Raw genomic sequence first — 72089 nt, 5'->3', positions numbered from 1 at the left:
TCCCATCCATTGGTCAAGATTTCTCTTGAACAAGGCCAGCGAGGTGCTCTGCCTCACATGTACCGGGATTTTGTTCCACAGCATAGGGAGTCTTTGGGCGATGAATCTATCCCGGCAGCACATCCTATTAATAGCCGAGTGGAGGTTTAAGTCTCCCGCCTTTGTGGCTCTGATGGATCTAGATTTTTTGAGGTGAAGCATATTCATCAAATCTGGGTTTGACATGGCCTTGTATGTTAGGCAAAGGTCACCTCTGAGCAAGCGGTAAGTGACTGAATAGAGCTGGAGTTCTTTCAGTCGGGCAGCATAGGACAGATTTTTGAGACCCTTTATCCTTTTGGTGAGGAACTTTTGTGGCCTCTCCAGCTGCTGCAAGTGTCGGGTCAGATACATTCTGAATGGGGCATTGTACTCAATCATTGGTCTGATGAGTGATGAGTAAAGGGAGACTATGACCTCCCTTGATCTAGATGAGAATCCCTTCATGTTAAGGTGGGCAATGTAGAAGGTCTTCCTAACTACTTTAGCTACATGGGTGTCGAATGACAGACTACTATCAACCTGGGTCCCCAGGTCCCTGATAACTACTTCTGTGCTCAGTGGATTGCCACCTATTTGGTAGCTAGGGGTAACCTTGTTTTTCCCGAAGGGTATGACTATGCATTTTTTGGCATTTAACTTTAGGCCATGGCTCTGGCACCAGTTATCCATTTCTGTGAGACCCTTCTGAAGGATATCTGTGTCAGATGTGTTTTCTACTATGGCGCCCAGTTTGCAGTCATCTGCAAACTTTGTCAGCCATAACCCTCCTGTGTTTGCTTGTACTGGAAAAGTAGATGCCAAACAAGAGTGGGCCCAGGACTGAGCCCTGTGGGACACCACTTGTGACAGGCTTTGAGTCTGACATGGCGCCAGCAACTCTGACCCTGTGGGTTCTGTCACTCAGCCAGTTTGCAACCCATCTTGTGATGTATGGGTTAACATTTAAGCTGATGAGTTTTTCAATGATACCCGAGTGGGGTATTGTATCGAAGGCCTTAGCCAGATCGAGGTAGGCTGTATGGACTGCCTTTCCCTCATCAATGGCTTTGGTGACTGTTTCAAAAGTCAACCAAGTTTAAAGGCATGATCTGCCTTTGACAAAGCCAAACTGGGTTGGATCCAAAGTCTACAAATTCCCTATGTCTTTATTTATGAGGTCCATTATGATCCTCTCCATGGCTTTGCAGATAAGGCTTGTCAAGCTAATGGGCCAGTAATTTCCAGGGTCGGTGGAGGCACCGCCTTTGTGAAGTGGGACCACAGTTGCAGTGCGCCACTCCCTGTGCGTATCCAGAGGTAAGACTTTGATTAAACAGCTGTCCTAGCTGTGGGTTTAATTCCTCATTGAGTTCATGGAGCACACAGCCGGGACACCAACAGGTCCCATGGATGCTGTGTATTTTGCTTTGGAGAGAGCAGTTCTCACTTGGCTGGAGATGTTTGGGGGGCTGCAATCGTTTGGTATAGATATCTCTCCTTTTGGGGGGGAGTTTGCACTGAACCTGTCAGCCAGTATGTTGGCAATGTCTGTAGGATCAGTAATCTTCACATCATTTTGAACTAGTTCTGAGCATATCTGGGAGTTTCCTCCCAGGTTTCTAACATAGCTAAAGAAGGCCTTATGATTGTCTTTTGAGTCTTTAGCTATTTTTCTCTCGAAATTTGCTTTGGATGATTTTATGAGAGCTCTTAGTTTTTACTTATAGTGATCAAGGGTGTCTTACCTTTTAAGGATTTTGCTCTGTCTTGTAGTAGCTTCCTCCTTTTGTTGTAGAGTTTGTTTATGACTGGGGTCCACCAGACTGGACGCTTGCCTTTGGTACAAAGAGTCTTTGTTTTGCTTGGGATTGCCTTATCCATGCAGTCCTGCAGGTGCTGGTAGAAGGCATTTGTAAGTGATTCAGCGGCTTGAGTACTGTTTTCTGCCCTCGGGGCCTTAAAGGAGACCACACTAGTCTTTAGAAGTGTGAAGTCGGCTTTTGAGAAGTTCTTTACTGTGGTCTTTTTTATTTCAGGTGGGGGTGGGATGAGGACCTCCAGCGAGATTAGTTTGTGATCTGATCTCACCAGTGAGGGGTATACTTCCGGTGTTGAACATTGTGCTCCCACATGATACTGCCTTTTAACTCTCTGGTTCAATTTGTTCAATTAATTCCTTTAAGTATACATCCCACAACCCCACCGACTGGAAGGTTGTAACAGCATACTCTTGTGTTGTAGATTCTGTTTCCAAAAATTTTGTTGAAGTAATTCCTTCAAATCCAGATTACGTACTTCACCCACTTCTTGCATTGAAAAGGCTCACCTGCCTTTTTGTTCTTCTTGTCTCCATTCTCCTTACTCTGCTTAGCTCCCAATCATCTTTTGCTGACTTTGACCTCTCTGCTCTTCAACCAACACCTACAAAACACTCTCAACACATTCACAACACATTCTCCATCCTCCATGTTCCTTTTTTGGCTTCCTGCTTCTCTGAACTGCCTATGCACCAAGACTGGAAGACAGGAAGTGTAACATCCAAATGTAGGGAAAGTTCTCTGATGCCCTGGCTAAATTTCCTCTAGTAGTATAAAAACCATCTCGGGTCTCGTGTGTGTGTGTGTGTGTGTGTGTGTGTGTGTGTGTGTGTCTATATATATATATATATATATATATATATATATATATATATATATATATATATATATATATATATATATATACTGTCATCTGTGTTAGCATGTCTCATAGGAGTGCTGGAAGGTGAGGTAGTGTGGCAGTTGGTACAGCCTAGATGCCATTACTAGCTAAAGTTCCTAATATTCCTTTTGCAGGTGATATTGATGTAGAAAAGGTGGTAAGTGCTTTGCTAGAAATTTTTAGCAGAGTAGGTTTTCCACAGGAAATACTGACTGGCCAAGGTACCAACTTCATGCCAGACCTGCTGATATGTCTGTGGAAGTGTTGTGGGGTGAAACATTTAAATAACACTCCCTACTATCCTCAGATTAATGGTCTTGTGGATAGGTTAACCTCTATACTGAAGACTATGCTATGCTATGGGCATTTGCAGATCAACATGTGAGGGAGGTCTTGGATATTTTAAGTAGGGCAGGATTAACCATTAAACCCAGTAAGTGTCAAGTGGGTAAGGCAGAGGTCACTTACCTAAGACACAGAGTGGGAAGTGGTAGAATTAGGCCAGAACCTGTCAATGTGGAAGCTATTCAAGCATGCACAATTACAGTACCATAACTGCACCCCTTAAGGACCTAACTAGGAAGAATAAACCGGACAAGGTAGTGTGGACCAGAGACTATGAGCAGGCATTCCAAAAAATAAAAGAGATTTTGGGAGGACCCCCTGTGTTAGCCAACCCAGATTACAATAAAGAATTTAATTTACAGGTAGAGGCTTCAAATTATGGGGTGGAGGCTGTGCTCAGCCATTTTTCCTCAGAAGGAGAAAAATGCTACAGTGGGGTTAATAATGCTAATGCAAATAGATTCCACAGGAGAGGACTGGGTTGATATCCCCAGGTAGAGCCATTTTTCTCAAGTGTCGGTTTTCAAGGTTCACTTGAAAATCATGCTCGAGTCATAACGGGGTTGACTTTTTAAGAAAATGTAAGCAATGTTATATGTGTTAGAATTTCTGGCAGGAGATTTGTGCATATTCTCAGATTAACTTGCATGGTATATCAGGATGTGAAATGTAAATAAGTTTTAAAATGTTGAGCATTTCCTTGTTTATATAGAATGATTAAAGAATCTGTCAGTGTGTTGATACATTTCTAATTGTGCATGTTTGAGAGGGATATTGTAAAGTACTGTGAAGTATCAGCTGAACAGTGAGTGATGTCATTAGAATATTCCTGTTTGCTAAGTGATTATTTAAACAGTTGATTGACAGTAAAATAACTTTTTTCATACAGCTGACTGTTATTTTTAAAATAAGACAGTTGAGACTGCAGTTGGTCAAGTGCTGAGCAGTTTTGTTAAGTATAGTAAGTTACAGTGCTATGCAGTCAGTGGACACCCATGAAAGAGAACTCACCAAAAACTGTAAGCCTGCTTTTTGCTTTGCTGTAATGTGTTAGATTAGATTAGGGACAGTATTCTTTAGTTAGATTTGGAAACCTTAGTTATTAAGATAGAGTTTTTCTGGAATAATGGACTCCTATCCTGCAGTTTAATTTTACATTTCCGGTGATTGAGTTCTAGCTATTGATAGACATTCTTGTAATCATTTTACTTATTATTAAATATTTTTCATTACTTTACATTGTGGGTGGAAATCAGTGTTTTTCTTTAGTGATTAGAGAGTATTTACACCTGTTTGGTACTTCTCAGGTCACCTGGAAGGCCTGGTCACTTATGGTCATAGCTATCATTTATTTTGGTATTTAATTTTCATAATTGGACACTCCTTTCGAAGGGCATGGAGATACTCTGATTGGCAGCAGTGTTACCATATTATTTTGCCAAAGGGACACAGCTGTAAATCTGTGTCAGGCTTTCTCAAAACTGTTTGGATGAGTGTGATTGTATCAGAGGTATTAAACTAGCACACATTGCTCTGAAGTGTTTAATAAGGAGTTACATTTGGGGTGGACAGGGGTATATAGTCCAGTCCCAGGAAAATAGAAAGTGTTCCAGTTGTGCTCTTAGGAGTAAGTTGTGAAATTTTACTCCTGTTTAAGTGACAGTCTCATACTGGAGTCAGTAGTGAGGATTGAAGCTCCTTAGTTACTGACCCAGGATAGTGAGAGATGTCTCATTTAATTGTTGGCAGCCCGGTGGGATATAGCCAGACATCATATATATATATATATATATATATATATATATATATATATGTCTATATCTATGTAGATATAGATATATATATATATATATATATATATATATATATATATATATATATATATTTATATTTAAACATATATTCTGACAAATTGCAGTGGACCAGTAGCATTGTATAATTCAATAAGTAGTTTCATAATATAGACATAAAATAGGCAAAGTTGCATAAAAGCAGTATCCTTTTATACTTTAGTTTTTATTTATTTATTTTTAGTTAAAAGTTGGTGTAGTAAACTAAAGACTGATTGATGGAGAAGGACTACAAGTGCTTATAGAGTAAAGGAGAAGGAGATGGAGTGGAGAGGAAGATTTTATACACCTGTTGTGGTGTTAATCTTGATGGCTTTGGAATTGCCCGCCCCTGCTGTAAATTTGTTTTTGGACACTCCTCCTGGGCCCATCACATTTGCTCACTCAACTGAGTACAGTGAGGTCATATTTTGATTTCAGACACTACTACCAGTCCCATCTCCTCTGCTGTGTACAGAGACAGTACTTGGGAAGGACATCCCCTATAGTATTTTAATCTTCACTGTTGGCTCCATCTCCCCTCTCCAAAAAAAAAATTCCAAGCTTGTTTTCTGCCTTTCCTGTAACAAGTTTAGTCTAGATACAGATGTGCTGTATCCAGGGCTGTTTGTAAGCTTCTGAACCCCCCCCCAAGTCTTTCTGTGTTGGAGGGAAGCCTTCTAGCTTATCAGTGGGAGTGGTACGCACTAGGTACCCTATCTACCACAAGTGGAGTGGTTTCTGGCCCAGAAATTGTAGTTTATTGGCCATTTGCGCAGTTTTTCTTCCCATCTCTTTCAACTTTCTGGTTTAAAAGCCCACATTTGTGCTTGTTTCCTGCCTTTTCTGTAACTAGTCTAGTCCAGATACAGATTTTCTGTATACAGGACTGTTTGTAAGCTCCAGAGCCCCCCAAGCCTTTCTGTGTTGGAGGGAAGCCTTCTAGCTTATCAGTGGGAGTGGTAAGCACTAGGTAGCCTATCTACCACAGAAGGAGTGGTTTCTGGCCCAGAAATTGTAGTTTATTGGCCACTGGTCATTTCTTTCCATCTCTTTCAACTTTCTGATTTAAAAGCCCACATTTGCACTTGTTTCCCACCTTTCCTGTAACTAGTCTAGTCCAGATACCGATTTGCTGTGTCCAGGACTGTTTGTAAGCTTCTGAGCGGTCACAAAAAGTCTGCTCTTCAATTTTTCCCTTAGATCTGCTAGTTCTCTCCTCTCCTGCATGTTTACTAGCTTATTAGTATAGCACTTTAGCAGACTTCTTGTAGCAATTATTGTAGCACACAAAAGTGCTACCAGCACTAAAAGTTCTACAAGGAAACAACACTTATTATTAATGCCCACCCCTCCAGGCATGTCTAAAGATCAGTTCCCTGTGCTTTCTCCTATTAACCTGGTGAACTTGGGCATTCTGAGGCAATGTAACAACTGCCTCATGTACATGCATCCTCTTACCTCTCAACACTCAGACTTGCGAGACATGCACTTATATATCCAAATTGGAAGCCATCCACTCTCCAGCCAAGACCAGAATAGCTGGTCAAGAGGAGAAGGTCAACACTTGCACCACACCACATGGAACACATAGCCCTCCAAAACACACACCAGCACTGCCTTCACATAAAAACACAAACCACACACCCACCTTTGTGGAGGAGCTCAATAAAAATCTACCCCAACAGCAGAGCCCTCCAAGGCATAAACGCACTCAACCACCACAACACAACACTAATCACAAGACACATAACTCTCCTAAACAGTGTGCCACTCAACCAAAGCCCTTAAGGCAAAACAGCATGCCCAACACACTAGTCATAGTTGACTCGATAGTGAGGCACACTGATGCCCCATTCACTAGGTTGAATAAGGAGAAAGTAGCAGTCAGCTGCCTGTCAGGTGCCAGGATCAGCCACATAATGCACACACTCAGGTCCCTCAACAACAGGTACAAATATGACTCTCTCATTGTACAAGGGGGTGTGAATGACCTGAGACGTACCTCCCTGGACTACTGGATTATGTAGCCCAGGCGGGTATGACTCTAGCCCTGAGCAGTCTCCTACCATTACCCAGAATGACACCACAGTACAATCAGAAAATGATCGATTTCAACAATTGGCTAAGTTTCTGGTGTCATTCTAAGGGAATCCAGTATCTGTCTGCCTGGGATGACATGACTGAAAGACCTCGATGCTTTGCCAGAGATGGCCTGCATTTGTCACCCCTGGGCTTCCAGATAATGGCCAAGGCTCTTGCCATCCCATAGTGCCTTTTTTAGGTGGTGTTCCAAAGAACAAATTACCACCATAACAGCTACAAACAAATGCAGTCTGAGGGTCATGCTGCTCAACGCTAGAAGTCTAAATCTCTAAATGCACTTGCTCAAAGCACTCCTTAAAATGGAGAACATTGACATTTGTGCTGTAACAGAGCCCTGGTTCAAGGCAGCAGAAAGAACCCCTGCACTACCAGGTTATAACTCATTCCACACCTTTCAGCCCCAGAACTTGGACTGAAGCTCCAAAGGTGGTGGTGTTTCTATATTCATAAAGGATGTGTAGACCTCCAGACTGGTAGCCCAACATAATACACCAGGGATACTTCAGGTGCAGCTAATACTGGGTAAGACAGAGATTCAGGTCGTAGCCTGCTATAGATCCCCAAGATTCACAATCCACGTTCCTAAGCACCCTGGAGAATATTAGGGTCTGAACTAATGCTCTCATACTTCAACTACCCTTCCATTAACTGGGAAAACTACTCATGTACCAATACACTTGCCCAATATTTCCTGGAATTCATTAATTCCAATGCCCTGGATCAGCTCGTTCTTACCCCCACTAGAGGTAGCAACATCCTTGACCTGGTCATTACTAACTTGGGCATCCATTGGTCTACACCAATAGTCAACTTCTCCCTGGTTAGATCCGACCACAAACTAATCACCTTGGAAATCCAGCTCCCTCCCACCCACCCAGCAAAGGTAATCACTATGAGAAACTTCTCCAAAGCTAACTTTGGGCTCATAAAAACAGAAGTGGCTAACTTCATGGCACCCATGCAAATGGAGAATAGTTGCATGAGCGGCGAATCATACACCAATGCACTGTACGAACACGTACACAAATGTATGGATCTTGCCATACCCAATAGAACCTAGATGCTCTCCTCCAAGAAAAGGAAGGCAATCTGGTGGTCCCATGCCATAAATAAACTCTACACAGAAGGAGGAAACTGATGCGGAATAAGGTGAAGTCCCAAGACTGGAAAAACTCCCTTATCAGCCTCAACAAAAGGTTGAGATGAGATACCTCATCAAAAATCTTCTAAAGCTAGCTATGAAAACAGAATTGCAGAAGATAGTAAAGACAACCACAAAGCCTTCTATAGTTATGTAAAGAATCTCCATGGCAATAAGCAGATTTGCTCTGAGCTACTGCACAATGGTAACCCCTATACCAAACCAATAGATATTGCCAATATACTGGCCGACAGATTCAGTGCAAACTTTACCCCTCTCTCCCCCACTAAAGGACCAATCACAATACCAGTAGATTGACAGGTACCCAGTATTACTGCTGCAGAGGTTAGGACAGCACTGTCCAAGGCCAAGAATACAGCTTCTATGGGACTTGACAATATCCCCGGCTGTGTTCTACATGAACTACAGAGTGAACTGGCACCTCAACTGGGTGCCCTGTTCAATCACAGCCTCACCTCAGGCTTTGTCTCTAATGAATGGTGCATTGCTACAGTCATCCCTCTCCACAAAGGAGGAGCAACTACAGACCCTGGGAACTATTGCCCCATTAGCTTGATGAGTCTTATATCAAAGCTATGGAATGCATCATCATGGACCTAATAAACAAAGATATAGGGAATCTCCAAACACTGGATCCCACACAGTTTGGTTTTGTGAAGGGTAGATCATGCCTGCTCAAACTGGTCGACTTCCTTGACTCAGTCACCAGAGCTGTGGATGAAGGCAAGGTGGATCATACAGCCTACCTTGATCTGGCCAAAGCCTTTGATTCCCCACTCATGAATCATAGAAAAACTCACTAAGCTAGGCATCAACCCCTCTATATCACTAGGTGAGTTGCAAACTGGCTCACAGATAGAACCCACAGTGTGAAAGTAGCTGACTCCAAGTCGGACTGCCGACCAGCCATGAGTGGAGTCCCACAGGGTTCAGTCCTGGGTCCTCTCCTGTTTGGTATCCACTTCTCTGAAGTCCAGGCCAACACTAAGGGACTTTGGTTGACAAAGTTTGCAGATGATTCAAGTTGGGAGCTATTATTAACTCCCCAAGTGAAGCTGACATCCTACAGAAAGGCCCCACGGAGACCAACGACTGGTGTCAGAACCATGGCCTTAATCTCAATGCTAAAATATGTGTCATCATCCCCTTTGGGAAAAACCCAGTTCCCATGAATTACCACATTGATGGCAGTCCGCTGAACACAGAAGGTGTTATAAGAGATCTGGGAACACAGGTTGACAGCAACCTCTCTTTTGACTGACACGGAAATGTCAAACTCCAACTTTCCCTAAAAGCCAAATCACAGATTTCTTTCTGAGGGAAAGAAATCAGTTGGTCATTTTTGTTACACCTGCCCTTTCCCCAACTGTAGTGCGGTCTCGAAGTTAGAATATTTACTTAGGGGGGTGTGGGTGGGGTTGTGGGGGCAAATTCCCCCACTTAAATATGTTTGTATTTGTGTGGCGTTGGTTTTTGGCCAATTGCTTTCTTTCTGTCAGAATGAAATCGGTGATTTGGCCGTTCAATTATGTTGGAGTTCAACATTTCCGTGTCGAACAAATGTGAGTCGACATTTTTCAAATGTTGATTTCATGATATAGACCCATATTTTTAGTCAGAGCTATAGTGTTCTTTTCTTTTGTTGATGTACTTTGAGAACAGACTGTCACCAGCTGTATTGTTGGATTTAGTGACAAAGAGGAGCAGCATTTGGTCTGAGCAAAGGGATCTGTCTGATTTGTATGGATGAATTAGAGTGGACATCGATGGACAGTTTGTAAATTTGTAGATAAAGATATGAGTAGTCGCAATCTGGGGGTAAGACAGTTAAGTGGGGTAGTTCAAACCAGTTTAGTCCTTTGAGTGATTTACTACAAACTTTGCTACTTTGTGATAGCAGTTTTCAAGATTTGAGAGCTGAGAGACTTTGTAAGTTGGTGAAAATAAAGGTTGAGTATAGAAGTGTTGGGAGCATTAGGCAGACATTAGGTGTTTTCAGGTTTAGACAGTGAGGATATTTTTGACTCTATATAAGGAACCCAATTTCTGCTGAGTTTTCTTTACTGTATCTTGGAAGTGGTAGTTAGATTTTAAGTTGTTGTCAATGTTAATTCCAAGCATCTTAGTATGTGGGACAATTTCAGTTTTAGTGTTATTTACTCAGAGAATATCAAAGGATGGTTTTTGGGTTGAGCGGCGTCTTGTGGTGAAGAGAATAAGTTTGCTTATCTTGGGGATAAGAAAAAGTTGTGAGTCGTTTAGCCAGGCATCAATGGAGGAGAAGGATTCTTGAGTGACTTCTTGCAGGTTGTCAAGTTTTGGTTGTGACATACGAGGGTGGAGTCATCAGGGTACTGAATTATTGTCACTGATTGTCAAAGTCAAACAAAGTGAACTTTATTGTCATTCAGTCCACACAACAGTACAACTGAAGGAAATTGCGTTACTTTGAACTCAATGTGCATACAACATATACTGATATTAATACTACAATAACACATATACTAATGCTAATCCAACAATAACAACAGTAAGATATTTATGCAGTGCAGTAACAAGTACAATGACATACACCAAGACTATTCCACTTACATGTCTTCATCAGTACCCAAAATATTGCACAGATAATATATTGCACAGATCAAAAACAGACAGATTTCAAATTGCACGGAATGCTAACTTGGCATATTATACAGAATGTTAACTTGGCATCATTAATATTGCACATGAGGAGTGGTCTCAGCCCAGTAACAAGTTGCTTATTGGCCATTTTGGGCCATTTCCTATCTCTTTCAAACTCCCTGCCTTAAAACTCGCTTTAGCGTGGTTTTGCGCAATTTTGCGCATTGTGCAACGTTGCGCAGCGCCGTTTAAGCAGTTTTAAATGATTCCCGGCTCCACAATGTCTGCTCTTCAATTTTTCCCTTAGAACTAGTCAAACTCCCAAAGTAAGCACTCAACCTTCATTCTACAGCCCAGCACTTGCTCAAATTTCTCAGTAAGCACTAACAGACTTTAGCACTACACCCCCTTATACTATCCAGAAGTACAAGTTTCCCTATTCGTCCATTCCAGTCAGTCAATAAATCAGTTCTTTAAACTATTCAGGCATGTCCAAAGTGCAGTTTCAGGTATACTCTCCAGTCCAGCTGGTGAATCTGGGAACCTTGAGGCAATGTTACAATTGCCTTATGTACACAGACAACCCTCTCCTTCTTCCAACAAACTCAAATATTTGTGAGAGATGCAACTATACAGCCAAACTGGAGGCCGAGCTCTCTCAACCCAGGACTGGCACAGTCAGTCAGGAGGAGAAGGAAACCACTCGCACCACACAACCAGTCTCACATAGGCCAAACGCACCAGCAAACAAGACACATAAACTCACAAAAACATACTCGGAGGCTCTAAATAAAAATCTGCCAAAGCAGCAGAGACCTCCAAAGCAGACATCCAAGCAACCGCTACCCCACAACAACTTACATGTATCACATACTTCACGAAGTCAGTGTGCCACACAGTCGCAGCCCCTAAGGCTAAATAACACACCTAATACGCTAGTAATTGGAGACTCTATTGTCAAGCACACTGACGTCCCACTCACCAGACTGAACAAGGAGAGGGTCACTGTAAGCTGCCTGTCGGGAGCCAGGATTCGCCACATAACACAGGCACTCAGATCACTCCACAGCAGGCACAAATATGACTCTGTCATTGTTCATGTTGGTGTGAATGACCTGAGACATACCTCCCTGGACTACATGAAAAGAGACATAGAGGAGCTCTCTGATCATGTAGCCCAGGCCGGTATGACCCTGACCCTGAGTAGCATATTGCCCTCACCAAGAATGATGCCGCAGTATAAAGACAAAATGATCAATTTTAACAATTGACTAAGCTATTGGTGTCATTCAAAGGGGATCCAGTCTCTGTCAGCCTGGGATGACATGCTAGACAAGCCAGGTTGCTTTGCCAGGGTCAGCTTGCACCTGTCACCCTTAGGCTTTCGAATACTGGCTAAGGCTCTTGCCACCCCCATAGTTCCTTTTTTAGGCAAGGCTCAAAAGACAAACCCACCTCCATAGACAATACCAGAAACAAAAAACTAAGGGTAATGATACTCAACGCCAGAAGTCTAAACCTCAAGATGCACGCACTCGAGGCTCTCCTCAGTATGGAGTATGGAGTATGTGCAGTAACAGAAACCTGGTTCAAGGCTCCAGAGAGCACCCCAGCACTACCAGGATTCAACTCATACCATTCCTTTTGGTCCCAGAACTCGGACCGGAATACTAAAGGTGGGGGAGTATCCATTTTCATCAAGGATACCCACACCTCCAGGTTAGTGGCACTGCACGAGGCAGCAGAAACCATCCATTTGCAACTAACAGTAGGTAAAACTGCTTTTCAGTTCATAGCCTGCTACAGATCACCCACCTTGTCTCAGGATCCCCACTCGGCATTCCTGAGAACAGTGATGAATATGAAGATCTCACCAAACACCATGATATTGGGGGATTTCAACTACCCAAACATAGACTGGGAAAAATACTCAAGTCCCAACTCTTTTGCCCAATGGTTCCTGGAGTTTATAAACTCAAATGCCATGGAACAACTGGTCAACACTCCCACAAGAGGTGACAACATATTGGACTTGGTCATCACCAACATGGGGGCTCAATGTTCCACACCAGAGGTAAATCCCTCATTGGTAAGATCAGGCCATAAACTTATCACAGTGGACATCCACATCCCGACCCCACCCTCAGCCAAGGAAACCACTGTGAAAAATTTCTCAAAAGCAAACTTCACACTTCTCAAGACTGAGGTGGAAAGTTTCAAAGCCCCCGGGCTAATGGAAAATGCTACCCAAACCGCAGAATCCTTTACAAATGCACTCTATGAGCACCTACAGGAATGCATGGATCGTGCCATCCCAAGTAAAACCAAGACTCACTCCTCCAAGAACAGGAGACCAGTCTGGTGGACCCCGGCCATAAATAAGCTATACAACAGAAGGAGGAAACTATTACATGAAAAGGCAAAATCACAAAAAGGGAAGGTATCCTTGATCAGTACTAGCAAGAAACTTCGATCCCTCATAAAAATCATCAAAGGCCAGCTTCGAAAGAAAAATCGCCAAAGACTCTAAAGATAATCACAAGGCATTGTTTAGCTACGTCAAAAATCTGGGTGGCAGCTCTCAGATCTGCTCACAGCTGGTGCAAAATGGCACAAAATACATTGAACCCACAGACATTGCCAACACCCTGGCAGACAGGTTCAGTGCAAACTTCACCCCCCATCCCCCCCAAAAGGGCCTGTGTCTATCCCAGAAGAATGCAGTCCCCTAGACATCACAGACACACAGGTGAAAGCAGCCCTCTCCAAAGTAAAAAACACAGCATCAATGGGACCAGATGATATCCCGGGCTGCGTCTTACACGAGCTCCAAAACGAACAAAATCCTCACATGATTTCACTGTTCCAACTCAGCCTTACCACAGGCTATGTACCCAAAGAATGGCATACAGCAACCATGATCCTGCTCCACAAAGGTGGCGCCACAATGGATCCAGGGAACTATCTCCCTATGAGCCTGACTAGCCTGGTCTGCAAGGCTATGGAGTGCATCATCATGGATCTCATAAACAAAGACATTGGGAACCTTCAAACACTGGACCCCACCCAATTTTACTTTGTTAAGGGCAGATCTTGTCTCTTAAACCTACTTGACTTCTTTGAAACAGTTACCAAAGCCTTATATGAGGGAAAGGTAGTCCACACAGCCTACCTAGACCTCGCAAAGGCCTTAGACACAATACCCCACTCTGGTATCATAAATAAGCTCACCAGCTTAAATATCAATCCATATGTCACAAGATGGGTTGCAAACTGGCTCAGGGATAGAACTCACATGGTCAGAGTCGCGGGTGCCATGTCTGACTCTAAACCAGTTACAAGTGGCATCCCACAGGGATCAGTCCTGGGACCTCTCTTGTTTGGTATATACTTCTCTGAGGTACAGGCAAACACAGGAGGACTTTGGCTGACCAAGTTCGCAGATGATTGCAAACTGGGAGCCATAATTGACTCTCCAGCTGACACAAGCATCCTCCAGAAGGGCCTTACGGAGACTGATACCTGTTGTCAGAACCATGGCCTCAAGCTAAATGCAAAAAAATGCATAGTCATCCCCTTTGGGAAAAACAAAGTGCCCACAAACTACCATATAGGAGGTAATCCACTAATTACGGAAGAAGTAATCAGGGATCTGGGGACCCAAGTAGATAGTAACCACTCCTTTGACAATCACATTGCCAAAGTGGTTAGAAAAACCTTCTATATAGCCCACCTAACCACAAAAGGGTTCACATCTAGAGAGGTCATTGTGCCCCTCTACTCATCGCTCATCAGGCCCATAATTGAGTACAATGCCCCATTTGGGATGTACCTTACCCGACACCTGCAACAGCTGGAGAGACCTCAAAAATACCTTACCAAGAGGATCGTGGGCCTCAAACAGATGCCCTATGCAGCTCGACTAAAGAAGCTCCAGCTCTACTCAGTTACTTACCGCCTACTCAGAGGTGATCTCTGCCTGACATACAAGGCCATGTCTAACCCGGAATTGTTTGATATGCTCCACCTCAAGAAAACCAGATCCATTAGAGCTACACGTTCCAGGGATTTAAACCTTAGCACAACAATAAATAAGACATGCTGGAGGGATAGATTCATATCCCAAAGGCTTCCCGTGCTCTGGAATAGAATCCCAGTCCATGTTAGGCAGAGCCCCTCGCTGCCCTCTTTAAGAGAAATCTTGATGAGTGGATGGGAAGTTGTAAATTTACTCATGGGATCACTTCTATGGCCCTGCTGGACAGAGGCTCAGGAATCTAGTCTAAAAGGGAGGCGAAGGCCAACACATTCTGGCTAGGCTTATAAATGCCCTAGGGCAGATAGCCTAGTACCTACCTATGAACCTATGAACCTAAGACTGTACTTTCATAGAGTTATTTCATATGTCTGTGAATTACTTCAGCATTGTAACTCCAGACCTCCATGACTAGCATGTTGTATGTTACTACTGGAATTCAGAAGTCTGATGGCTTGTGGACAAAAGCTTCTATTAAATCTGGTGGTTTTGCAATGTAAGCTACAGTATCTCCTGCCTGAAGACAAACACGGTGACACCTGGGAGGTTATAAATGAAGATGTTGAAAAGTATGGGACCAAGAATGGACTCGTGGGAAATGCCTGTGGAGACTGAAAAGATAAGGGAGAAGTATTTGTGTTATTTTATAGTCTATGATCTGTTATCAAGGTAGCTGTTAAACCACGCAGTAGAGGTTTCATCAGATCCCTGAACTGAGAACTTTTGTAGGAAGATGAGGTATGAGACAGTGTTGAAAGCTTTGAAAAGGTCTAGAAAGAGGGCAGATACTAGCCTTCCTTCATTCCTATAGGTATTCACAGTATTAGTGAACTGCGGGAGGGCTGTAGTAGTGCTATGACAGTAGCAGTATTGGGAGGGGGAAAGGAGCCTATTTCTGATGAGGTGTTGGGAGAGCTGGTCCAGAATTATTCAAGAATTTTAGGCAAGGGAGACAGGACATCAATAGGGCAGTAATTATTAAGTTCAGTGTGCTATTTTCTCCTTTATGTAGTGGTAGGATATAACTTTTTTTTTCATTTTGTCGGTATATTGGTATATATGCTTCTGTGATAGAGCAGTTTATGAGTATGAAAATGTGATAGGCTATAGCCTTGGCAGACATTTTTAGATATTCAGTGGGGAGATTGACAGGTGCTAGGGTGGTGAGTTTTAGTTTTTTAATGGTCGAGATGGGAACCAGTTTCAATGAGAAGGAGTGAAAGTCACAAGTGTTGCTGGGAATGGAGGGGGTGGTGGGAGGGGTGTGGTGTTTGATTAGGGATGCAACTCAATTTATGAAGATAGTATAAAAGATAGTGGCGGTGTTTTCTGTGTTGTTTGGCACTGTGTGTTTGGGTTGGGTTGCATGGCCTGGTTTGAGGATTTTGTTAATAGCTGACTAGAATGCTTTTAGGTTTTAAAGACTTTTGGACTGTAGATTAGAGTAGTAGTTTTTTTTTTCCTTCTATTTTGATTTAATATTTATTGTGATTTCTGAGTTGACAAAATATTTGTAGGTTGTTTTGCGTCTTATTTTTGATCCAGGAATTCCACGCCTTGTCTTTGAGCTGCATAGGATGTTCTGTGGTTATGGCCAGGCAAGGGGCTGGTATAGCTTTTGCATATTTTGCTTCCCTCAGAATAAAACTTATAGCTTTTACACATTTTGTTCTGAGGGGAGCTAAACTGTTTAGAATGTTAAGAAAGGTTCTGAATAATTCAGTAACAGCATCATGTAAGGGAATATCCTTCAGATGTTGCCAGTTGCAAAGTTGAAAGTTCTAGAGGAATGGTTCTTTTTAGAAGTGTGAGAGATTGCTTACTTCATTAAGGTGGTGTGGTTTGAGAGTGTGGTTTTGAGATCTGATGAGAAAAGTAGGAAGGTGGTCACTTAGAGCATTAGAAAGAGGGAGAGAGAGACATAGGAGAATATGTTGTTAGGGGAGGAGGTGAGGATCCACTCAAGTACTGAACCTATGTTGGTGTTTATGTAATCAGTGGAAGAGCTAATTAATTGGGTGAAGCATAGAGACTGATTGATTTTTTAAGATAATCACAACTGACAGTCAGCCAGCCAATACTGAACTCTCTTAAAATTATGTTTTCTTGTGGGATATTACAGGAGACCCATAATAAAAATTATTTGGTGGTGCTGATGTTATTTCCAGGAGAGATACAAATTGCTGTCAAGGATAGGGTTTTTGGGGTTGGGGATGGGGAGAGGGTAAGTTATAAAGTATTTTTATATAGGATTGCTACACCTGCTGCTTATTTATTTTGCTTATCTGCCCTTAGTATGTTGCAACTGGGTGGTAGTATTTACTTGTTTTTTAGCATGGAGCTTTAGCCAAGTTTCTGTAATTAATCATATGTCAGTAGATTTTTTTGGCTATCCATGCATGCAGCTCAGTTATTTTAATGCAAATACTTTGGAGGTTCAGGTGGAAAATTTGCAATGAGGATGTTTTAGGAGCTGAGAAAGGTGTACTTGGTTTTGGGTTAGTAGTGGAGTTGGCAATGGATGATCCTGGACTGGAGTGTATGTCACCATATAATGTTAATTTGATAGAATATGGGGTGTATGTTATAAAGGTTTTTGTTGGAAATATAGTTTTGTTTTAAAGTTTGTAGAGTTTGGATCTTAAGTTTGAAGTAATGAATTAAAAAGGTGGGCCAGAGTGATGGAGTTATGTAGGGTTGTGTTAAATTCTTGTTTGTCTTGATAGACTGAGTTGTTGAAAAGTGATTGTCTTTAGTAGGAGAATATGGTTTGTATGGTTCGATTGGATTTGATTGGGAAGGGAGGTCAGGTGGGTCGGGAAAGAAAAAGTTATCAGGATTGATAGCTGTAGAGAGGACATGGCTGAATGACAGTGAGGGTATTTGAGGGTGTGGTAAAAGGCTAATTGATAGTTGAGGAGGGAGTTTAGGTATATGCTATTCAGATGTTTGATTTAGTTCTCTAGATGCCTAAACAAGAGTGGCTTTGGATGTATAAGTTTAGGTTATGTTGGTGACTGTGAGAATTAGGGGTAGGGTAGGGGAGCAGAGTGATCCCAAGCATAGTGAGTGTGAACAGAGCAGGTTAGTCCAAGCAGGAAGGTAATATCGCAAAAACAATATGTAAAGTGGCCTTGGAGCATAAGAAGGTGCTTCCATTCATCTAATACCAAATTTGTTCACTATTTTATTTGAATCATTAGTTTGCAATGTAAATTACTTACCCCACTTTTACTCCAGTATCAAGTTATCCTGACTAATAGTGATATACAACATTCAAAAAGCACTTGACTGTTTAACCAATTATCTACTGGTAAGGAGTTTTCTATTGACTTTGAATTGTTAAGTCCATAGGCTACCCACTAAAAAGAGCACAAAACAATGAGAACAATTAAGCCCAAAGTACAGGACTGCAGCTCAGGAAAAATAAAATACTGGCTCAGAAATGAAAGTGGTTTCGCATGCGTCTGGGACAAAGGAGAAATAAACTTAAGGAAGGGAGACAGTGGACTGCTAAAAACAATCAATGGATCCCAATTGGAAGGAAAGAGTACCAGTGGAGCTGCTGTGGTCTAACACAGTGGAGCAATAATAGTGGTCAATTGTTTTGTTTTTGTGCTGCTAATATATATATATATAAATAATTTGCACAGAAATATAGCCCTCAGATGTTCCAACTACAAACTTCACTGTTACATAAATTATAGATCTATTCACTTGCAGGAACACTTCTACAGAAAACTAAAGATAAAAAATATTTTTCTAACTTAAAGAGGAGGATGAGTGCACTGAGTAAATGATGATGGGGCACAAACCCTGTCTCAGAGCTGAAAGCGGTTTAACAAGTGTCTGGGGCAAAGGGAAATAAACTTAAGGAAGGAAGACCATAGGTGACATTCTGGAAGGCATGCAATATCATAGAAGAGACACAGGAGAAGACAAATAATGGAGTAGCTAGTCTAGAAAAAAGTGAAGGAAATATAATAGAAAGACAGCTGAGGAATAAAAACAGTAAGGAAAAAATCTCAGTGTCTATTAGGAAGCAAAGAGTAAATCCTGATCAGCAAGATGTCTGTATATGAGGGTTTACAGACTGGAAGGCTGAAATACATGCAGAAAGGACTGGCTGCCAGCACAAGGGCTACACAAGGGCAGAGGTGGCACTGGTAGGAAGTTTGTCCAAAATAACCAGTGGGTGGATGGAGCTGACTCAGAGTGTCTTTTGGATGTAAGATACTCAATGCACAGGCACAGATCCATGCCATCCTCTTAGCCATAGGGGCCATATATTGTGTAAAACCGGGTTACATTGGCTAGGCTTGTAAGGGCCCTTAAGCTGTTAGCCTAGTAATTATGAACCTGTGAAGCTATGCATACGTCTGTTGTGAGTATGCTTTAAGGATGTTTCCAGTGAATCTCTTAAAGCACAAGGGCAGATGTGGTAGAAAGTTTGAGGTCAACACAGCCAAGGTTGCACCATTTTTTCTGCTTCTACTTTGTTCTTTGATTTGGTATCGGACTTTGGCTGTAGTTTGTATAGTTTTCCTATGCTAGAAAGTTTGTCCAAAATAAATGGTGGGTGTTTGGAACTGACTCATGCTATATTTTGGATACGTCTGCTGTGTTCATGCTTTAGGGATGTTTCCAGCAGACCTCCCTACAACTCCATTGTACCCTGCTAGAGAGACATAGGGAAGGAAGGAACTTGGAAATTATTCTTACAAATCAGTTCCAACCAATCTTCTCATGTCCTCACTCTTTTATCCCCTCCACTCTTCTTTTACAAGGGGATTACCGACTCACAAACTTGAAAGAACATTTCTCTCTTGTTCTTCTACCTCTGTCAGTGTGACATGTAATTTACCTCCTCAAGCAAACTTTCTAAACTTAATTAACTGACTACCCTTTTTAACTAGCCTATAGGTCATTATTTCCCCATCCTGCAGCAGTTTATCTACTGCCCTTAAGGTTCTAAGAAATATTGCTTGTATATCTGACAAAACAGATAAACTCACACAACCAGAGCTGTCCACCCACCCATGCATTCACATCCATGTTCTTTTGCACAACCACACATACACAACATATATATATATATATATATATATATATATATATATATATATATATAGGTCTATATAGTTTTATATATGGGTCTACTTGTATGTGTTGAAGTTATGCTTCTTCGACAAACAAAACTATGACCTCATTTAAGCAAAAGTGCACATAAAACGAAAGTGCACCTTCATGAATCCTGGTTCACCGAACCAGGAATAAAAAGAAAAACAGCACACTATAAAGGCAGTTTTGCAGGGGGGGCAAGCCCCCCTGCACCCCCACATCCCACTAATTTATATATACTAACTCTGAGATCACAATACAGTGGGGAAACAGGTATATTCCCTTATCCCTACTGTAGCATGCTTTAATGCTGCAGTGTGCTGTTTTTCTTTTTATTCCCGGTTCGGTGAACCAGGATTCATGAAGGTGCACTTTCATTTAATTGCACTTTTGCTTAAATGAGGTTGTACTTTTGTTTGTCAAAGAAACGAAACTTTGACTAATAAAAGTAGACCTATATATATATATATATATATATATATATATATATATATATATTGTTAAATAAATTTGTTAGAATCAGACTGTAAAAATCATTGAGTATTCAAAAACAATGTCAATCAATAACAAACAATAATGCAGGAGAACTCAAGTATCCTATATTCTAATGTACATTAGGAGGCAAAAAACCATACACAAACTTGTACAGAATTTTGTCTAGTTTATTGACAGAGGGCTCCATTTTTTATACATGTCATTATCAGTTTTGCCCACCTCACTGGCGTGGTCAGTGACAGGGTCTTTACATCATAGTAACTTATGAAAAAGTGCTGAGATTGTGTTTGTCAAAAAGTCTTTTTCCCATGAGAATGTTACAGCCTTGCAAGCACCTGGTCAGTCACGATGACCTCCTGAGGATGTAGCCAATTCAAGGCTCTTAGATTAGTTCGAATACAATGGGTGCAGTTCTTCTTAAAATGCCTTCCTTTGTTTCTTGCTTGCCAGCTGGACACTATCTCTGATAGTGCGCACAAGGCTATTCTTCTGGTGGAAGCAGGAAGAAGATACACATGCGAACAGATTTATTATTTTCTAACTTTGCAAAATAATCCTTACTTGAAAGACATGAGCCAGGCTGTGCTTGAACGCTGCCAAGGCCAAATTTCTGATTACACTGCAGCTTGTGCTTCAAGCAATAATATGCAAGTTTATTTCTACTATTATTCCAGTAAAACAGAATTAAATGCATTACATATCATACTACTTTTCAAACTTTGTTCTCTATTATGGATCTAAGTACATTTATTCCTAACTAAAGCACACATTTCTCTATATATTTGACCACACAACTTATATGTGTTTGAATGTTTGAATACACATTTTTCCAAGCAGCATACATTATAAATATATTTTTCTAAGCAGCATACATTGTAAATATATTTTCTAAGCAGCATGTATAGATTTTTCTAACATTCTCCCTCCTGTTAATGCATTTTATTCTATTTGAAACATAAACAATATTATTTCATTTCTCAGCCTTTCCCTTTCAAGGGCTTTCAGCTAAGTAAGTCATTTGTTTTATATTTCAGAAAAAGCATCATTTGAAATTAATCTTTTAATTTCAACACTTTGGTAAAAAGTTTCAGTAGCAGATATATCAACAAATTTTTGATTATTTTTTTTTCATGCAGGGAATTTCACAGTAAACACATGTTCCTATTAGGAGTATACCCACACAAATAGCAATTAAATGTTTAATAGGATGGAGCCCCACCCCCCCCCAAACAGATTCTGGAAAAAGTCCGTCAGTGGGTTTGGGCCTGGTTTAGTCATTGCTGATACTTGCTGAATTACCTCTAGGTGGTCATTGATTTCATGTTGGTTGTCTGGAATGTACGCACAGCATTCTTCTTCGTGTACCACCTCTTGCCGCTAGGGTGAAGTAAAGAGCCATTCGATTTTGTAGCACAACAGTTTTTATTGCATTCAGTTCATTAGTCACCAATTCTAGGGTGGAAAAAGTTGCATTGTTCATGACTTTTTGACAGCTTCCTCAGCTCCCAGATCGATTTGACTGCTCCATAGGCTGGTGGTATTCCTGCCCTGGATATAACACTGTTGCCCAAGTTCATATGAGTCAATTTACTTTTGTCTTTCACTGAATTATGGCTTTTTCAACCAGCTTCGATTTTACCAACTGGATTCACAGGTTTTTTTTTTTTCACTGGACCTTCAGATTCTTGAGCTGTTTTCCTTACGTTCAGATTTTACCCAAAGGTAATTCTGCAGTATGTCTTATTGCTAAAACCAGATAACCCAAAAAACAACTGCCGGACCAATTCTCAGGTAACCATTTATATGCCTTTTTCCCACAAATAAAATCATTACTTTGGTACTGATACGTGTTATCCCTGCATGAAACATTTTTTTATTCTTAATAGACAATTGCTTAGTTAAGACTGGATTGTCACATACTGCATTTAATGTAGTTTTCATTGAACTCAGATATGAATCATGGTTAGTATTACAAACAGTACCCCCACTTTTGACTTTAATGTAACATTTATAAGACATTGTTATATTACCATTACTTCAGCCCACCTGGAGGGTATTACTTTTGTAGAAACATACAACTCCTTTTTGTGTGAACAGGTAAAAATAAAGCAATTTTGTCCTGTGATCTCACAGTTTCTGTATAAAAAAACTTTCCAAAGTCTCATTTTATCCCCAGGGGGACAGAGGACGTTAAAGTCTATTATATGTTGTTGGTATAGCTGTACAAACTCAGCAATTTGAAATGTGCATAGTTTCTGTATACACTTGCTTCATGGCCAGGTACGTGTTAAAGTTTGGATGCCAGTCTATAAACAGTTCATCACGTCTTCTCACTTTCACTTGTGTGGTTGAGTGCAGGGAAAAACCACAATAAGAGAAAAATTGTCACACTTATAGTTAACAAATGCACAGTTAAAATAATTATGCTATAGTTCTTGGGTTGCTCTGCTTTTTTGTTTTCTTTACTCTTGGCCATTTTGCCCTTGTGTATTAGTCACACAGTTTTTATTCAGCTGAAAGTTCTTTTGTCTGAAAAAGAGTTAAACTGCAAAACAGATTTATTTATAAGCAGTTTCTTTATATAATTAGCTAGTGAACTGTCAGCCTCCAGCTCTGCAGGCATGAGAGCTTTTTACTGAGGCACATAATATGCCCTTCCAAATACTACTTTAAAGGGGATCAAACCCTTTACATTTGTTACTGTTTTCATGCTCAGCAATGCTAGAGGTAAACAGCAAATCCAATTCTTTTGAGTCTCACTCATTAACTTTCTTAACTTGTTTTTAAAATCCCATTGTACCTCTCCACCAGTCCTGCTGACTGTGGGTGGTAAGCACAGTGATTCTTAAGGAAATCCCAAAAATCTCCCAAGCTGTTGAATTGTCTGATTGACAAAATGTGTCCCATTGCCACTATAGATTCTTTCCGGTATGCCAAATCTAGGAATTATTTCCTTTACTAGGGCCTTTGCCACTGTTGCTGCATCGGATTCCTGGTTGGAAAAGCTTCTACCCATTTTGAAAACATATCTATGATCACTAAACAGTATTTCTTTCCTTCACATTTATTCAACTCTATGGAGTCCATACAAATAGTATGGAATGGATATGGTGGTGTAGGGAAACTCCCTTGCTTGTTTTAAATGCTCCTTGTGCATGGTGCTTGTTACAAGTATGACAAGCTGCACAAAATTTTATTGTATAATTTATGTATCCATATGTTTGGAATATTTTATTTACTAACTGTACCATCCCCTGTTGAGACATGGCTCTGCCCATGGCTCAACAAAGCTGCATATCTAAATAAATTAGACGGTAATATTGTTTTTTCCTTTGGAAATGTACAGTCCATTCTTAAAAATTGCACCTTGTTTTACCCAGTTTTGTTTTTCTGCTGTTGTAGTAAGCATTTGCATTGTTTTTAACATGTCTAAATCTAAAATCTCAAAGGGCTGTAATTTTTCATTTAAAAATAAAGTTTCTGAGTCTGAGGCTGCTTGCTTTGCAGCTGCATCAGCTCGTGCATTACCTTTTGAAATCTTATCCTGTTGTTTTGTATGAGCTACACATTTACAAATAGCTACTTTGGTAGGCAACTGAATAGATTCTAATAGCTCCAAAATAAATTGCGCATGATTAATAGGTTTTTCACTGGATGTAATCATCCCTCTATTTTTTTATTATTGTGCAAACACATGCACTGTAGAAAAAGCATACTGATTATCAGTATATATGTTTACTTTTTTGCCTTTTACTAAAATACATGCTCCTGTCAAAATTACCAGTTTTGCTGCTTGAGCATACAAGTTGTGTGGCAAAGTTTGCGCTTCTAAATTTTTAGTGTCTGTAACTACTGCATACCCCACCAGATTTTTCCCTGTAGGACCCCTTCTGCATGAGCCATCCACGTAATATGTCACCTCAGCATTATCCAAGGGCATATCTGTAAGATCTTGTCTAGGTAAAGCTAACTGTTTATATGAGGTTGACTCAGCAGTATGGTCATACATGAAAGATGTCTAGCAGGAGAAAGGTATGCAACTTTTTCTTGTGGCAGAATTATTGCAACTGCATGAGGCATTCTCAATGTGAGAGGGTGGAATAACACCACTGAGGCTGAAGCCTGTACTGCCATTGCTGCTGCAACTACTGCTTGTACACAGTGAGGCAAAGATTGCACCACTGGGTCTAACTGTGATGAATAGTAAGCTATGGGGCATTGCTTATCCCCATGTTGTTGCTTTAATACTGATGTCATGTACCATTGCTTACAATCTATGGTCTAAAAAAAAAAAAACGTTTGTGATAACTTGGAAGTCTTAAAACTAATGAAGAAGCTATTAACTGCTTCAACCTGCAGAAAGCCATTTCTGCTTTTGTTTTCCATTGTAAAATAATTTGGTACCCAGTTCCAACAAAAATTAGTTGTACCTAAGAAAAGACATCATTTCTTTTTTAGTTGTTGGTTTGGGTGCTTGCAAAATTGCTGTTTTTTCCCTTTTTTCTTTCCCCTTATCTAGTATTTTATTTTTATTGAATATCACATATTCCAGGTATTTAACCTGTGTTTTTTTTCCCAAAGTTGTAACTTACTTTTGTTTACTTTGTGTCCTTGTATTAATAAAAATTTTAACAATGCTACTGTATTTATCCTGCACTGCTGCTGGGTGCTGCTAGCAAGATGTCATTTACATAAAGTAAAATTTGACTACTTTCTGGTGGGGTAGACCCTGCCAGGTTGCTAGCCATTTTTTTGTGCAAATATTATTGGGCTCTCACAATATCCCTGTGGTAGTCGAGTATATGTATACCTTTTACCCTGAAATGTAAATGCAAACCAATATTGACTATCAGGATGTATAGGTATTGAAAAGAAAGCATTGCTTATATCTACCACAGTAAAATACTTCTGTTGTGGCTTTAAATCATTTAACAAGGTATGTGGGTCTGGCACCGTGGGTGCTTTAGGTATTACTGCATTATTTACAGCTTATAAATTTTGTACCATTTGCCATTCCCCGTTTGCTTTTTAACAGGAAATAGGTGTATCACATGGTGAATCAGGAGATTCTACCAGTACTCCTTTTTTGAGTAATGCTGCTTATTATAGGCTTAATTTTTACTTTTGCATTCTTTTTCAAAATGTATTGTTTTTTTCTGTGGTCTAAAAGCTGACTTTGGGGTAATTGTAACTGGTCCTGCTGCTTGAATAAGCCCTACATTTAACTTGCCTGTTGACCACAGAGTTGTTGGAATTTTACACAAGGCCTCCTCTTTTCTTTTAATAAAATGCTAATCAGCTGTCCTTACTAGATTGCAAGTGTACAGCTGTATGTGTCTGTGTCAACCAATTCAGTTTTGTTTTTATATTCCTTGTCCTGACATTTTTAAATCAGTCTGTTTTCCCATTTTGTTACCTTTTTTCTAAGTCTGCCCATTTAACACTTTTGTTTTTGTCAAGCTGACATGTGGCAGTCTATTGGACTTATACAATCTCATGAACTCCTGAGGTAATGAACAGCTTACTACACTGTTTCCCTCAGTATCCCAGCATAAAGTTTGTAATATTAATTTGTCAGCAGGATTTTTACTTATATTTCTTATTAGGTCCTGGTGTGCTACAGTAGTATGGAGTACAATGTAACAAGTGCTGCTGATCAGTGTCAAGGGAGGGTACCTTACTGATGGCTACGTTTATCAGTTCTTTGGTTACTGCCCCTGGACCAATCATAACTAGGTCCTGGCTGTACCAATAATAGGCTTCACCCTCTGATCACACCACAAGAGCATTCATTTGTCTTTGTGCTTCCATACCCTGCATGGTAGGAACTACTGCTATGCCAAATATCTGCACAAGGTCTTTTCCCAGTAAGTTTACTGGATATTTTTGCAGAAACTACAATTTTACTTTTCTGAGTCATACCTGAAACAGGGTCGGTTATTGCTATATTATGGGAAAGTGGTTCCCTGTATAGCTGTCCATTTGCTGCTTTTACTAATATATAATCAGGTGATTTAGAATGTTTTGGTAACTTGGAGGGGTGTATCAAAGTCCGTGACGCTCCTGAGTCACACAGGAATTTGACCTTTCTTCCCTCCACCAGAAGTGTTACTTCTGGTTTTGTATTTGTTAGGTAGAGCTCCAGGCTCAACAATGCTAAATCTAAACTTTTATTTTCATTTTTATTCTCTACATCTGTTTGTACTTCCTCTATTCCCTCTACTACATTCACATTTTTTTTTTGTTTATTAACCTTTCCTGATGATTTTTGGTTATTATCACTATCATATAGTCAGTCCACATCTCCTTTATCTTCTGTCATTGCTTTCTTATTTTGTTTATAGTCCCTAGCTAGATGCCCTTTTTACCTGACTGTAATACAAATACTTCAGCTCCGTCTTCAGCAGTGAAGACTTGTGCCTTTTTTTTCTTTTTACTATTAAGGTGTCTTTCAGTACGTCTAGCATACTCAAGTAAGGCTTGCAGCCTGCTTGTTCAGTGATTTATCATATGCCTTGTAATAAAACTACTAACAGAGGCAATGCAACCTTTTAAAAATGTATTTTTTTTAATTGTTGTTTTAAGCATTTTAATAATCTAGCATAATATCCATCTACTGTCTCATTTCCCTGTTGTATGCATTAATTAATGCAAGTCCAGTCTGCTCTAAGTTTTCATTTTTCAGAGATTCTGTCTGTTAGACCTTTCACTCTGTTGTCTAAAAATGTTTCAGAATTTTTTAAGCTTCTGTTTTTCTTTTTACAATTTGCTTCCTCAATCCACCTATGTGCTTGAGGTATGCCTAGTTGGTGCTGTTTTTCTTTTGCCTGACGCCCTGCATCAGATTAAAGCTTGTTTAAGGAGTTTAACTAGTGAAAGTTTATTTAGTTTACTATCAAATTTATAGTTGTTAACACATTTTGCAAAATATTTCACATTATCTGCTTGCTGCAATTGCATATACTTTACATTATCCGTTAGGGGCGGATCTCATGATCTTTTAGTGCACTGATTTCCCATGTCTTAAAAAGACTGTTACGTAACCCTTCTCTTGTACCACGTGGTATCTTATTTCCCCATATCCACAGTAGTGTCTAGAATGACTGTTTACTTTGCTTTGTTATTCCCTGATCTATGACTCAAGATACAATACTTTGACTCTCTCTCTCCCTGCTATCACAAACCTTAGCAATAGCACAGTGTAACCTGGTCCCTGATCTAAAACAAAGACAAAGAGGGAAATTCTTCTTACCTGAGCCTCCTGCTCTTACTGTTTTTCCTTGGGGCCCAGTCTTCCGCTTTTCAGCCACAGATCAGAAAGTGGACAGCCTCTTTACACACAACAATTCAGTCGGAGGTCTTTTCACTTTAAGAAGAACCATTTTTTTCGGCAGCTTCTCCTGCGCAGATTTATTAGCACTCATGCACTCTGTGACCTGCAGCTTACCAAGGGAATTCCGGTCCGAAGGACCAAAATGTTAAATAAATTTGTTAGAATCAGACTGTAAAAATCATTGAGTATTCAAAAACAATGTCAATCAATAACAAACAATAATGCAGGAGAACTCAAGTATCCTATATTCTAATGTACATTAGGAGGCAAAAAACCATACACAAACTTGTACAGAATTTTGTCTAGTTTATTGACAGAGGGCTCCATTTTTTATACATGTCATTATCAGTTTTGCCCACCTCACTGGCGTGGTCAGTGACAGGGTCTTTACATCATAGTAACTTATGAAAAAGTGCTGAGATTGTGTTTTTCAAAAAGTCTTTTTCCCATGAGAATGTTACAGCCTTGCAAGCACCTGGTCAGTCACGATGACCTCCTGAGGATGTAGCCAATTCAAGGCTCTTAGATTAGTTCGAATACAATGGGTGCAGTTCTTCTTAAAATGCCTTCCTTTGTTTCTTGCTTGCCAGCTGGACACTATCTCTGATAGTGCACAAGGCTATTCTTCTGGTGGAAGCAGGAAGAAGATACACATGCAAACAGATTTATTATTTTCTAACTTTGCAAAATAATCCTTACTTGAAAGACATGAGCCAGGCTGTGCTTGAACGCTGCCAAGGCCAAATTTCTGATTACACTGCAGCTTGTGCTTCAAGCAATAATATGCAAGTTTATTTCTACTATTATTCCAGTAAAACAGAATTAAATGCATTACATATCATACTACTTTTCAAACTTTGTTCTCTATTATGGATCTAAGTACATTTATTCCTAACTAAAGCACACATTTCTCTATATATTTGACCACACAACTTATATGTGTTTGAATGTTTGAATACACATTTTTCCAAGCAGCATACATTATAAATATATTTTTCTAAGCAGCATACATTGTAAATAGATTTTCTAAGCAGCATGTATAGATTTTTCTAACATATATATATATATATATATATGGGTCTACCTTATTTTGTCGAAAGCTCAAAACATCAAATCTGACTTTGTCAATGCTCACAATAATGAAGCCACACTTTATCGACTCACTGGAACTATGAAGACTTTCCTATGGCAAGTAACCACTTACCCAAAAAATAAAAATCCTAAACCACACCATCCTAACCCACCCAGGTCGGGGTTGCACCCCCCCTAACTAAATACACCAACTTCATGATCACACTACAGTTGGGAAAAGGGCAAAATTGAATGTCTTGCACAGCCAGTTACCTGCCGTGGGAAAGTCTTCATAATTCCAGACTGGTGAATTGATGAAGTGCTGCTTCAATATTGTGAGCATCGACAAAGCCAGATTCGATATATATATATATATATATATATATATATATATATATATATATATATATATATCTATAGATATATATATATATATATATATATATATATATATATATATATATATACATACATATATATATACATACATATACACACACACACACACGTATATATATATATATATATATATATATATATATATATATATAGTACGATAAAACTATCCAAGAAGTACTACTAAACATGATATAAAATAAAAAAATTCTAACAAAGGAAGGGAAAAAAACTAAAAAAAAAAATTTTTTTTCTAAAAAAAGCCCTTTGAGAATTTCATATTCTCTAAAAAGCATGCTGTGTTCACTGACAAGTCTGCTTATGCTTACATACTGGCCTTTTACAATATTCTTTTTCATAAAGGTAGGGTGTTGACTGTTGAAATCCAGGTGGTTGTTTCTGCAGGTGTGTTTATGATAAATCATGAAGCAAAAAATTCTCAAAGGTTTTTTTTTTTTTTTAGAAAGAAACTACCCTGCAGATTTTATCTACTCTTGCTTTGAACAAGTTTCCAATTGCAGGCATTCTCACCACAGACCTATTTTAAAGTATGGGTTTACTAATATCTGCAAAAATCAGGGCAATGACAGTTCTCATTTCCCACTAGCAATCTCTTTGGATTCTAACAATATTAGACAATGTATCACCACTAACTGGAGCATTATTAATGTTAACCAAGGACTGTGCAGAGCTTTGGGCCCCACCCCATCATTTTATTTAAAAAAAAACTGTGTTATTTAAATCTTTATTTGAATCTGAGAAAAAATGGTACAATTTGTCGATTCCTAATAATGCTGGCATCATGGCCAGCTTTAGGCATAGGCGAACTAGGCGACCGCCTAGGGCACCATACTGTCCGACCTTGTAAAGGGCGCTCTTTTTCTTTATGTATTTATTTATTTTAATTAATAAAGTTTGCATTCTTCTCGGCTCATAACTGGAAGCATGGACCATAGCGCTAGAGGGGGTGAGCGCCCTCCACCTTACAGCTGCAGGTTGCCTAGGAGATTTTAAAAAAAAAGTCTTTACCTCGCAGTGCAAGCATCTGTTACTTTAAGGAGGAACATAAACATGCATGCGTCACAATGCCAGAGTGGACCTAAACACATTCTTCTGGCCTGCGCGTAATTTAAACTAGTAGTTCCTTTAATAAATGAGCTAAGTCCGCGTGTCCACCTGTAGCCATTTGGTTTAGAAAGTAGGTAAGTGTATGTGTGCGAGTGTCTATGTGTAATTTAAGCCATTCATTTCTGTATGAGAGAGAAAGTGTGTGTTTGTGTGTGTGTGTATGGAATTTAAATTAGCTGCTCTGTTTGTATGAGAGATGAAGTGTGTGCGTGTGTTAATGTGCGAGAGTAGATTTGTATGTTGCTGATATGCTGAAAGTCTGTCAGTAGCAAAATCATTTTCTTATCTGTGATGCATATATATTTATAAAATATTGCATATAGTGCATCTTTAAATGTGTCCCAAAGCAGACCAGACAAACTCAATAACAACAGGGCACCTGAAAGTATTGGATAAAGTACTGAATCGAGTTTTTTTAGAATAAAGCCACGAACTTCGCACAACACTTCTACAAAGTTAGTCCTAATTTTAGCATGTTTTAGAAAAGTCAGCTAATAGTATTAGTGTTTACAAGAATGTTTTGCTGTGTTCTTGGTCCATGATCAGTTGTACGAGCTTTTCATCAACTGTTTCATTACAATGTAACAAGGAAATTTTGATAATTTGGGTCATATGCCACTAAGACATATTTATATAATTTTCTTGTACAAATTGAATGAATGTACTTTCATTGAAATAGATATACCCCACAAAACACGATTAAATATATCATGCATAGTTTAGTCTTAATGGCCTTTCAAAAACAGTGGCAGTAATGCTTTTTCAGTACCTGTGTTATGTAGCATTCTAATCTAACTCCAAAATACAAGACAGCTGTTTACAGGATCAGGAGTTCAGCACTATTCTACACTGAGTGAAATGTTATACTATTAATTGTGTGATGCAACGCAAGCAGAAAGTCTGATATGTCTATGATTTTTTTTTTCTATGATATTCTTAAACACATTTCCAGTGGTCTTACTGATGAGACATTTTTTAATTTTAATTTCACTGTCTGCTTTACAAACTGAACTAAATGCAATATGTACATTGAACATTAAGTGTTTTGCTTTTATACCTTTCTGTTATTAAAATTAATTAAATAGCGCAGTTCACCGGATGTATAATCCTAAATCCTTTCGTATATGTCTCCTAGAAGTGCTGCAATGAGACCAGACTAGGTTGATTATGTTGCTACAATACCAAGAAACGATTGGCTTCAAATGCCAGCCCGCTATGTGAGAACAGAAAGAAGGTAGGTGTGTGTGCGCGCGTGTCTGTGTGTGTGTGTGTGTGTGTGTGTGTGTGTGTGTGTGCACATGCGTGTGTGTGTGTGTGTGTGCATGTGTGTGTGTGTGTGTGTGTGTGTGTCATAATTTAAACTAGTGGTTCCATGTGGTTCCGTATGAGAGAGAAACGTGTGTGTCTTTGTTGTATGAGAGAGTAGAGTAGGAATGTGTGGAATTTAAACTAGTTAATTGCTGTATGAAAGAGAAGGTATGTGTGTGTGTGTTGCTATGTGAGAGAGTAAGTGTGTGTTTAACATACCTTTTCAAGTGTTCAGATTTAGCATTATAGTTTGTCTGTTTCTCATAAAAGTTGTGGTTTTCTGGCAAATCAGGGAGGACTGAAGTCACAAAATGACATGTATACGAGTTTCAAACTCTGCGTCCTTCACAAAATACATGCTAATACAAATCCTGTTCTAGTAACTTTCTAAGTTAAAAAGAGCACTACTTCACTGTCCCTATTTTTTGGCCATTGCATTCATGTTATTTTAGGCTTTGTGCAGATTGTTTGCATTAAGATGTTGAGAGGTATGCATACCTTTCAACTGTCCAGATGTTTGCAGACTGCCCAGATTCTTGCCTCAGTTTTTGCCTATTCCTCATAAAATGTGTGGTTTTCTGGAAAATCACTCAAGATTGAAATTAAATGTCATACACTTGAGTCTCAATTTTCATTTCCTTTGGACGATGCCTGCTAAGATAAATGCTATTATCCTAGCAACTTTCTAAATCTATAACAGCAGTATTTATAGTATGTCCCTCTTTTAGGGCCTTTGTGCCCCCCCCACACTATTTTAGGCTTTGTCCAGCTCTCTTGTGCTAAGCGGTTGGGAGGTATGGAGGCATGGCATGTAATGTCCTAGTTGCCAATTATTTGGTGCATTTTAAGGGGGATAGTGGTTCTGCATTCCTGAGTGTGTCCTCCTTTGTTTAAGATGTCTAGTGACTATAAACTTGTCGGTTTCTCAGTCATTCCTTATTTTAGTATTACCAGTTTTTTTTTCTTTATGTAACGTAAGCAATTAATTCTTAAAGAGCAGCAGGCATTGAATTTGTAGATGAAACACTGACGTAAAGTTGTTTGCCAGTAACAACCTTTTCATTATTTACAAATCTCTTTACTGTAGAATTATTCAGATGAAATTTAGTTCTGCAGAGATTGTGCTTATTGACTTATACTGGTGGATTGTTATGACATAAGTTTGAGTGGCGTTTTATGATTAAAACATTCTGAAATGGGCAGTTTTGTCATAATTGAGCCATGCATTTTGTTTCATTGCTTACTAGAAAAATGTTCAAAACTACAAATTTAAAACACAAAACTACAAAGTTAAAACACACCAACAAGTGGTGCCTTATTATACAAGGAATATTTAATACAATTAGGAAGGTGAATCAAAATACATGTCTGCATGGGCCACAAAAATGTGCTCAAGGAGCCTACAGTTTTAAAACAGTCCAAAGGTAAACCTAATTCTCCACTGGCCAGATGCATTTTATTTGAATTTGAGTTTTAATGCTGTTTCAATGAATGTGAGTTTCAATGGCAGTGAAGTTTACTGCTCTTGCTAAGTCTGTTTTCATTGCCAGATTGTACTGTTCAGCAAATGGCTATCAGTGGTTGTGCATTTTATTTCAATATCTAAATGTTGTATTAGTAAATAAGTAACAGTATACATACTGATAGGTTTGAACAGTGTTCATGGTAACTGGGGAGAAATACCCAACTAATGGAACACTGGTATGGCTGGGGAGGGGGCTGCTGTAAGAGGGGCTGCTCAGAGGGGGACCTCCAATCTATTACCATGCCTAGGGTCCCATTTGACCATGATCCGGCTCTGTTAATAAAGTATGAGTAGTTTGCATGGGCCCCTTAAATCCCAAAAAAACACTGCGTGGTGGCGGTGCCTTCTTTAAGGAGTCCCATGAGTGTTTCACATGCACACATGCCGACGTGGGTAGTGGGTACAGAAAAATTACCATTTTTATAAGTGGGTCTCTGTCCATAAAGGTTTGGGAACCACTGCTCTACACCAGCTACCAGACTGCTGACAGAAATGAGTTTGAGTTTATTTTTAGGGAACTGAACTGTAGTGCATTTTTAAGGGATTATGAGTTTCAGGTTATTTTCATGGAATTGTGAGCTTCAAAGGAAGAAAGTTTACTGCTGCTCATGCTAAGTCTGTTTTCAGTGTGCAACTGACTGTTTTGTTTATCAAATGGTAGACTGTGTTGTAGAATTTGAAAGCAGTGTTAGTAGCATAATTGCCTTTGGTGCAGAAGGCTGTGGATTCTACTCCCACACCATGCAGATGAAATGCTGACATTGTAGCACCCATATGATTGCTGATTATTTGGTGCATTAAAAGGGGGAGGGATTACACTCCTGAGTGTGTCCTCCTTTGTATGAGATATCTAGTAACTATGAACCTGTCAGTTTTAGTCATTTCCTATTGCAATATTACCAGTTTATCATTTTTTTAATTGTAATATAGGCAATTAATTCTTCAAGGGCAACAGACATTGAATTCATAGATGAAACATTGAGGTGTAAAGTTACTTGCCAGTAGCAACCTCTTCATTAGTTACGGATTTCTTTAATGTGGAATTATTCAGAATATTTTACTTCTGCCGAGATTGTGTATTGATTGATATTGGTGTATTGTAATGGCGTTTTATGGTTGAAATTTTATGAAATGAGTAGGGTTGTCAATTTTGGTTATACATTTGGTTTCATTGCCTATTAAAAGAATGTTAAACTGCAATTTAAAACACTTTCTAACAAGTGGTACTGATATTATACAAGGAATATAATTTACTACAATCAGGAAGGCGAATCAAAGAGCAAATACATGTATGCATGGCCCTAAAAATGTGTGCAAGGAGTCTCTCTTGAAAACAGCCCAAAGATAAACTTAATCCTCCACTGGCCAGATGCATTTTCTATGAATGTAGGTTTTCATGCCATTTTAATGGTGGATAAGTTTGCTGCTCATGCTATGTCTGTTTTCTTTGTGAGAGTGCATTGTTTAGCAAATGGCTATCTGTATTTCTGCTATTCTAGCTTAAACTACTGTACACAGGGAGGAGAGAGGTTGCTATTCTACTTTCACTGAGCTGTAAGACTCACTCACCTACCCCAAAATAAATTAAACTGTTTAACTTAAGCACCCTTTGAAACAAGGCACACGGGCTTCTATTTTCTGAGGACATGACTTTTATAGTAAAATATGTGTGAAGGAACAACTTATAAAGCGGGTTTATTAAAGGAAAATTCCACCATCATTCATTTGCAGTTTAACTACATTACAAGATATCTTTTCTCCGATGCATTTAAATAACTGAAGGAAATGACTGGAGTGGCCTATCTGTAGGTGTGGTTTATACAGGTGTTCATTAATATGGTGTGGGTGGGGCTTTAGGGGCTAGGGCGCCATTTCAGCTAAGGCCGGCCCTGGCTGGCATGTTCTCCTGTGGTCATTGTATTTGCTATAAATACATTTTAATTGGAGATCAGCTCTTTTTGTTAGCTCGGAGTTTTACCCTAAAGTTTAAAGAAGTAATCAATAATACTTCCACTTGTGTTGTTTACATTGTGATTTGCTCATACTATGGATCGTTCGACATTGGTAAGACTATTCGTAAGCTTAGTGATAGAATAAAAGAACATCGCAGAGCTATTAGAATCTCTTTTTGTCCCCATTTTCATATTTTAATTTTTCTGTTCTTGAAAAAGTTGTTGTGCCTTTTGGTGGCAACAATAACTTGCTTGAGTTTAAGCAATTACAGTGGCAAATCAGGCTGCATGCTGACATGCCACCTGGACGGAATAGTAATTTAAACATAAAATGTTTACTCAAGTGGAATAGATAGCTCATGAAATCCTCATTGTGGATGGAGCTTTCTCTCTTGTATTTTAGGCTGTTTACTTTTGAATTTTCACTCACTCATATTTGAATACTGAATGATTTCTGATGAAGTTCGAGAAATAAAGAACGAAAGCACTCAAATCGGAAATTAGTTCATTTTCCTTCCATTGTTAGAGGTTTTTCATTTTGTGTGTGTGTATATATATATATATATATATATATATATATATATATATATATATATATTTTTTTTTTTTTACTATTGAAGTTCATAGGTTCATAGATTTATACTAAGCTAACTGTCCTTGAGAGACATTTTTAAGCCTAGCCAATTGTTCTTTGTGAGACTCAAACCCTGCACCTTGTATTTGCAAGGTAAACACCTTAACCATTAGGCCACCCTCCCAACCCTTTCGAATCAGCTTCGGTCGACCAATAACAAAGGTCGATTCGAAATGCTGAATACGAAATTTCGAATCGTAACACAAAGCGAAACTGAATACATCGACCACCATGGTTCGATGTATTCGACATAGCAGGAGGTGATGTCATTCACTTCCTGCTATGCACATTAACGTACCATTGAACTCTACAGTCAATGGTACATTACTTCTAGTATTTGATCGCACTACAGTGAGGAAATGGGCTAATTCCCTGTTCCTCACTGAAGCACGACCTCCCTGCACAATGTCCAACCAAAATGATAGACCTACACTACCCATTCACTGTAGTGTAAGTTGTTTAATTTTGGGTCGACATTCTGCCTACCTGGGAAACTGCTTTTCCACCATGTGCAAGTCGACCGAGGCAGTTTCAATGTTGCCATAGTAAACCTACATATATATATATATATATATATATATATATATATATATATATATATATTCATATCTTTATTTTTTTCCCATTGCTAAGCTTCAAGTAAGCAATAATGCTTGTGAAGGTGGGCTTTGCAGGGAAATAATGGACTGTCTGTGAGTGTTGTGAGTTTGCCTCCCCACCAGTGGAAATCCATTACTTCCCTGTAATGCATACTCTAATTGGCATTATTGCACTTGGAAAACTGTTTAGTTGTTTTGCATTTTTTTATTAGAATTTTGTTAATACTATAAAATGATATAAGCTGTCCAAGGCTGCTCAAAGAGCTGCCAGTTTGTGCAGAGGGCAGCACCACTACAGGTCATCTAGCAGTATACTACTAAACATATGAGATAATGACTCAATACTGCATTCAAAAATAAAACAAAACTATTCGGAACCATAAATCGTCAGTATCTGGTGTAAAAACTACTTCGGACTTTACTAAAATGCAAGTTTAACACTTTCACATAAAAGCTTCATCAGGCAAATGACTATATCAAGTAAAACACTCCGTTATATATTGTACTGTACGTTTACATGCCTTAAAATCAATTAGCATTGAATTAGGACATTTAAATTTAAAACAGCCATTTAATGAGACATTCACCTAATCTGGTTCCGTAGTTCTTTTAACTTATTACTAAACATTTCATTGAGACCTGGGTATTGCTGTGCCCTAAATCTAATTATCCATTAATTTTCCTCCTTCTCTCTTACATTTTTAATATCATTGCCTGTCATATACTCATAAATCATTTGCAATATTATAAACTTAAAAGAATATGTATCATTATTCTTTCTAATTTGTTTATATAGGAATTTGTTTCGATGCATTTTCTTATTTCAGATAGGTCGTCTACCATACATTCTTTCAATTTCCAATTCATCTTTCCTATGTAGAAAATATTGCATATTTGACATTTCACCATATTAACTATATTCCTAGTATCACATGTGCCATATGCTCATATTAAAAAATTATTTTTACTTTCTGGATGTATTATAGATTTATCTGTATAAATATGCTCTTCACCCCGCAGAACGCAGACATATATTCAGTCATGGAAACATGGTTCAGAACCATAGAAAGCACCACTACTGTCAAAGGCACAGTGACTTTCATATATTTCAATCCCCCTCAGCTCAGGATAAAACAAAGGGAGAAGGTGGCTCTTATCTTAAGTGTTCCTGGTACTACCTCATTGGGACTGCTGGGATGGGAAGGAGAAGGGGAATGTGGACTGGAGCAAACTGGGAGCATCACATACACTATATTAGTATACTGGGAGATGTTTTATTATTCCCTAACTGGGCAGAGTGCTTGCCATCAGGTATAGTACTACATTCAATTTCAATCAGCTTCCACCTCCCTTCCCTCACCTTATGCCAAAGCCATTGCGTATAAGTGTGGTTACAGCCATTCTGCATCCTAAATTGGATGCAGAAACCATATCCTACCCTCTGAAATGTGCAAGCAAATGGTTGCTTCTCCTTTTCACACCTACCCACTCGGCACCTCAGCATCCAAGCCGATAATCGATCTTTGGACATCTTGGTCATAGACAGGCCTCCTTCCCTCTCTATAGGACACTGAAACAGACAGACAGAAAGACAGGATACAGACACACACACACACACACACACACACACACACACACACACACACACACACACACACACACACACACAAGCACATACAAACTACAGCTTTAAGCCATAATAATGCATTACAACACAATCTGTACTAAATGCTGTTAGAAGAACTGTTATTGCATTTTCAGCTTTCTGTGACAGAATAGAATAAATTATCCATGCTGCCTTGCTGTTGTTCTAACAGCATTTAGGATAGATGTAAGTGATATCCAGTCTAAGGAAAGCTTGCAGGATACAATGCTTACAAGCTGCAGTTGGGCAGAGCAAGATAAGTGGCAACTTTTTCAAATGTTTCTATTCCTGCCGTACACATTTTTGCCATAACTAGGCGATCTTGTTCTTACCAGGCTCTCCTTGTACATTAATTCCCTTCTTTGAAATGTTGGGTGACCAACCAGTGCTCCTTATTTTTGTTAGAAATATTCATTCATTTTCTAGTACTGTTGGCTGTACTGATCCTGTCTATTATTGTCCGTATCACCAGTATTACTCACTGTTTGCCTTTTTCTCTGTCTGAAATGTTTGCAGATGGTATCAATGGCAATTCTCTGTAGTTAACAATTATTTCAAGCATTTGTATACTGGCACATAAAATCTAGTGACCTTGTAAGACTACTGCTAGATAACTTTGTTGCTACCATCTCTTTCTACTTTCTGGTTAAAAGCCTGTTTTGCGTTTGGTCCCTGCCTTTCCTATAACTAGTGTAGTCCAGGTACAGATTTGCTGTATCCAGGACTGTTGGTAAGCTTCTGAGCCCCCCAAGCCCTTCTGTGTTGGAGAGATGCCTTCTAGCTTATCAGTGGGAGTGGTAAGCACTAGGTAACCTATCTAACACAGGAGGAGTGGTTTTTGGCCCAGAAATTATAGTTTATTGGCCATTTGGGAAGCTTTTCCATCTCTTTCAACCTTCTGATTTAAAAGCCTGTGTTTGTGGTTGTTTCCTGCCATTCCTGTTACTAGTCTAGTCCAGGTACAGATTTGCTGTATCCAGGATTCTTTGTAAGCTTTTGAGCACCCCAAGCCTTTCCGTGTTAGAGGGAAGCCTTCTAGCTTATCAGTGGGAGTGGTAAGCATCAGGTAGCCTATCTACCAAAAAAGGAGTGGTGCCTGGCCCAGAAAATGAAGCTATTGGCTGTTTGAGCAGCTTTTTTACATCTCTTTCAACTTTCTGGTTTGAAAGCCGCACTTGTGCCTGTTTCCCGCCTTTCCTATAACTAGCCTAGTCCGGTTATAGAGTTGCTGTATTCAGGATTGTTAGTAAGCTTCTGAGCCCCCCAAGCCTTTCTGTGTTGGAGGGAAGCCTTCTAGCTTATCAGTGAGAGTGGTAAGCACTAGGTAGCCTATCCTCCACGGGAAGAGTGAGTTTTGGCCCAGAAATTGTAGTTTATTTGGCTGTTTGTGCAGTTTTTCATCTCTTTCAACTTGCTGGCTTAAAAGCCTAATTTGCACTTGCTCCCCGCCTTTCCTGTAACTAGTCTAGTCCAGGTACAGATTTGCTGTATCCAGGACTCTTTGTAAGCTTCTGAGCCCCCCAAGCCTTTCTGTGTTGGAAGAAAGCCTTCTAGCTTATCAGTGGGAGTAGTAAGCACTAGGTAGCCTGTCTACCACGAGAGGAGAGGTTCTTGGCCCACAAATTGTAGTTTATTGACCATTTGGACAGTTTGTCTGTCTCTTTTAACTTTCTGGTTTAAAAGACCACATCTGTGCTTCTTTCCCATCTTTCCTGTAACTAACCTACTGGGTAGCACTAGAAAGCCTTAAACTGATTCAAGCCTTCTAGCTTAGAAGAGAGACTTTGGAGTGATTAAGTATCAGTTTTCTGTACTTTCTTGCTGCACTTAACTGTTTTCTGCCTAAACGCAGATTTTCCAGCATTTATTGTGATTTAAAAGCTTTTTTTTTTTTCACATATTGTACTTATTTGACTGCCTGCACTTTTAAAAAGTTGTTTTTTGTTTAAATAATTTAACTGTTGTAGGCTACACAGTAAAGTGCGATAGCCTTTTCTGATCGTTTGTAGTCGTTTAAAGCTGTTTTAAATGTATTTTTTACTGTTTTTGCCTTATCTTTTCAGAAAAACAAAAAAAGACAAAAAAAAATTCCTTGTTTCCTGCCTTTCTAAGCTAGTATAGTCCTGTTTTCAGGCTTGTGCTGAATTCAGGGCTGTGATACTAGTTTCTGAGTTGCCCATACCTTACTTGGATAGAAGGAAGTTTCTCTGTTCACCTGTGAGAGAGGGGAGCTTTGAGCAACCTATCTGTCCCTGGAGGAGTGGTTCCAGCCCAGAAGTTAGTAGTTTATTGGCCATTTTTGGCTAATTTCTATCTCTTTAATTTCCCTACTATAAAAAACGCATTTGCACGGTTTTGCGCACCGGGCAGTGCCGGTTAGCTACGGTTAAATTATTCCCGACTCCACTAAGTATCCTCTTCAGTTTTTCCCTTGAAACTAGTCTAACTCTCAACCTAAGCACTCAAAAAGCATCTTACAGCCCAGCACTTGCTCGGACCTAAAAGCAAGCACTAATTCACCCTGACACTGATTGCCCAGCACAGCAAGGCTCTTTATTCACCCCTCACCAACCAAGCGACTAAGCAGCTCACCCTACTATTCAGGCATGACCAAAGGGCAACTTCAGGTGCACTCTCCAGTCCAGCTGGTGAATCTGGATATCCTGAGGCAATGTTATAACTGCCTTATGTACACAGACAACCCTCTCCTCCTACCACAAAACACTAACATATCCAGGAGATGCAATTATACAGCCAAACTGGAAGCTAAGCTGTCTCCACCCAAGACTGGAACAGACAGTCAAGAGGAGAAGGTTAACACTTGCACCACACCTCCAGCCATACACAGACCTAGTAAAACAGCATTGGCAAAAAATACACATAAATACACAAAATCATATTTGGAGGCTCGAAATAAAAACCTGCAAAAGTATCAGAGACCTCCAAAGCAGATACCCAAACAACCTGCACTTCCCGTCACAAACCAGACAACACATAAAACACAAAATCAGTGTGCCGCACAATCATAGCCCTTAAGGTGAAATAACATACCTAACACACTAGTAATAGGTGACTCTATAGTCAGGCACACTGACGTCCCACTCACTAGACTCGACAAGCAGATGGTTACTGTTAGCTGCCTGTAGGGAGCCAGAATCCGCCACATAACACAAGCACTCAGGTCACTCCAGAACAAGTACAAATATGACTCTGTCATTGTTCATGTTCGTGTGAATGACCTGAGACGTATCTCCCTGGACTACATGAAAAGAGACATGGAAGAGCTCTCTGATCATGCAGCCCAGGCTGGTATGACCCTGACCCTGAGTAGCATCCTGCCCTCACCAAGAATGATACCTCAGTATAAAGAAAAAAATTATCAATTTCAACAATTGGCTAAGCTTCTGGTGTCATTCAAAGGGGATCCAGTGTCTGTCAGCCTGGGACGACATGCTCGACAAGCTGCGTTGCTTCACAAGAGACGGCTTGCACCTGTCACCCCTAGGCTTTCGAAAAAACTGGCCAAGGCTCTAGCTGCCCCCATAGTGCCTTTTTTAGGCAAGGCTCAAAAGTCAAACCCGCCTCCATAAACAGCACAAGTAACAAAAAACTGAGGGTTATGCTACTCAGTGCCAGGAGTTTACATCTCAAAATGCATGCGCTCAAAGCACTCCTCAGTATGGAGAACGTCGACATCTGTGCAGTAACTGAAACCTGGTTCAAGGCTCCAGCGAGCACCCCAGCACTACTGGGCTACAACTCATACCACACATTTTGGCCACAGAACATGGACCAAAACACAAAAGGAGGGGGTGTATCTATATTCATCAAGATACCTACACCTCCAGGTTAGTGGCGCAGCATGATACCTCTGAGATCATCCATGTGCAACTAATATCGGGCAAATCTGCAATGCAAATTGTGGCCTGCTACAGATCACCCTCCATGACCCAGGACCACCACTCTACCTTTCTGGAGACACTGGAAAACATGAAGATCCTACTGAACACCCTGATATTGGGTGATTTCAATTACTCTACCATTCACTGGGAAAACTACTTGAGTACAAATTCCCAGGCCCAGCGCTTCCTGGAATTCATCAACTCAAATGCCCTGGACCAGCTGGTAAACTCCCCCTACCAGAGGTGAAAACATATTGGACCTAGTCATCACCAACATGGGCGACAGGTGTTCCACACCAGAGGTCAACCCATCACTGGTTAGATCAGACCATAAACTAATCATTCTGGATGTCCACACCCCACCAGCACCCCCAACTAAGGAAACCACAGTAAAAAACTTTTCTAAAGCAAGCTTCACCTTAGTTAAGACAGAGGTGGTAAGTTTTACAGCCCCCACGCTAAAGGATAACCCTGCCCAAGATGCAGCAACCTTTACAAATGCACTCTATGAGCACCTACAAGGATGCATGGATCATGCCATCACAAGCAAAACCAAGACTCACTCCTCTAAGAGAAGGAAACCAGTTTGGTGGACCCCTGCAATAAACAGTCTATACAAGAGAAGGAGGAAACTAGTTCAGAAAAAAAGCAAATTCCCAAGAAGGAAAGACATCCCTGATCAGTATCAGTAAGAAACCAAGGTCCCTCATGAAATCATCTAATGCTAACTTCGAAAGAAAGATAGTCAAGGATTCAGAAGATAACCACAAAGCCTTCTTTAGCTATGTTAAGAATCTAAGTGCCAACTCACAGATATGCACTGAACTAGTACAAAATAGCACAAAATATACTGAACCTACTGATATTGCCAACATCCTGGCAGATAGATTCAGTGCAAACTTCACCCCCCTCTCACCTCCAAAAGGGCCCACAACAATACCGGAAAAGTGTAGTGTCCCAAAAATCACAGACGCACAGGTGAAAACAGCCCTTTCAAAAGCCAAAAACACAGCATCAGTGGGACCAGATGGTCTCCCAGGCTGTGTCTTGCACGAACTACAGAACAAACTAACCCCCCACCTAAACACACTGTTCAACCTCAGCCTCTCCACAGGCTATGTGCCCATAGAATGGCACACAGCAATGGTTATTCCTCTCCACAAAGGAGGGGCCACAACTGACCCTGGTAACTATTGCCCCATAAGCCTGACTAGCCTGATCTGCAAGGCTATGGAGCGCATCATCATGGAACTCATTAACAAAGACATTGGGAACCTCCAAACACTTGACCCGACCCAGTTCGGCTTTGTTAAGGGCAGATCATGCTTACTAAACCTGGTTGACTTCTTCGACACAGTCACCAAGGCCATAGATGAGGGAAATGTGGTTCACACAGCCTACCTTGACCTCGCCAAGGCTTTCGACACCATTCCCCACTCGGGTATTACAGAAGAACTCACCAGCCTGAACATAAACCCCTACATCATGAGATGAGTTTCCAAGAACTCACACGGTAAGAATAACGGGCTCCAGGTAAAACTCTAAACCAGTCACAAGTGGTGTCCCACAAGGCTCGGTCATGGGACCACTATTGTTCGGCATATACTTCTCAGAAGTACAGGCAAACACAGGAGGACTATGGTTAGCCAAGTTTGCCGATGACTGCAAACTGCGAGCCATAATTGACTCTCCGGCTGACATGGGCATTCTCCAAAAGGGTCTTACTGAGATGGACACCTGGTGTCAAAGTCATGGTCTTAAGCTAAATGCCAAAAAATGCATAGTCATCCCATTTGGGAAAAACAAAACACCCACGAATTACCACATAGGTGGCAGTCCCCTTAATACAGAAGAGGTAATAAGAGATCTGGGAACCCAGGTAGATAGTAATTTCTCTTTTGACAATCATATTGCCAAAGTAGTTAGGAAATCCTTCTATGTGGCCCATCTAATTACTAAATGGTTTGCATCTAGAAATAAAGAGGTTATAGTGCCACTTTACTCGTCACTCATTAGACCCATCATAGAGTACAATGGCCCATTTGGGATGTACCTCACAAGACACTTCCAACAGCTGGAAAGACCACAAAAGTACCTCACCAAGAAGATTACTGGCCTCAAACATATGTCCTATGCAGCCCGACTGAAAAAACTCTGGCTGTACTCAGTGGCATATCGCTTACTCAGAGGTGATCTCTGCCTGATTTACAAAGCCATGTCCAACTCAGAATTGATGGACATGCTCCACCTAAAGAAATCCAAGTCACTGCGAGTCATGCACTCTAGTGAGCTAAACCTCGCCACAACAATAAATAGAACATGCTGGAGGGATAGATTCCTGTCACAGAGACTCCCCATGCTTTGAAACAAAATTCCAAATTACATCAGGCAGAGCCCCTCACTAACACTCTTCAAGAAAAACCTTTACAAGTGGATGGGTAACAGAAAATACACCCCTGGGATCACTTCATTCGCTCTGCTTGACAGAGGATCAGTTAATTAATCAATGGGGCAGCGAATGCCGACACACTCTGGCTAGGCTTATAAATGCCCTCGGGCAGATAACCTAGTACCTACTTATGAACCTATGAACCTATTATTCATACTGTCACATGTTTTGAATGACCATTGCCAGTATAAATATAAAGAATTTTTATTTGCTTTCTTATTCAGTTCAGTGGTATTGTAGTAACCAAGTCTATTCTAGATATTTTCAATTCTGCATCCTTAACTATATTATTATTTTCCCTTACACTGGTGTGACATTCACTGGTTTTATGAACTTTTCTGTCTATGACACCATGGTACATGTTAATTCTATTAGTAATATTAATACAATACATAAATAAAAGAATGTTATGACAGAAGGATTAAATAGATCATGATGGCCTGAGTTCATGTGTAGAGTCTTTGGCTGCATTTTAGGCTCTATAAAATAATTCCATCCCTGGGCAGAAGATCCCAGGGATATCTCAGGATGTCAGATAAGGCCTGATGGTATCAACTTATCATTAAGAAGGTGACTGAGAACCTTCAAGCCACAGAGAATAATTAAGTCAGCTGGGAAGAGTACTTTACTCAATGAGGCTTATTCTCCATGTCAGAACGTAAAGCATGGATTGTGTATCCAGAGCCAGTCTGAAGAAATGTAACAATAAGAGCAGTCACTACGTACTACATTTCAGCAGAAAAACAAAGCAAGCAGAAAATACAAGACAAATGTACTGACTTCAGAAAAATGGCTAGCAGGGAAATGATGAAGAAATACAATTAGGCTTCAACAGACAAGAAGCAATGGTAGCTGAAAATTGTAAGAAAATGTTCCACTGTTTTTAAATGTCCTGATATTTCTACAGTAAGAGAAGGCTTCTTCTTAGTGATCCAGCACATTCCATGGTGTTCAGGTTGCCGTTTCAAAAATATACAAGTATCTTCTTCTTCTGGCTTTTCCCGTTAGGGGTTGCCACAGTGAAACAATAGTCTGCAGAATGATTGGCAGTGGAGTTCAACATTGTTGGGTTGCCAGCCTGGCACCCAACCTTCCACAGAAGGCATCCACATGCACACACTCACACCTAGGGCCAATTTAGAGTGTCCAATCCACCTGCAGCATGTCTTTGGAAAGTGGGAGGAAACCAGAACACCCAGAGGAAACCCACGTGACAGCAGGGAGGACATGCAGACTTTGCACAGAAGGTGCCCCAGCCAAGAATCAAACTAGAGAACCTCTTGCTGTGAGGGGCAACGCTAACTGCTGCACCACCATGACCACCCAGAAATATACAAGTATAATGCGGCCAAATAAAAGAAGAGGCAATACATCTTTGTTTCACTCTGTCTGAATATAAAAGGTGTAAATGAACAATTGTTCAAATAGGGCAAATTGACAGAGGGAACCAAATACATTTTCCTCAATATCAGAAGGAGCACATCCATTGGCATAAACAAGTAATATTTCAAAGTATACAAAATGACGCAAATGGAACAACAAAGAAAAGTGGCATGCAGAGTACAGGGAAATGTGAAGATAAGAAAGGCTGATTTAAAACAGCACATCAAGAAGAATGAAAAGAATATTAGCATTCTGACAACTGAAAATGCATTGCTTATGCCCTAACCCCACCCTGTGTGACTGCAAGGATCACCTGTGCCCCTCAGCCCTGTGCATGCGCATTCCTTTGCATGTAGCAGCAAGACCTTTTGTCATAAGCTAAAGTGGCTACAGCCCATCTCGTCCCCTTGCTGTTTGAGGCAAGCTTTCAAATGACCAGGTGCATCAGTGAGGTAGCTGGGAACCACTACCCTCTCTCCCTAGAATGGGCACATGTATCCTTCCTTGCCGTCTCCATCAAACAACTAAGGGGCTACTTGATCTCAGGTCACCTGAGTCATAGTCAGGGCTTTGTGCCTCCAAGCCACAGAGCTGGCATAATTAATGAACCCTAATGATCACATACAGCAATATCTCTAAGGACCACATTCAAAATGCCATAACAGTTCAAATTATTCAAAACGGCATAATAGAAATAGGACATAGACAAGAACTGAAACTGTATTATAGCAGCAGTAAAATGGATTTGGCAGTCCAAATTCTTGAGAAGAAAAGCACTGTGAAAACTTTTATTAAATGTAAAATGATAATTTATTGTTTTTCACAAAGCAAATGAAAATGTCAAGGTAGGGTCGACAGAAAAAAAAGGCTCAGTTACTCGTTCAGTATTCTGGTGGGAGGAGGAAGAAAGTGCTCGAGTGAAAACTATGCCGTCAACTCAAACATTAAATAAATAAGGAAAGAATCACATCAGCATTTGGGGGCTACAGTTAAATGTAATTTATACTTTGAATACCAACATAGCACAACATGAAATCAGGCTAGATCAAGCAACCTAGACATGAATATAAAGTAGATGTGCACTTCCATTTCACTTATAAATCAGATTGCATGCTGTGCCGAACAATGCTGAAGAGCATTTCTACTGCTCAAAATGTATTTTACTCTAATAAATTAAATAAAACTTATGTAACTCATTAGATTAAATAAAAGACATTTGAAGGATAGACTTGTTTCTTGCACAGCTCTCAATGCATTATAAAGTCTCTTTTATTTTGCCATCTTTAATGCATATTATATTGGAGTTGATGGACTACACTTTTCACATGAACATTTTCATTTAAGCTATGTTGATTGTATCATCTGCCATTTTTGATTACTGATTTAATTATTGTAATACATTTTTAATTTGTAGATTCTAATACACAGTTTTGTTTTTATTAAGTTCATATGAGTAGCACTAACACCCTGCTTATTAGAATCAGCTACTGCTCTTTGGATGTGTCTAAATAAACACAACCATCTGCTCTAGAAAAACATGGAAATCGGGGAGGATAATTTTGTTTTAACTTTATTTATTTAATTTTTGAATAACTGGCAAGATCCCTTATATGTGTCTTTCAAGGGCTGTCTAGTAGGAAATTTGGTCTAGGTAACAGACAAGTTCTATACCCTATAGCATATAGGTAATGGTTATGTGATTTTAAACGTATGCCCATGTGATATATCTGTAGTTTATCTTTTTACCCGGTCAAATTTATAGCAGGCTAGTTAAGTGTGCGTAATGCCAGAATATTTAACCATATGCACCAGAGGTTATTTAAGGTAAAGCAGATATGAATATTGACTGAAACCTTGTTAATACTGCATCCCCTAGCTACTTTATAAACATTTATGGCTTTACCTAGTTGACCACCTCGCCTACGCACCAGCAAAAAAATTCCCAGAATGGCTCGGTCATTGAATAGATCTTAGTATCTAACCCCCAGTGCTATCATAACCCTTCCTCCCTACCTAGCTCCCTTAGTGACCACCTCCTTACCTCAGTAGTAAGACATTCTCCCATTCTTAACAAGAGCCACCAATACAAAGAGACTCGTAACCTTAAAAACTGCAACCCTGTTACCCTAAATGAATTACTGTCCACTCTAAACTGGTCATTCCTACACACATTACACCTTAATGAGGCTGTCCAAAGCTTCAACAATATATCCCTAGAAAGCCTTAACACCCTGGCTTCCGGTAGAAAAATTAGGCTGAAATGTAATTATGCATCATGGCTAAACCAGGCAACTCGATCACTTATGAACAAGTGAGACAGTGCCTTGAGAGCATGGAAAAAAAATGACAACTCAACTTTCCACCTGAACTTATATAAACAGCTTTCAAACCAAACAAAAAAGCAGGTCCTACTAGACAAAAACATTTTTTATCAAAAATCTCTTAGCTACCCACATTCCAACCTGAAGAAATTCTGACACTTAATGAACAATTTACTATCTCCAGGGAGGCCATCTTCACTAAACCCCTTCTCTAACAAACCTTCTAATGAAACTGCATCCCTACTTAACAGCTTTTTTATCAAAACAATAGAAAAACTTACTAAACCAGAAACTCTTGATATTAAGACACCACCTCCCACCTCATCTCCTCCCTCGTTCTCCCTAGCACCCATAGTAACTTCCTTCATCAGATCACATCTTAACAAACTCTAGCCCTGTTTGCCATCAGCCGACAAACTCCATCCATTATTTCTCAAACATGCAGCTGAATCCGTAGCATAACCTGTATCTATACTTATCAATAGATTCAGCCAAGAAAATACAGTTCCAGATATCTGAAAAAAATTCTTCATAATACCACTCCATAAGGGAGGAAATTCTACAGAACCCACAAATTATAGGGCTAGTGCCATATTATCCCCCTTATCCAAGATGCTGGAAAAATGGATACGTAGACAAATACTAAACCACTTCTTAGAGGCAAACCTAATTACACCCACATAGCACAGTTTCTGACCCACGCACAGTACTACTACTGCCCTCCTATCTTTCACACACAACATTGCCCAAGCCAGAGATAATAATTAACTCATATCAGCTCTATTCCTTGACATATCCAAAGCATTTCATACTGTTTCCCATCCTATCCTCCTAAACAAACTTTCCACCCTACAACTCTCTACCTCCACTACCTCCTGGTTTGACAGCTACCTCTCAAACAGATAGTCCATCAGATGGTAAACATCCTTCTCCCCTTTCCGTCTTGTTAAGACTGGGATTCCTCAGGGTTCTGTCCTGAGCCGCTTACTTTTTAATATATTTACAAATAACCTCCATGTCTCTTGCCCCAACTCTTAGACTTTACCTTAATACAATACGCAGATGATTCCACAATTATTAACACCTCTAGCAATATACAAAATCTCCACATTATCACTCAGCAATCTCTGTACCTAGTAGAACAATGTCTAACTGAAAACAACCTGCTTCTCACCCCAAAATGACCAAGATGACCAAGCTTCTCCTTTTCCTTCAAAAAACCTCAATCCAGGTAAAGACAACTTCATCATCTTATCCTTAGATAATACAACTCTCAACACTGACCAAATTGCTTGGCATTACTATTTACAACCAATTAAAATTTGACCTGCGTATCTTAAACTGTATCAAAAAGTCCAATCAAAAACTAAGTCTTCTGTACCACAACAACAAATATATACCTAACAAATCTAGACCTGTACTGGCTCAAATATTTATTCTACCATCCCTGCTGTATGCTGCTCCCATACTTACTAACCTCCAAAATAACCTCTTAACCAAAGTAGAAACCACTATAGCAAGATAGGCAGATTCACAGCCAGTAATAGCTACAAATCCCATCACTGTACATCCCTGAAAAGCTTAAGATGGCCTTTGCTCCCACAACTACAAATTGCCCACAGCATCCTAAATAGCTCCAACGCCTGCCCTGCTCTTATATCCATAATTACACCCTACACCCAATCATGACCTCAGAAGCACACAGCAAATCCTTCTGCAGGTGATCAAGCCAAACAAAAATATTGGAAAAATATTTTACAGTCATTCAAATGCACACTCATGGAACAAACTTCCATTCTCTCTTCGCTCCACAACCAAAAGTGGTGAATTCAAAAAGCAACTAAAAATTAATTTCCAACTTTGTACTTGTCAAGAAATAACCTAATGAATTTCTCTTCTTCTCCTCTCAATTAACATATCTGCCTGGTATCTACCTAAACTGTCTACATATATTACTCTCTCTTCAGTTAGTACCTATGCTGTTAAATGCATCTTTGTTGTACTATGTCATGATGTTACTCTGAATTGTATATTACATATTTTTTTATTTTAGGCATTGCTATATTCCTTGTATATAACTTAATGCTAACCAAATTTCTCAAACATATTGCTACTGCATTCTCAAAATACTGTGCGTTTGTATATATTCGTATTGTATTTCTCTCTGCTTTTGTACTGTTAAGCATCTTACAACTTGACTTGTTAGGTTTTTCTTATTTTTTTAATTATTTTCCTGGAGCTTTTCTCCTTGGGTCTCTGCTGAAAAAGGGCTCTCTGGGCCCAGTCAGACAAACACTATTTAACAAATGTAAAATAAAATAAATAAAATAAAATAAAGGGGATATTCTCCACTGAGGGTTCTGGACCTTTAATCCCTAGAAGCTACATGAGGATTACAAAATAGATAATGGAGCACATGTGACCATGATGCATATGATGATGATTGGAGAAAATGCTTGCACCTATAGGATGGGGAGCTTGATGCAGCTGTATGGGTCAGTAAAGATACATTAGTAAGAGAATGGGTGGTGAAACATGGCAATAGTAGAAAAAATGGAAAATAGCATAAATAAAGACAAATAAGTACATAAACACAATAAAATAAAAGAAAATACAGCCCAAGTTCTACAGACAGATGTTAAGGTTTATAGCAGTTCCTAGCCATGTGGTCAAGCAAACCACTGAGCAGCCTAGCCTAGTTTCCCAATTACCATGAGCACTGTATAGTTATGTAATTTTCTCAGAATCACACAGTAGTAAATTGAAACTGTGGAAATCAAACCCTAGACTAGACAAAACAGTTCTTAGTCCTCTGCACAAACTGCCAAACATTTCTGTTAAATAGCGTAACTACTTTGATGGGTTGAAATACATCACCAAAATTAATGGAGTTAAAAATGTGGAATGCAAGGATTTCTGAGAAACATTTGGCTGCTGTTGTGCAGTGAATAAATAAATGACATTAGCACATAGCCATGAGTGGCATAAAATTAGGCAAGTGAAAGGGATATATGGCAGTACACAAGATTTCACCCTGGACTCTGATGTGTGGTATACTTGTCTGAAGCAACACAGATGGACTAGAAGAGAAAGTGATCTATGTGTACAAAAATGCAAACACCTGCAAAAGGTAGACATATGGGGAGGTTGAGTATCTAGGATGAACAAAAACAAATTGGCAATTTGAAAATGTTATGCCCAAAATTGTTGTGTTATGCCCCAAGACTGAAGTCATCCAGGAAAAACATAGATGGAAGAAGACAAGATGAGAAGGATTAGTTAGGGATCATGAAATCAATATTAGGATGTTTTGTACTAAGTGCATATCTGCAGAGATGATGAATAGAGACAATCCAGTTATCATGTGGTGTTAACTAGGTCACGTTTGTGTTTTGTAACTAGATCCTGGTGACTTTATAACTGCCAATAACTTAAGTGTTCTGTAACAATATCGTTACCTTGCTTCACCTTTAGTAGATGTTACTTCATGACAGTGTATGGCATTTCCACAGAGCATTTTGTCAGTCATGTTAGGCTCCCTAGATTTAAACATGCAGATCACCTTGTCCGAGAAACTGACAGTTTTGTATCTTATAGCATGTATATGAAAATTACAATATTTAAACTAATGTCCATGTGATGGAACTGATTTGTAGCTTATCACCATACCCGCTTTGAATATGCCTTCACTTTTCAAAGGGATGCAGTTAAAAAGTGTCAATAATAGTTTTACTGTTTCCTTCCTCTGTCTGGGGTGAAGGGCTGGAGTAATCTTTTTTTGAAAGGGAATTCAGTTGCTTAAGTTAAAGTTTGAGCCTCAGTAAAGCTCTTCTTCAATCAGAGCAGTACAGTGAGATGACAAGCCCCACACTGGACACAGATCTTGAAACCAATTGAATACCATATCTCTCAACTGTCCAGAAGTTCATACAATGTCCATATTTTTAGTCCATTCATCATAACATTTATGGCTTTCTGGCAAATCGTTGAGGAACAAAGCCATTAGATAATGACAGACATTTGTGTTTCGGATTTCAAGTCCTTTGGAAAAAATGCATGCTAATACAAAAGCTGTTATTCTAGCAATTTTCTAAGTTTATAAGAGCAATATTTAAACTCTGATCCTGATTTTGGACCTTTGATACCCCCCCCACCCATTTTTTTTGTCTTTGTCCAGAATTCTTGTGCTAATAGGTTGAAAGGTATATTGACTACTGATCAAAAGATTCCATCTCAGGAAGGTACAGACCACATAAAGAACTAAAGGAGAGATTACATTATAATTTCTAAGGCGACTAAATTAATACTTCTGTTATATAGCTACACAGAAAAAGAAGTGATATTTATTTAGTCGTTTAATAGAAATTGCTGGGGATGAATGTTTCATCACAGTTCTGTCTCAAAAGAAAGGGTTAGGAATGGATTCCAGTAATTAAAGGTAGAAAGGAATTGACTCTAAGAGGACTTAGATATTTAGGCATGGTGATTAAAAGTGGCAATAATACAACATTTTAACATGGCATTTGATATTCTATTTCAGAGCAGGTTAGTAAACAAATTAAGAAAACCTGAGATGGATCTGGGGAGGGGGGGTGTGAGGAAAAAGTTTGGTTAAGTAACAGGATACATGTAATGGTGCCCCCTGAGATGAAATGATGATGACAATCTAGTTAGCACACGGGGCAGCACTAGTGGCATTATTTTTCCATGTCTTTGTTAGTGGCGCTGCAGAAGAAGTTGAAGGAAAGGTTTGTTTTTTGCAGATGACACAGAGTCATGCAACATGGATTACATACAAGATGGTACAGAAAATGTTAAAGAGATTTTGCAATATTGTAGAAATGGTATCCCATACACCATCTTAAATTTAATGCAACAAATACAAAATAGTACCTCTCGGAAGTGATACCAGAGCAACAGAGACCAAAGCAAGAGAGGATGTAATGTCAGTTAAAATTTAGGAAGGAGACTAGGGTCTAGTCAAATGCAATAATGTAAGGGAAGGAATAAAAGAAAACAGTAAGGAATAGCTCGCAGAATACCGGGATGCATATAAAAATATACAACCAACAGAAGACAAGTTCTTATCAGTCTGTGCAGACAGTTAGCAATGCCTCTTCTGCTGTATAATGTACACTGCTGGAGTCTGCTTTTTAAAGACAAAGGTTACACAGAGGCAGTTCAAAGGATGACAACACAAATGGTACAGAATTTGTGCCACAACTTATACAACTAGAGACCAAAAGAGTTTAAAAGTTGTAGTGCTGAATCTACAAGGCAGAGAGGGGGCATGACTGAAATTATTAACGTAAAAAGAAGTAAAAAGATTTATCCATTTCCTCAACAGGTAGGTCCACAATCTCTTTTCAGAGGCAATCTGGGAAAAATATCTGAATAAATGAGTTGGTCAAGCCCACACTGTAGTCAAATGAGCGCTCTAGGAATCATATCCTACATGACAGGATATATTGCTCATAGCTTTAACCCTCTGCACCAACTGCCAGTTATAACTAACATGTCAGCAGAAACCAAGTAAATACATCACACAGAAAAATAGATTCATGAGATGAAAATGACAAAGGTTAAGTATAGCAGATATATGGCTCAGAGGAAGACAATAGAAAGTATTGTTTTTCAGAAAGGTTTGCTACATTGGAATTGCTTAGCAGAAACGTTTGCACTAACTCCTGGACTGTGTATTGACTACACTGCCACAGAGGCAGGGTTCCCTATTACGCTGTTGCAGATGCAGGTTGTCAAATGCTTCTTTGTAGAACAGTAAAAGCGAAAAAAAAAAAAAAAAAGCGAAAAGATATTTTCAATAATTCTTTCCTGGGAAAAAGATTTTGTTTTAACTTATGCTACTTTTGCCTTCGCACTGTAGTGCGAAGTTGATATATTTATGAAGGCTGTGTAACAGCCCTACCAAAACCGTTAAGTAATGTTTTACTATTTGCTTTGTTTTATTTTGCTGCAATTTATCACTGGAAAATTATCACCAACTGCTGGCTCCATTTGTGTGTTTTTGGTGCCTTTACATGGGGTTGATTATCTGTCGATGCTCTTCTGAGCGTGCAATAAATAATATAGAAGAGGTGGGGCAGGCACAGCAAGCCAGGTTGTTGAGAGCCTGGATGTGAGTATAAGGTAGTTTTGTAGGAGGGAGACAGTAATACTCAAGGGGGATAAGAATCTACCAGGAGCAAATAGGGAGGTTATGGGTTCAACAGTAGAGATGAAGGAGGAAGAAGAGTTCCTGTCACACTGAATGAAAGTGCCGAAGGTGGGCGCATGATAAACAAATGCATAGAGAAGTAGAAAGCAAGATGAGCAGTTTGGATTCAGATCAGGACGTAGCACAACTGACACAATGTTTTCAATGAGACAGATAGTGGAGAAGAAGCTAGAGATGAGGAAAGAGTCCAAGTGGCCATTCCTGGACATGGAGAAAGTGGTTTGAAGTCCTGTAAACATTTGTAAAATTAGTGCAGACTATGTACAGGGGTCCAATGACACAAGTACCAATAGTATTCAGACTCATAGATGGTGTTCCCTGTGGGACTGGGTGTTTATCAGGGTTGGGAGGGTGGCCTAATGGTTAAGATGTTTGCCTTGCAAACACAAGGTGCAAGGTTTGAGTCTCACAAGGGATAATTGGCTAGGCTTAAAATGGCTCGCAAGGGCAGTTAGCCTAGTACTAATCTATGAACCTATGAATCTATAAACCGAAAGGGAATTGTTCTGCTACTCCTCTGGCCTAGTGGTTAGGGAGGCGGTTTTATGTGTGCAGATTACAGGGTTCAATCCCTGACTACAGTGAAAGGCAGTCAGTTTCTTTTTGTTATGGCTAGGCTTGTATAGGTCCTAGGGCCGATAGCCTAGTACCAACCTATGAACCTAAGCTATATCTCTGAGCCCTTTGTACTTTATTTTAGTGATGGACAAACCAAACAGTTCAGAGAGGACAGGTCAACAGAGCTGTTGCATGCAGAAGATGTGGCATTACAAGCAGACTCTAAACAGGAATATTAGTAAATGATTCATAAGTTCATAGGTTCATAGGAAATTACAAGACTAATGGCTTGAGAGCCCTTACAAGCCTAGCCAGTGTAACCCAATTTCATTCAGTATGCAGCCCCTAGGAGCAAGAAGATGGTAGAGGTCTGTGCATATGCCTTGAGCATTTTACTGATTGCCTCTGTCCATAAGGGACATAGGCACTATCCCAGGTGTGAATTTGTGATTCCCAATCCATTAATCCAAACTCCTTGAAGAGGGCTAAGGAAGAGTTCTATTTAATGTGAATTGGAAACCTGTTACAGAGAAGGGGTAATCTCTGTGACACATTTCTGCCTCTCCAGCATGTTTTGTTGGAGTCACTGACTAGGTTTAGATCCCTAGATCAGGTGACCTCTGTGCTGTTTTTCTTATGGATGTAGCAGTTCCATCTGGCCTAGATGTGTTAATGTCTTATAGGTTAGGAATAGGTCACCCCTTCATAGTCAGTAGGAGACAGACTAAACGGATAGGGCTTTTAGTCTATCAGAGTAGGATATGTTGCTTACATGTTGTATTTTCTTTGTGAGGAACCTCTGGAGTCACTCCAGCTGTTTTAACTGCCTAGTAAAGTACATGCTAAATGGCACATTGAACTCGATTATTGGCTTAATGAGGGTCGAGTGCAGTGGGACTGTAACTTCCTTGGATCTTGGATCCCTAACTTATAAGCTGGGCTGCATAGAATGACTTCCTTACCACTGTGGACAGAGGAGTGAAATGCAAAACTGAAGGCACATGGGATGAAGCTGAGTACAGACAAGACAGCTGTCATGGTAGAAATGGGGGATCAGAATAAGCTGGAAATTGAGATAGAGTGGAAAACTTTAACAGTTTTACATTTCTGGGAGGAGTGGTAGAGGAGAAGGGTAGAATGAATGATGAGGTCAAAGCTAGGATCAGAGGGGATGTAGCCAACTGGTGCAGTGTCAGGGATAGTGTATGACAAAAGAATGCCAAAGAAGTTGAAAAGTAAAATATACTAAACAGCAGTGTTAGCAGTACTTTTGTGATGAAGGCAGAGCAGTTGAGGAAGCTAGAGGTGATGGAGATGAAGTGCCTGAGATGGGTGGTAGGATGATCAGTGAGGGACAAATGAAGAAATGATGACATCAGAACAGTAGCCAAAGTAGCTCCAATTTTATAGAAGGTCAAAGAAAACAGATCATGGTGGTTCAGGCACATATAGGCAGGAATAAAAAAGATGATATGATGAAAAGAATTTGAGAGAGACAGAATGAAGTTGAAGAGGAAACTAGGACATCCAGCAAAGGGATGGATGAATGGACAGATTGCATACTTGAAGGCTTGAGATAGTCAGGGATTGCTGTCAAAGGAGGTAGTGACAGCTGACACAATACCCTGACCCCATATAGAAAAGTGGGAAAAAGAGGGTTAATGAGGGTGCTTCAGTCAGCTACTGCTGAATAGAATTCTCAATGTAGTTCAAACCTATGAAGAGGATATTATACATTCCCAATTTAAGGCAACTCCCAACAGTGATCATGCCACTGTGCTGTATAGAATGGGAGATAAGGGGAAGAATAATAAGGTAGTGAAAGGGCTTGTGAATTTTGATGCCTGGATTATGCTACACTGAGGGAGAAAGTCAAGTATGAGTTAAGAGACTGGAAGCAAATCATGGGAGTAAGCAAGCTATGGGTAGACCATGTAGAGGACACTCAGGACTATGGACAAGATTGTGAGGATCAGGTAAAAAGTCAAAAAGAGGATAATGCTCATGTAGCTCCATAGGGATGTGTGGATGGTAGTTAGCTCAAAAGACAGGGCTTACAGGAGGTGTGAAGGAGAACATGGGAGGTGGAGGTGGTATAGTGACACAGTGCAAGGAACAAAGCAAAGGGTCAACAAAGATGGTATGGGCTGCAAAAGGTTCCTGATAAAAGGGAATCAGCTGAAGGGATCGGGAAAGGAAATGAGGACTTTTTAGGTCTATAGAAGAAAGAAAGAAAGAAGAAAAAAAGAAGAAAGAAAGAAAGAAAGAAAGAAAGAAAGAAAGAAAGAAAGAAAGAAAGAAAGAAAGAAAGAAAGACCAGAAATAGTTAGGCTTAACAAAGATGGTAGGGCTGTTACAGAAGGCACAGAAGCAGACACAGTCGCTGAATGAATACTTTCCATATTCACAAAGGAAAGCAGGGTGAAGATGACATACTAAGAGCAAGGCAGGGCAGGCAGAATTGGAAGAACAGTGAACAGGTAGACACAAGGACACAGAGGGAGTGTCAGTGGTGTCACAGTTAACACACTTGCCTTTGGTGCAGAAGTCTGTTGATTCTTCCCCCACACCAGGTAGATCAATTGCTGGAATTGCAGTGCAGCATAAGGGGAGTACTGCATTCCAGAGTGTCTTGTCCTTCAGATGAGACACAAAGTCCCATCTGCTTGAGTTGGTAGTAGCGCAGGAGGATGTTAAAGATCCCACAGCACCTATCAAAAGAGTAGGGGGTCCTTTATTTAACACAAGATATTTAGAAAATGTACATATTTAAAGGCATATGTATACACATTTCTATTGTTTTACTATTCATTATCTGTCTTATAATATCCTCATTTTTATTCTTCCATAATTGGCCCCCACTCCTTTTTCCACAAACATCATTTTTCACAATATATCTGCCAAAATCTGTTTCCCATTAAATGAAATTTCATTCAGTCTTTCATTCCAAATAATTTACATTGCATGCAATAAATTCTTATCTGCCTAACTCACATATTTTTAGTTTTGTTCCTATAATATCCATACATAATCATATTTATATCTATATTATGTCATTAATAGTCTCAACGAATTCCTCACATAGCGTTTTCTAGAGTTTTACCACTCTTTCACATTTCTTCCTCTTCACAAAATAAACACGCTCTTTCAATTTTCTTTTCATATGGCATATTCCCTTTTACTGGTAAATATTATTAATTACCAGTCTCCATAGGAAATTCTGGAACTCTGCTATCTTAGTACACCACTTTTCCTGACTTTAATAGCTTTAATCGCTTCTGGTAAATTTCCCCATGGATTTACATAATAATATTACTTCATCGCATCTTTCTATCCTCAGTTTTTATTTTCCATGTTTGCATTTTTCTTGACAGTTTATAATTTCTTCCTTTACATATTTTTTCTCTTTTTCTTGTTTCATTATCTCTAGACTATATTAAATCATCGAATGCTTAGAAAAGTGAATGATGATTTATCGACCCCATGTAAGCAAAAGCTTACAAACGCGAACACTTAGAACAAAAAATCACTGTTCCAAAAAAAAAAAAAAAAAAAAACTTAAAACATAACTTAAAGTGGGGGGCTGTGCCCCCCCACACACCCCTACTTAAATATACCAACTCAAGATTGCACTACAGTGATGAAAATGGCAAAGTAATGGACGCAGCCAAGTAATTTCTTTCCCAGGAAAAGAATTTGCTTATATGCCACTTCGTCATTTTGCCGTTTTGTCTTTTCAAGTTCAACCAAGACGTATTCGAAAGAATGCATCTTCAGTCATCTAATAGGAACCCATTATCTCCCAGTACTTTTTGCACTTGTACTTAAACATTCTTACTGTTAATTTCACATTTTAAGAAGAGGGAGGAGCATAGGGTGACGTACAAGAGTGGAGGAAGATGCACACAGGCAAGTGACTAGTTAGTTTTAGTGGGACACTTTCAGTGTGTGTGTGTGTGTGTGTGTGTGTGTGTGTGTGTGTGTGTGTGTGTGTGTGTGTGTGTGTGTGTACTGTTGAGTCTGGAAATATTGGTGATAGATTCAAACTACTGCTTAATTTATTCTGATTCATCCACTATCAGACATTGCTAAAATCTTTTAACTCTTTGATTAGATGTACAGTGCAACAACATTCTGATTATTGCCTTCCATGTATTGCTTGTCAAATGCACACAGGTGAATTATATCCTATGTAGGAGGGCCAGTCTGAAGGAGATTGGAGACTGTAAAGTGGTGGCAGATGAAATTATAGTTAGGCAGCATAGAATGGTGGTCTGTAGGATGATGTTGGTGATCAAGAAGAGGAGAACAAGTGTGAGAGCAGTGCCAAGGATCAAATGGTGGAAGTTGAAAAAGGGTGATTGTGAGGTGGAGTTCAAGGAAGAGTTAAAACAGGCACTGGGGGGCAGTGAAGAGTTACCAAATAGCTGGGTAACTACAGCAGAGATGGTAAGGGAGGCAGCTACAAAGGTGCTTGATGTGACGTCTGGACAGAAGAAGGAGGACAAGGAGACCTGGTGGTGGAATGAGGAAGTACAGGAGAGTATACAGAGAAAGAGGCTGGCGAAGAAGAAATGGGATTGTCAGAGAGATGAAGAAAGTAGACAGGAGTATAAGGAGATGAGGAGCATGGCAGAGAGAGAGGTGGCGAAGGCTAAAGATAAGGCATATGGAGAGTTGTATGAAAGGTTGGACACTAAAGAGGGAGAAAAGGACCTGTACCGATTGTCTAGACAGAGGGACCAAGCTGGGAAAGATGTGCAGCAGGTAAGCGTGATAAAGGATAGTGACGGAAATGTAGTCACAAGCGAGGAGAGTGTGTTGAGCAGATTGAAAGAGTACTTTGAGGGGCTGAAGAATGAAGAGAATGAGAGAGAGAGAAGGTTGGATGATGTGCGGATAGTGAATCAGGAAGTGAAACAGATTAGCAAGGAGGAAGTACGGACAGCTATGAAGAGGATGAAGAATGGAAAGGCTGTTGGTCCAGATGACATACCAGTGGAAGCATGGAGGTGCTTAGGAGAAATGGCAGTGGAGTTTTTAACCAGATTATTTAATGAAACCTTGGAAAGTCAGAGGATGCCTGAGGAGTGGAGAAAAAGTGTTTTGGTACCTATTTTTAAGAATAAGGGTGATGTGCAGAGCTGTAGTAACTACAGATAAAACTGATCAGTCACAGCTTGAAGTTATGGGAAAGAGTGGTGGAAGCTATGTTAAGAAGAGAGGTGATGATTAGTGATTGGCAGTATGGTTTCATGCCGGGAAGGAGCACTACAGATGCGATGTTTGCTCTGAGAGTATTGATGGAGAAATATAGAGAAGGTCAGAAGGAGTTGCATTGTGTCTTTGTGGACTTGGAGAAAGCATATGATAGGGTGCCTAGAGAGGAGTTGTGGTATTGTATGAGGAAGTCAGGAGTGGCAGAGAAGTATGTAAGAGTGGTACAGGATATGTAGGAAGGTAGTGTGACAGTGGTGAAGTCTGCAGTGGGAGTGAAAGATGCATTTAAGGTGGAGGAGGGATTACATCAAGGATCAGCTCTGAGCCCTTTCTTTTTTGCAATGGTGATGGACAGGTTGACAGACGAGATCAGACTGGAGGCTCCATGAATTATGATGTTTGCAGATGACATTGTGATCTGTAGCGAGAGTAGGGACCAGGTTGAGGAGACCCTAGAGAGGTGAAGATATGCTCTAGAGATGAGAGGAATGTAGGTCAGCAGGACTAAGACAGAATATGTGTGTGTGAATGAGAGGTAGGATAGAGGAATGGTGAGGATGCAGGGAGTAGAGTTGGCGAAGGTGGATGAGTTTAAGTACTTGGGATCAACAGTTCTGAGTAATCATGAGTGTGGAAGAGAGGTGAAGAAGAGAGTACAGGTAGGGTGGAATGGGTGGAGAAGAGTGTCAGGAGTGATTTGTGACATACGGGTACTAGTAAGAGTGAAAGAGAAGGTCTACAAGAGGGTAATGAGACCAGCTATGTTGTACGGTTGGTTGGAGATGGTGGCATTGACAAAAAAGCAGGAGTCAGTGCTGGAAGTGGCAGAGTTAAAGATGTTAAGATTTGCATTGGGTGTGACAAGGGTGGACAGGATTAGGAATCAGTATATTAAAGGGTCAGCTCAAGTTGGACGGTTTGGAGACAAAGTCAGAGAGGTGAGATTGGGTTGGTTTGGACATGTGCTGAGGAGGGATGATGGGTATATTGGAAAAAGGATGCTAAGGATGAAGCTGCCAGGTAAGAGGAAAAGAGGAAGGCCTAATATAAGGTTTATGGATGTGGTAAGAGAGGACATGTAGGTGGTTGGTGTGACAGAGCAAGATGCAGAGGACAGGAAGAAATGGAAACAGATGATCTGCTGTGGTGACCCCAAATGAGTACAGCCAAAAGAAGAAGAAGAAGAAGACTGTTAATTTCACATTCTCTTCTTTTACCCACTTTAATACTCTATATACGTTTAACAAAGCAGAGTAAACAGCTTTGTCTCCATTCATATACAACACACATTTTTCACTGGGTTTAATATTAAAGTTCATATGAAAGAAAACACCAGCTGCATAATTTACTTTCCATATTTTTCTGGGATCATATAAACATTTGACGTATATGCTATCTTTTCCCATTAATATAGAATCCACCAACTTAACCTTTTTATTCATTGCTAATCCATTTGCTCTCCACAGAAGACATCTTTCTTATATTTCTTTTATCAAACCATCCCATTGAAGTATAATTACATCATTCTGCCCATATTTTATCCCTAGCAAAGACACTTCATTCACTGAAAACCACACACACACACACACACACACACACACACACACACACACACACACACACACACACACACACACACACACACACACACACACACACACACACACACACACACACACACACACACACACACACACACACACACATCACTCAAACCCTTATTTTTATCTTTATTCAAGGTTATTTCTATTTCCTTTAAACATCCATTCAGACAAACCAGCGCTTCCCTCATTCATAATTTTGTTCTTAGTAACTACAATGGCACCTGCTTATGTCAGAACTAGTGGAATCACCACCTCCTTTTGCATCACATATCTAGCATCTTTCATTTTATGAACTACTTTATCACTATTCTCTTGTACTGCACTTCATGCATATTTCTTTACTCAGCCACCCATTCACTAACACTCTCAGTTTACTCTGATATGCTGACATACACACTATCCTAATTCTGTTATCTATTCCATACTTCTCCATAACATCCAACAAAGCATACTGTCCTACTGGAACAAATGTCTTGCTAATATCCCCTACTATAAGTTTCACATACACCCTTTTACTTGTAATATCATCCACACTTTTTCTAACATCTAAGATTTTTATCATCCCTTCCCTATTATACCATATATACTTTCTTCCAGAATATCCTTCATCCTTTCTTCCACTATTATCTATATTATTCACATAAACTGTTACAATTTGTGTTATTTAGTGTGATGGGTCACCATTTTTTATTTCATCCTTCTCATCTTTCTTCTATATAAATTTTAATATCCCACTATTCTTCACAAACAAACCCTTCATAAAACAAATTAAAGTATAGCCAACAACACTGCTTACATACAATCATACAAACCATACCAAAAGCCCAAGAGTCAGTGTTAGCCCCGTTCCACTCGCCCTCACTGTGCTCGGCTCGGTCCGCTCCCCTCCCTGCCCCTAAATTTCACCCGCCCCCAATAGTGCTAAATTTAAAACAGACTTTGCCACTCCCTTGCCACTCCCCTCCTGCTAAGTACCAATCAGCACCTCACACATCATTGAGCAACCCTGCCCCCTTAACCCATTTCCTTCTCTCTCATTCTTCCACACCCTTTTAGCACAGTCAGCCATCAAATTTGGCTCGCTCCTATCAAAATGCAAACAAGCATAAAACACTAATTACCCAAATGCCTATACTGTTTCTATTTTACCATCTCACTGCCTATGAACAAACACTTGACCATGGTATGCACTAACCAAATGGTCAAACAGACACCTGCGACTTCACACATAACACCAAACACTTTACCTTCTCCTGCACACTGAATATACCACCCTCTTTAAAATACCACCCCTGTACAGCCACAAAACATAATCCTAAAGACAAAGACTATATAAAGCTTATAAACAAACTCCTAAAGCTCAGAATATCCTGTCACTATAACCTTATAACACATGGAGACATTCATCCCAACCCTGGCCCACCCACACCCAATAACCTCCACTCCCCTACTACAAACCCCACAGTCAAGCTACCCATGAATACTCCCACTAGTTCCCTCCTAGCATTTCACCTAAATATTAGAAGTATTAACAATAAGGTTCCCAACCTAGATGCCCTCCTAGGATCCCAATCCCCAGACATTATGTGTCTTACGGAAACCTGGCTAAAACCCAGTACTACTGACCATGAGATACTACCTCCAGGATATAATATTCACCGGTTAGACTGTGCTACAAGGAAAGGAGGTGGGATAGCAGTCCTTTACAAAAATACTCTAACCGTTAATAGAGATACCATTCAACCTCCCCAATTCAATAACGCGGAACTCCGCATAACCAAGCTACAAATTAACCAGATCTCCTTTACTGGTTATCCACTACCTATCCCCAAGAAGCTATAGTTCTTCGTGATTTTAACACCGGCTGGTACCCCTGCTCCTCTGACCCCCCCCCCCTCACTCATATAACACTAGGATAAACAAACCAACCAACAAGGAAAGTATTCTATATTGGATCCTAGTTAATAACCAACCCCAACTGTACACAGTTGGTACTCTCCCTGATGACCTCAGCGACCATTGTCTAACCTATATCATAAAACATAAGGCAGGAAACCCTCACCAGCCCAAATATAAAACATTTAGAAACAGGAAAAACTTTGATGCTGCTATATTCCAAAATGAATTAAAAGCAGTTGACTGGTCAAAACTAAAAAATCTAACATTAGAGGAGGCCATAGATCACTTTAACACTAAATTCCTAAGTATCCTTGATTCCCATGCTCCAGCACGTACAATAAAAACTAGATCAAATACAGCACCATGGCTCACAAAAGATACCAAAGCAAAAATCAAAACTAGAAACAGAGCCTCGGCCAGCTGGAGAACAACCAAAGCCCCACCTGAACATCTAAAATATCGTCAACTCAGGAATGATACAAAAAAATCTATTTTACTGGATAAAAAAAGCTTTTACTAAAATCTCCTACAAAAACACCACAACAACCCTCAAAAGTTCTGGGCAGGCTTAAATCAACTACTTTGTCCAGGTCACTCCACCACCCCAACCCCGGCTAACTACACCCATAGTTCCCCAGAGACAATAGCTAGTGCCTTTAATAACTTTTTCACTGAAACAATCCAATCCCTAGCAAATCAACTAACCCGCTCTAACTTAAACCACATGCCTAATCTACCTAATAATCACCCGGAATTTGGCTTCCAATCAATATCCACTAGTTTTATCAAAACACCACTAACAATTCTAAAACCTACCACCCTTGCTGCTGACCTCCTCCCTGCAGAGTACCTGCAAATAGCTGCAGATGCCATTGCATATCCCATATCTATCCTCATCAACAGAACCTTATCCAAAAATGCTATCCCCTCCCTCTGGAAAATATCTTACGTCATCCCACTCCATAAAGATGGTAGCTCCTCAGACATATCCAACTATAGACCCATTCCCATTCATTCCCCACTAACCAAAATAATGGAGAAATGTGTACACAAGCAACTAATGCAATACCTTTCACAGAATAACTTACTATCCGACTCCCAGCATGGTTTCAGGCCATGCCACAGCACCACCTCAGCCCTCCTTTCCTTTACTACTGCCATAAACCAAAACAGGAATGACAATAGGCTAACCTCTGCCCTCTTTCTTGACCTATCAAAAGCCTTTGACATGGTCAACCATGAACTTCTCATTCTTTCACTAAAATCTATTTCCTTCAACAAGCCTGCTATCCAGTGGTTCCAGTCCTACCTGACTGGTAGACAGCAGGCAGTAATATGGCAGGGCAAACTCTCCAGCCAATTACCTCTCACACTTGGTGTCCCTCAAGGGTCCATACTAGGTCCACTACTTTCCTCAATTTTTATCAACAACCTCCACACTGCTATGCCTAAAGCCACCTGCATCCAATACGCAGATGATGCCACTCTCATCTGCTCAGCCACCTCCCCATCCGACTTGCAAATCTTAACCCAAAATACATTTAACACTATCTTGAACTGGCTCACCAATCAACGCCTACTTCTGAACCCCAATAAAACTAAACTTCTACTCTTCTCTCCCACTAGTAGATCCACCACACTTTCATTCTCTGTCACATCTAACAATGGTACCACTATTTCCCCAGATAATCACACCAAACTGCTAGGGGTTATCATAGACAATAATCTCAAATTTGACCTACAGGTCAACAAAACCATATAGACCATCAATAAGAAGCTTGGATCACTGTATAGAAACAAGACATTTTTAACCCCACTGGCTAGGAGTGCAATCACCCAATCACACCTACTCTCTACTCTCTTATATGCCTCGCCTGTACTCTCAAACCTCAACAAATCCGAACTAGGTAAGCTGTCCCATAGCTATATTCATATTGCCAGATTCACCACTGGCTCCACCTATAGAACCCACCACTGCCAGAACCTTAAACAACTAGAGTGGCTAGAACTGCCCAGCTTAATTCAATTCAATCAACTCTTAATAGCGCACAAAATTTTGTACCACCCTGAGGATAACCCCTCACTTAAAAATATTATTAAGCCATATAGCAATCTAAGATCCCTACGGTTAGCCGATAAACTACTGGTCCAAACCCACAAAGCTAATAACTCTGCTGGTGAATCCCTGTTTGCCAACTTCATTGGCAAAACCTGGAATTCATTGCCAAACTATATAACCCTACAATCCTCCAAAAGTCTCTTCAAAAAAAACCTCAAACAGTATCTCAAAGTGAATTGGCTATGCCCATGTATCAGCCCTGATTAAGTTATAAACTGAAAGCATATTCTACAATTATCATAACTTGTAACTACATCACCAAGCTGTGCTTCCAGTCTGATATCTCTTACTTTTAATTCTCTGTCCATGACAATTGTGAGTCCCTACTAGGGAATCATTACTAACCCATTGTATATAATCACTTTGTTTTTATAATTGTTTGCTAACTTCTGTGTAATCTATGTAAGTTTGTCTTTGTGGAGCATTTCTCCCCGGGCCTCCGCTGAAAATGGACATGTATCCAGTCGGACCATCCGGTAAACAAATGTAAAATAAATAAATAAATAAATAAAATTAATTCGACCATTCATTCATTATGGTTATAAAATACTCTTTGCCAATCCATTAAATTCTTGTACAATCTATATAATCCATGCGTGATACTGAATCAACATTTACTTTCCTAAGTACCTCAACCAATTTACTAACAGTAATTTCTTTTTCAAATTCTTCCTTAACTCATTCTGGATTTTTTTTTACTTTCCATGCTCTCTTATTTTCCTTCTGTTTACTCTTCTACATATTTGTCCACATACTGTACTACAATACTCATAATTTGCTCTTGTGTTATTTATACTACTCCTTTTACATTTTTCATTTCTCTCATTATACTAATATCCTTATTTACTATTTTACCAAAATATGCAAACACCTTCTCCCTTCTCCCTTGTAAATAATATCTCTGCCTAAACAGTAATCCCTAAATTTTACTTGATTTCTTTTATATGTTTCTTTTTTCATATCATAATACTCTTTTTGCCTTATTCTCTGATACATTTCTATACATTTTATACATTTTCCCATACTTCATTTTTCATCTGTTCTTACATCACCTTCTCATTGAAAAAAAAAAAACTTGTTATACTTCTTTTTAAATTCAAGCCACCATTTAGACCAGTTTATATAGAAGTCCTTCATGGTTATATGAGTCTTCCATAACTGCAATACTTTCAGTTCTCTAATTTCATCCCATAATTTCTCATTTATTCTTTTTGTTCCTTTTCCTTCTTTAATATACTCCCTTGCTTCCATAACTCCCATCCATATTGCTAAATGGTTTGAAAAAAAAACATCACAACTGCATCACAATCTGCTACTCCTAAGCCTTCCAATAATACAAAATAATCAAGTTCAGATCTAAGTGACACCCCCCTCTATAAGTCCATTGACTTTTGTTCTACACGGCTATTTTACCACATTTTATCCCTTCCTTTATTTTATACCTACTTTGCTTTCTTTTACATTATCCCCTTTAATCATAATTAAAGTCAGTTGCAATTTTAATGCTCATGTAAACATCAGTCTGATATCTGATAAAGCAGATTCTCTTTTTCCTTGCTGGTTATATATGCATATAATGCTGTAATTCTCTAAATATGTTCTCTCCACCTCACATCCACAACAGTCAACCTTCCCATCTTACCAACATTACATCTAGTATTTTCAGTTTTTACACAACACAGCCACTCCTGAACAATGCCCCATATTATATTTCCACCTCAACATTTTTTTGTTTCCAGTCTTTCTTTACTTGTCAGGAATCTTACATCCTCTAACAGAATAAAATCCATATCACATTTAGCACACCAATCTAGCATCCCTGTCCTTCTTATGCTGTTAATAATACTGCTCAAATTTACTGAAAGCACTCTAAAATTACTGCTTTTCCTTCATTTTACGTTCAGTGGAAGTATTTTTAAACTTTCATTTTCTTGTTTTTATTCTTTCCCCATTTGAATATTTTTTTCTGGGTTTATGTAAAAATAACCCTTGATCCTCAGAATCAGACATTTCACTGACTAGAACTTCAAACAATATATTAGTATCAATCCGTTCTCTTAACATCTCTTCCTGCATGCACTCCTACTCTTTATTTTCCCCTGCATATTTTTTTCTTCTACAGTTTCTTCTCCATCTAGTTTACTTTCTCCTCTAGCCTCATGCTGTCCTTCCTCATGAATATTTGCTCCCTTTCCCCTTCTTTTTCATTATTTATATTTGCCCTTGACAATCTGTCCAAAAGTGTCCTTTTTTTACACAATCTGCATTTAGACACACACTTTCTTGCTCTATGTCTTTTTCCCCACACAGGTTACATTGTATCTTGTCACAATAATTAATTAAATGAGAAAAGCCTCCACAAAACAAATGTGATTTAGGCTGGCCAGCATATCTTTTTTTAACACCTTTATTAATTATCACTTGTGACATAGGCACATTTACATTTATATAAAAGTAGTCAAACTGTATTAACAAGTTAAAATTAACAAACATTATGCTTTACATATATTCCTATATATCAAATAACCTAAGCAACATTACATAAGTTATTCAGTTCCTGCCCCTTTTTTAAACAAGAAACATTTTTATTAAGCCATCACTTACGACATAAGCAAGCTTACATTTATATAAATGAAAACAAACCACACCGACACAATACTAGTTGCAAGTATTTTACATCACAAACCATACTGACACACCACTCCCAGTTGCAAACATTATACATCACTTATAATCTACCTAATCATTTTCAATTAAACATTACATAGTTCATTTAAGTCCTGCCTTCTTTTAAACCACATTCCTCCACTGTATGTATTGTTCTCACAATTCACATTTTATCTGTAGTTTGCTTCTACCTTTTTCTAAAGATCTCGATTCTAGTTATTATACCTCTGTTACTATATTCACTACTTATAATATAATTGCTTTAGATTTTGATTTCCATTTTCTAGTTACAGCTTTTTTGGCAGCCACCATAATTGGAGACAACAAGGCCTTAGCATGTCTAAGCAATTCTGATTCTGTACCATTGCTCAGAAAAATCATCTCCCTTGTCACACCAATCTGCCCATCTCTGACAATGTATCCCATAGGAAATCCTTAAAGTCTGCCATCTCACTGCATTCCTAGAAAATATATTCCCAATTAGCTCTTTCTTCCTTGTTAAACCTCCCACATTTGCTATCTACCTGAGGAAAAGTTCACTGGAGTCTACCTGGGATATAAAATATCTATGTAAACATTTCCAAGCAAAAATCCTAAATCTTCTAGATTTTGTTGCATATTTAGGAGACATACACATATCCTCCCATTGTTTCTTTGTGAATTGCGTATCCAATCTCTATTCACAATCCTTTCTAACCTCCTCTGATTTATTCTTATAGCTATCATGCAATATTTTATATGCGCTACTAAAAATAAGACATGGAAAGTGGTTCACTATATTTTTCTCACACTTCAAAACAGCTACCTCCACTTATTCCACAAGTTTCTCTCATCTCTAACATTTACAATATTATTAACAGTTTCACACAGACCCTGCATGCATTTTTAACATCATCTTCTTTCTATCAATTCTAAACCGCAAAGTAACATTTTTTTAACATTTAGGTTGCTACCAGAAAACAAAGAATTGTTCCACTGATAAATGTCCTTCCTTTTGTTACAAGGTTCCATCAATTTCATCATCACTCCATCAGTTTCAAATGTTATGTCACAAAAACTCTCTGTGCCAATATGTATAAAAGACTGAATTTCCTGATCTTTAAAACCCAGAACAGTTACCAGATTGTCCCATGCATAATATCTGTATATTTATTTACTTACTGATTTATTTTATATTTGTTTACCAGGAGGTCCTACTGGGCTAGTAGCCCATTTTCAGTGGAGGCCTGGAGAGAAAAGCTCGAAAAAATACAATTGACAAGCACACATATTTTTTTAGGTGTTAGTTACACATTAGTTACAAAGTAAGTATTCATGCCTATAGAATTACAAAATACAATTACACAGAGATACACAAGATACATATTGGTGACTAGGCATTTCCACAATGAGTACAGGATAGAAGCTGGATGGGTAATTTTGGAGGGGGTTAGTGAAATAATAAGGGAGGTAGTTTAATACAGAAGACATGGATTTAAAGAGAAAGGAGAGTTTGAAAAGAGAGAAGGAGTTAATAGAACTGATGGCACTATGAACCTGGCGCTGTTCATGAGCAGAACCAGTTGTCAGCTAAGTGTACCTTGAGGAGTTGTTTAAACTTAGATAGGTTGTTGATCTTATTCTCACAGGTGTCTTGTTTTAAACAGTTTGACTTACAGTTTACTAATGCTTTTCTTTTTTTGCCTTCCTGATGCCAGTTCTGTTATCGCCACCACTTCAACAGATTCTCTTACTGTCTTCTCCATGGAGACAGCAAAATGCTGCTCACTTGTAACATCCAGCACACATTGTGAAGTTCCATATCGAACAATTTCGCCAAATTCTTACTTTCCACCTCCAACCTCTCCATACCTTTTCTCACCTCCTGCATGCTGCTGCTTCCCTTACTTCCTTGCTGCAGGAGACCTCCTGCACCATCTAGCAGCTCCAAAGAGTAGGGGAAAGACTCCAATGCCCAGGTCAAATTAGCCCTAGTAATATAAATACCATTTTAAGTCTCCCTTGAAAAGATGTTCTTAGCTCAGTGGGAATAACCTACTCAACAAAGGATAACTATATATATTTACATGCTTATATCGTAACTTCTCTTTAAGGTATTTCTTTAAGCATGTCAAAAAGTTAGGTTATTGGTTAATACTCCCATCTATACAGCTCAACACATATTGCTGAAATAATAGGAAGAGTTAATGGAATTTTTGAAATTTATTGCAGAGTTATTCCAAAGAACATTAATTACATGAGCCATGCTGTATATGCTCAAACATGGTTTGGCAACAATAACTTCTCCTTTTTTAACTGCAAATGCTTGCAAGTAGTACTAATCAAAATTGGACATTTTATGGTGTAGTTGCCCATAGTAGAACATGACTGGATTATTCTATGAAAAAAAGCAAATGTGCTCCCAACCTCCATAAGGGCAATATTCTCTTATTCTACTTTCATTTGCAATACTCTAGAGTGTAACCACTGCCTCTACCCCTCCCCTTGTTCCCTGCTGAAGCCAAAACCTTTTGACTGCCTTCTCCATAGTTTCATTGTCAACTGTCTCACCCTGAACATGTACCACACTCTGTAAATATTTTCACTAGAGCCTTCTGCTGGGCCCCTAAATTGCAGAGTTTATTGGAAAAACAGTTCAAGGTAGGTTCCATATATTATCCAAACCTGCATACATACAGTTGCTGATACTATTAGTGCATGTCCTTTCAACTGTTTCTCATTTGTTTATATAAAGTATTGATTAGCTTTCAATTATATGGCTTTTATTGTGTTAGCATGCCCTGACATATTAGTTATTTCTTATTTATACATTGATAATGTATATTGCTTTCTTCGGCTTTACTATAATATGTGGTAGCCATAAAATTTATTTATTTTACATTTGTTTACCGGGATAGTCCGACTGGATACATGTCCATTTTCAGCGGAGGCCCGGGGAGAAAAGGAATCAATGAAAAGTAGCCAGCCCCCTTAGCCAGAACATCACTGACTACATTTCATCAGTCTCTTTCTACCAGCTAACTCTTCAAGACCTAAGTTGTTAGATAAGGGGAATATCAAGCTATGACTCTGCAGGGTCTGATTGGCTGACACCAGCATTCTTAAGAGCATGGGGTACCTTAATCCCTTTATACATTCAACATATTATTTTGTTTAAAATTGTTTATTTATTTATTTATTTAAATTTGTTTACCATGGTAGAACACTGATCAAACAATGACCAATTATAAGCTGAACATATTATTAATATATTCGTAAATGAAATTTATTTTCCTGAGCTGGGAAAAACAATTATTTTACTTCCTAAAGAAGAACATCCTCCATATATTGACTACATATGTATTCGTTTGTTTATTTAGTTGGATGTTCTTACTGAAGATCATCCTTTTCAGGCACAACCCATTCCAAATGGCACAGCTATTTTTGAGAAAATGAAGCACTATAGGACACTGACATATACATAGTAATATAGAAGTGCTATAGGACACTTACATATACATAGTAATATAGAAGTGCTATAGGACACTTACATATACATAGTAATATAGAAGTGCTATAGGACACTTACATATACATAGTAATATAGAAGCACTATAGGACACTTACATATATGTAGTAATATAGAAGTGCTATAGGACACTTACATATACAGAGTAATATAGAAGTGCTATAGGACACTTACATATACATAGTAATATAGAAGT

This window comes from Protopterus annectens, chromosome 8.part0 (genome assembly GCF_019279795.1).
Source record: "Protopterus annectens isolate FY-2018-M chromosome 8.part0, PAN1.0, whole genome shotgun sequence".
Taxonomy (NCBI): domain Eukaryota; kingdom Metazoa; phylum Chordata; order Ceratodontiformes; family Protopteridae; genus Protopterus; species Protopterus annectens.
This window is presented reverse-complemented; position numbering follows the sequence as displayed.